The sequence below is a fragment of the Brienomyrus brachyistius genome, chromosome 14 (genome assembly GCF_023856365.1).
Source record: "Brienomyrus brachyistius isolate T26 chromosome 14, BBRACH_0.4, whole genome shotgun sequence".
Taxonomy (NCBI): Eukaryota; Metazoa; Chordata; class Actinopteri; order Osteoglossiformes; family Mormyridae; genus Brienomyrus; species Brienomyrus brachyistius.
Window position 1 is genome coordinate 5,503,338 of NC_064546.1, and position 72,089 is coordinate 5,575,426.

At 41.9% G+C, this 72,089-nt stretch overlaps 3 protein-coding genes across 4 annotated transcripts in view; all 3 read left to right on the plus strand.

The window, feature by feature from the left end:
- The first annotated feature begins 11,541 nt into the window (after positions 1–11,541).
- On the plus strand, positions 11,542–39,284 carry baz1a (bromodomain adjacent to zinc finger domain, 1A). Its single transcript, XM_048974107.1, has 28 exons — positions 11,542–11,675; positions 12,022–12,172; positions 13,766–14,044; positions 19,900–20,064; positions 20,294–20,395; positions 21,554–21,641; positions 21,791–21,925; positions 22,535–22,625; positions 23,133–23,299; positions 23,470–23,565; positions 23,797–23,935; positions 24,241–24,387; positions 24,486–24,581; positions 24,914–25,138; positions 25,829–25,994; positions 26,309–26,413; positions 26,539–26,648; positions 28,904–29,422; positions 32,324–32,478; positions 33,594–33,751; positions 34,442–34,590; positions 35,100–35,180; positions 35,362–35,609; positions 36,343–36,539; positions 36,718–37,085; positions 37,813–37,985; positions 38,184–38,271; positions 38,386–39,284. The coding sequence occupies exons 2-28, from the start codon at positions 12,060–12,062 to the stop codon at positions 38,568–38,570; spliced, it is 4,545 nt and encodes a 1,514-aa protein (XP_048830064.1). The 5' UTR covers positions 11,542–11,675; positions 12,022–12,059; the 3' UTR covers positions 38,571–39,284.
- Positions 39,285–39,577: 293 nt separating this feature from the next.
- Positions 39,578–44,981, plus strand: cfl2 (cofilin 2 (muscle)). Of its 2 annotated transcripts, none has more exons than XM_048974194.1 (4): positions 39,578–39,856; positions 40,885–41,192; positions 41,334–41,410; positions 41,854–44,981. In XM_048974194.1, the coding sequence occupies exons 1-4, from the start codon at positions 39,854–39,856 to the stop codon at positions 41,964–41,966; spliced, it is 501 nt and encodes a 166-aa protein (XP_048830151.1). In that variant the 5' UTR covers positions 39,578–39,853; the 3' UTR covers positions 41,967–44,981. The 2 variants fall into 2 exon arrangements, with proteins under 2 accessions (XP_048830151.1, XP_048830152.1); XM_048974195.1 differs by lacking the exon at positions 39,578–39,856 and adding an exon at positions 39,881–40,005.
- A 20,762-nt stretch (positions 44,982–65,743) lies between these two features.
- Positions 65,744–72,089, plus strand: part of snx6 (sorting nexin 6) — a 13,992-nt gene continuing 7,646 nt past the window's right edge. The window contains exons 1-6 of the mRNA XM_048974168.1: positions 65,744–65,895; positions 66,043–66,093; positions 66,953–67,057; positions 67,244–67,354; positions 71,578–71,699; positions 71,823–71,946. Coding sequence (XP_048830125.1) covers positions 65,890–65,895; positions 66,043–66,093; positions 66,953–67,057; positions 67,244–67,354; positions 71,578–71,699; positions 71,823–71,946 — 519 coding nt within the window. The 5' untranslated portion in view covers positions 65,744–65,889. The remainder of the gene's footprint in view (positions 65,896–66,042; positions 66,094–66,952; positions 67,058–67,243; positions 67,355–71,577; positions 71,700–71,822; positions 71,947–72,089) is intronic.

A 72,089-nucleotide genomic window follows, 5' to 3' on the forward strand; every position in this document is an offset into this window, starting at 1 on the left:
AATGACCTTATGCATTTTGAAAGAGTCATTTTACCTGGTCCTTGTACCGGTGTATGTATCTGTGTTTTCAGTTTCACACCATTCACACAATAAATGCTCTCAGACTTACCCTAGGTGTCCTGAAGCCATTGTGTGGAGATGTTTTACCTGCCAGATAACTGAGTATGGACCCTTTCCCAGGTCCTGATTACCAGGCTGCACTGTCTCACACGGTGTCCAGGCCAAGACAACAGCTGCAGTATCACAAGTAAGGGCTGAGGTTCCACACATCCATATTACATGTGGATAATGCGGCCCTAGGAGCCTGATCTAGAACCAGTTGTTCCTCCACACCAAGCGTCACTGTGGCAGCCAGTAGAGTACGTGCTGAGGCTGTAGCCACCTGAGCTGGGCCTGCCTTTTCAAAGAAACAGATTGAAGCAAAAACAGTAATGGCCGCCAGGAAGCAACATGTGGTGTTTTATAAAGAGAAAGAGGCGGAGGCCTCTCTGGCAGAAGCAGCAACAATAGAGGCTGCAGCTGCAAACCTAGCCAGTGATGTCACTTCTGGTAACAGACAACGAATGAGCACATATCACAGCTATCAGCCATGGATGAGCACATGCTACATAGCTATTCCCCTCACTTACCAATAGGCGAAGGGCAGGAGGATGAACCCCCAGCTCCAGAAGCTCATCTACCCATCATCCTGCAGATAGTAACGCTTGTGCCAGTAGATCAGCAGAGTAAACCCCGCCCCCTCGACAGCCAATCACATCATGCTGTGACCTTACCTGCTTATACAACCCCACCCAGTGACCTTAGCAAGCACTTGTCCACTGCTCCACATTACCACAGTGACATAACCACATCCGATCTAACAAAATATCTGGCATGAAATTGACTGGTGTCATCAGGGCTCACGAGACAGGGCTCATGACAGGCCTGAGAATTATTTATCCTGGAAGTCATCATTCCTTAATGTCTTTGAGAAATTAGATCTTACAGCAGTAGAAGAGATGGATCTGTTAATTAAACGCATAGTAGCAAAGTCTGCTGAACACACACACCGCATTGATTCAGTAAGTGTGAGGAATCCGTCCGCTGGTTTACATTCCATCTGGGAGAAGCTGGAGGAGATGTATTGGTCACCAATGGCAAAAGAATGTGCTCTTTCTGTAAAGCTTGATAAATTGTCCAAAATAGCACCCAATGAGGACCAAAGGCTCATAGAGCTGTGCGACTTACTGTCTGATATTCAATCTGCAAAACAAGAATATTTACAAGGACTGTTATATTTGGACAGTACAATTGGTGTCAACCCAATAGTGGAAAATCTTCCATAGAGGCTTCAGTACAGGTGGATGATGGAGGACTTTCTCTATAAGCAAGAGCACAGGCATGCCTTTCCACCATTCTCTTTCCTTTCAGACTTTGTACTCTGGGAAACAAAGGTCCTAAGCTTTAATCTCCACTCATTCTCCACTGCCACAAATAGAAAGGACTGGTTTACCAAAAGCCATGGTGAACATAAAGCTGAGATTTCCTCTTTCTCGAATTTCTCTTCCTCTGCTGAGGACCCAGACAAGCATTACCCTGTACCCCGTAAACCGCACGCACTACAAAAGTGCAAAGGCTTTAGAGAAATGTCCCTGTATCAATCAAAAAGAATACTAAAGGCACACAATATCTGTTCCAAATGCTGTGTTTTAAGCAGAGTAGCTAGGTGGTGTGGGGTGACTGTCAAATTCAGCGAATGCGATAGCGACCGACATCCAACTGCTCTGCTTTCAAGTCCAGCTCCATGGGCATCCAAATCCTCTCCTCCCCTGGGAGATCGTGGCAGGGACACGGATAAAGCTGGGGTGGCTGCTGTTGTATCTAAATGCATGGAAGTGTGTGGAGAAGGCTTCAGTGGCAAATTATATTCCAAAATATTCCTCATAAATGTTTATCCAGTCGGCAACCACAGTCAAGCAGAATAATCTACGCCACGCTGGACGACCAGAGCAATAGGTCACTGAGTTCTTCAAGATCTTCAGCAAGAATGGTCCCGCAATTCCATACCCTTTAAAAGCTGCTGTGGTGTTGGGGACACAGCCGGCCAGTGAGCCACAGGCTATGTCTTTGTGTTTGCAAATGGTGCGGTTGGACTTCTCCTACTCATGCACTTGATCCAAGATAATAAAGGTGATATTCCCACTCCAGCAGCCATACAAAACCACTATCACCTTAAAAGCATAGCCTGCAAGATACCACCACTAGATACAAATGCCAAGACCCTATTGTTGTTAGGAAGAAATGTTAAAAGTACAGAAGGTGCACAAACAAATCAAAAAGTTCATTTCAGAAGTTTTCCTGCTATCCTCAGCCTGAAGTTTGCATTAGTAATAAGTCCTGGCTCTGACCCCGTGTCTTTGTAGGAGTAAAGACATTCAGTCAATACGCATTTATAGTCTGACTGCATTTTTGCTATTTAATGCCAATGATGAATGTTGTATTGGACAGTATGTTCTTGTACTTTGTCAGTTCAATGCATATCAGCTCACCTTGCTAAAATACAGTGTTGAAGAAGTTAAAGAACATTTCAGTGTTAAAGAAGTTTCTTAATAGTAGCCTAAATACTTACCTTTATTTACACAGGTTAACTTTATTTACACTGCACCACCATTATATATATATATATATACAATGACATGGGGAGAACATGCAAACTCCGCCCACATGTGACCCAGGTGGAGATTTGAACCCAGGTCCCAGAGGTGTGAGGCAACAGTGCTAACCACTGCACCACCATTATATATATACATATATAAAGAATGGTGGTGCAGTGTAAATAAAGTATTTATAATGGTGGTGCAGTGGTTAGCACTGTTGCCTCACACCTCTGGGACCTGGGTTCAAATCTCCACCTGGGTCACATGTGGGTGGAGTTTGCATGTTCTCCCCATGTCGTCGTGGGGTTTCCTCCGGGTACTCCAGTTTCCCCCCAAAAGTCCAAAAACATGCTGAGGCTAATTGGAGTTACTAAATTGCCCATAGGTGTGCATGTGTGAGTGAATGGTGTGTGAGTGTGCCCTGTGATGGGCTGGCCCCCCCAGCCTGGATTATTCCCTGCCTCGTGCCCATTGCTTCCGGGATAGGCTCTGGACCCCCCGCGACCCAGTAGGATAAGTGGTTTGGAAAATGGATGGATGGATATATATTATTATATATAATTCTTTCATACAAAAATGTTGTGTTTTCTATTACACAAGATTAAACTACATTAACAACAAAAAATATTTCTTCAGTCTTATTGTCTTTATTTTGTGCTTATTTTGACATCAGCAGTAGCTGTCTGCGAGACGGGGGAGCACCTCATAATGTCTGCATGGATCGAGTGATACTACCCCGATGAAACTTTCCCTCATCAGAGGGTTAAGCTCTGGATTTCAGCTTCCCAATACTTGACACAGCATTGCCTAAGTTTGTATGTGCATAAAATTAAGCTAAACGTCGCAACAAGCCTAAAATGAACCTAATCCAGCTACCCTCATGCAGCTGAAAAATCCAGTTGTTTGATAACTAGATCTACTTGCATGCTTGTCCATGTCCTCCAACTTAAATATGCATACAGGCCACACAAATTAATGAACCTTATACCCCATGTTTTATCAAACTTTATAACATTTTCATCCCCAGTAGTAGCAAGAGACGGTCAATCCAAAGGGAATAAAATAATGTGGAAACAGTTGTGGAACTGTAGAAAAATTTATAAATAATGTTACAATTGGGGGGTGGCATGGTGGTGCAGTGGTTAGCACTGTTGCCTCACACCTCTGGGACCCGGGTTCGAATCTCCACCTGGGTCACATGTTTGTGGAGTTTGCGTGTTGTCGTCATGGGGTTTCCTCCGAGTACTCCAGTTTCCCCCCAAAGTCCAAAAACATGCTGAGGCTAATTGGAGTTACTAAATTGCCCATAGGTGTGCATGTGTGAGTGAATGGTGTGTGAGTGCGCCCTGCGATGAGCTGGCCCCCCATCCTGGGTTATTCCCAGCCTCGTGCCCATTGCTTCCGGGATAGGCTCCGGACCTCCTGCGACCCAGTAGGATAAGCGGTTTGGAAAATGGATGGATGGATGGATGGATGGATGGATGGATGGATGTTACAATTGTTATGCATTGGGATATGCCGGGTCAGTAATAGCTTATCTTATCCAATTAGGGTAACCCAGCATCTATCCTGAGAAACAGCAGCTTAGCCTGGATGGAGCTCTATTTTAAGTAAGTCACTCACACACTCGCACACTAAGGGCAACAGATAATCACTTAGAGAAATGTTTTTTAATTGTGTGGATTACTTGGATGAAACACGGGTCGATATTGGATCATCCATGGTCTGATTCAAACCCAATCATATCTGATGTTAAATCAGTAAAAATGAAGGGGAAAAAAACATGGAGGAGGTGAGATGTTTGTCTCATTTAATAAGCCTTTGTTGTGTAAGAGTTACACCGTTTTTTTTTCTCTGAGTGAAAAACACTTCAATGTGAATTGAAAGGAAACGGGTAAAAAAACAAAGAAAAGGTGAATAACGCTCCGGGGTTCTGTATTCTATTCCAAGGTTTTGCTTTTGATTTCTAGAACGTGCAAAAATTTTGCAAACAAGAAGCATCCAGTCTTTGCTGAAGGATTTTAGAAGAGCTGAGTTTGTTCTGGTGCAATCTGTGCTGTGTAAACTCTGACACACTAACCCAATTTGCTCCATAACCCATTTAAGGCACAAGTGAACCAGATTCCAAATGAAGGATCTTTTTGGATATTTTTTTTTATTTTTCCCCATACCTGAGGTGAACTGCTGAAGCATGATTATTAGCAGGGGTGCGGCGAGGTGGTACTGTTGCCTCACAGTGGATAAGGGTTCGAGTCTCTGCATGTAGCTTGCATGTTCTCCCCAATAGGCTTCCTCCAGGCTCTCTGCTTTTCCAAAAACATGCTGAAGTGAATTGGATTTGCCAAATAGTCTGTAGGTGTGAATGGAGTGTGGGCGCTGTGACAGCTTGGCATCCCACCTTGGGATATTCCCTGCCTTACACCACAGGCACCAGACCCTACTCCATATAAAAACGTGATACACTTGACAAGTGAAGACAACACACATTGATAGGCAGGCACGTGCAACAAAACGACTCAGGTAGAAATCTCTAAGGATGCTTTGCAGGTCTCGGGTAGTACAGAGGGGTTTTATTTTTTTTAATTTTGTAAACCTGGAAGACAGCTTGGGAAAGAAGCTGTTCGAATGTAAGTTTATTCTGAATTCATGAGCTCAGAACATTCCCCAGAAGCTCGCCTCAGGAATGGGTAACACCCAGGGTGGGACTGTCTCGCTGACACACTTTGTTCCTCTGCATTTGTGTGGATTTTTATGGAGAGATGACTGCAGTCAATGACCTTCCCTGCACTGTGTATTCTTTGCTAGTTATTATGAGAATCTGAAAAATATTTCTGTGTATTAAATCATTTAAATATTCATAATAACCCGCCTGTTTTGTTTCCTCATTGGTGCCTTGAGTAAGTTATTTATAAACCCTGTTGGTCCATTTAAAAAGCCAGAAGAGTTAGAAGAATTAGCGACTCATCATAGATGACCTCTTTATGGTGCCTTAAGCTTTTCAAAAATGTCTTTAATTTTGATCCAAGTGTTACTCACAATTGTCCTAGGGGAGATACAAATAAAGAATACTGACAGATTAGATTGAAAATAAAGAATTTGGGTCAAGAAAAAAAGATATAGTTTCACCTCATGACCTTGACCAGAATAAGCAGTTAGAAGCTGGAAGGATGGACAGATGGACGGATGGATGGATGGATGGACAGATGGATGGATAGATGGATGGATGAATGTTGTTTTGGTTCTGAATGGGTAAGTCATGGGTAACTATAGTTCATGAGCATTAACAAGTGTTGAGTAATTCTATAGCTCACTCTATAGATATTAGTGACAAATGGCAACTTATCCATTTGAAGGTAAGAATTATTTTGTACAGATTTGATATTTTCTGCATAATACAAAACAAATAAATATGAAAATCCTCCTAAGATCTAGCAGAAAAATATAATTATTATTTTTTTTGTCTGGATTCGACAAACATGCCCAAGAAAAAAAATTAAACAAATATCCATCCATCCATCTTTCAAATAGATTATTCTTCTGGGTCATGGGGGGTCCAGAGACCATCCCGGAAGCTATAGGCATGGAATAACCCAGGATGGGGCCCAGCCCCTCACAGGGCACACTCACACACCATTCACTCACACATGCACACCTACGGGCAATTTAGCAACTCCAATTAGCCTCAGCATGTCTTTGGACTGTGGGGGGAAACCGGGGGAAACCCCATGACAACATGGAGAGAACATGTACAGTAAATTCCACACTGAGGCAACAGTGCTAACCACTGCACCACCATGCCACCCCTAAACAAATATTTTTTTATTCATTATTCCTTGTGAAGACCATCAGGCCGTTAGTGAAAATGCAACTGTTGACAAATGAGATTCTTTGTTGATTTTGTTTCGAACTATTATTAAACACAGACATATGAAACCTTTTAGGACCATGAACTACTACAGGCAACAGGTTTACAAGAAAGAAAACACTGAATAAAAAATGGTAATAAATGACTCCACATTGTAAAAACAAATTTTGTGATCAGTTGTAGCTGTTGAGGCAGAGGGTAAGATATTAATGGGCATGTCTAGGTTGTAGATCGCTCACAGGACAAATGGCCCTACATTGTCAAACCAAATCCATTGAATTCAGTCGCAACTGTGGATGAGATGGGTACATATGGGGAGAGTAAGTAATGACTAGAAATGGCACTTGAACATGCATTTTTTTCATCTTCAGCCAAGAGAGTGGGAGGGGCATGGATATCCTAGCAGATTCAGGGGACCCAGCACTTTATAGGGGCCCATAAATACATAAAATTGGGGCCTAAGGTAATGTTTTGTCAGGGGGGCCAGAATTTCTAGGTACATCCCTATCATCGACACATAGAAAAGTTTCATGCTTTTGGTGTCTTTGGGTATTTGTGTGTCACGAAAAGTGCTATATAAATGCAACGTTCATTCATTCATTGCACCCCTCTCTTCTGCATCTTGCTGCATTGATTGGCTCCACCTCCTTTGCCAAACGGACTGATCCATCATTGGGCTGTGACTTAATAAGTCCTTTGTTTGCCTGGAGGATTAAACCCTTCATGTTTACACTCTCAGAAAAAAGGGTAAAAAATTGTACCTTTGCTTGTCCCTGAGGTTGTACCCTCAAGGGTCTGCCAGTTTTTTACCCTTAGCTATAGGTAACAGAAATGGACTCTGATAAATGTTTCTGTACAACTGGTGGAACATTATTACTGTTTGTACCTGTGGGATGTTCCATTTTTGTACCTTAAAATTCACAATTACAAGGGTACAGCCTCAGTGTACAGTGTCACTGCCCATTACTTCTTCATTTGGCTGACTTCCACGACATTATGTTTGTTCAATCATTTCCTTGCAACTTGAAATAAAAATAGTGGAACCTCTCCCCAACTGGTGTCCCAGAGGCCTCGTGGTCTGATCTGTACTGAATCCAGCTGCTAGTGGCAGACAGATGGACAAAATGGAGCATTGGGGGGACGGTCCATGTTCTTGGTTGGCTTAACATTTGGCAGTAACTAATCATGCGGATGACCCCACCCATGTTTTTATTATATTGTGCCACAGCCCGTCTGAGGACACCCAGCTCTTTAGTCAGCCACCTCAAACAACCTTTTTGGACAGTGGAGGCCATGCTGTGACCACAGTTTCTGCTGGTATAATAGTGACCATTTCAGAGACTCCTCTTCCATTATCCCGCTACTTCATCATTGAACATTGACCATCTTTGCCTTGCATTTTGCAGGGATTCTGTGCTTTTGTAATGGTATCTGTTGCGCTCAAGCCATTCACATGCAGTGTTTCAAGTTATTTTATTGTGAAGTCTCTGTCAGAGCTGATGAGTGATCCTCTTGAAACAGAAATTGAAAAGAACAGCATTTCCCCCAATTCCCAGTTGCAGAACTCTGAATTTATTTTTGCTTCCGTAGAGTTCATAGTCCAATACCATATCATTTGAACTAGCAAGGACAAAAACTGACAAATTTTCAATCTTCTGAATATGTTAATCTCCCCTGGAGCGGTATTAAGGCTAGCTCCAGTGACTAGTGCTCTTCACTGGTTTATATAAATAGACATGATTGCAAACACTTTAAACATCTGTTTACGCTGCTTCTATGACCTCTAATTCAGATACAGATTCAGAATACTTTATTGATCCCTGAGGAAATTATGTGGGTACAATTGCTCCTGGACAGTAAGAAGATCAACAATAACAAGTTAAATACAATAACAAATAATACAAAATTACAGTACCAAAATTACAAATGGACAAATATTACAATAACCAAAACTACAAATGGAACTCAATATACAAACAATATTATATATAATAATATGTAATATAAACTGTCACGGGACACGGTCGGGCGACGCGGCGATCGTGCGGGCAAGCAGGCAGGAATGGGCAGACAAGCCGTAATCAGGGCTGACAAGGGGTTTATTCACAGGAACAAGGGCACGAACATCGACTGACATCAATGACAGACAAGGAAAACTGGGGAGACCAGGACTTAAATGCACAGGACTGATTGAAAGCAAACGGACACAGCTGGGTACCGGGAAACACACGTGGGTAAGCAGAGGGCGTGGTACACAGGAGGAGCGGACGAGCCGGGCATGACAATAAACAATACACAAACCATATTCTAATATGTTACATAAATTACCTATACATGGGGTTGAGTTTATGGTTATGAGTGGTGTCATCCTGCATAGTACTTTATTTCATAGCAAACTCTTCCATGGTGCTTTAATCTACTGATCTCCCCTACTCTGAACTCTCAGCTTCCTCTATTGCATGCTGGTCCTCATTATCTGCATCTTCTGACCACTCTATGACTGAATCTTCCTCAACAGATTTGGATAATTTCTGTTCTGCCATAGTCAATCCCCTGTCTCCTACAGTGGAACAGAAATGAGTCATATAGCAAATACTGTTGTCCACTACAGAGGACATTTTACAAACAATATAACATTGAGAAGGTTACATGTAATGTATAACAGTGAAAACTGTCAGTGGTAAATACTGGCATTGATTGATGGAGGCCAGCTGTATCACTATATGAGATGTGATTTTTACCCCCCCTCCCCCCCCACGCTCCCACGTACATCCTCCTTACCATTCTATCAGTCCCTCTTGTTAACAGGATTGAGTGGGGGAAGTCATTTGGAAAGAAGGGACTTTGCCTGGGGACAGCAAAAGGAGACCTCCTGAACTATGATTCGCACATCATCAGCTTTTCTCAATTGGGGCAAGTAGGCAGAACATCTGTGTGTGTGGGGGGGGGGGGGGGGGGGATGGATGGATAATATGGTTAATTTTGTATTCAGTTAACTGTACTATTTGCATGATGATGAAAATATGTTCTATAATTTTTTATTATTTCTTAACCAAAAATAATGACTAAATACCTTCATTATCTGTTATTTGTAGCTTTTGTGCCATATAGTACACAGTATTGAAACATTCATATATAAAAATTTGTATCTATTTCTCAGTATTTCTTTATTTTATATAACATATTAGCAATCTGCTCAAATAAATAAATCAAAACTAACATACAGATTAAACCTAACACTTACACATGCTAATATACTGCTCTAAGAAAAAGTACCTTTAATAAGAAATTAATGAAAAGTGATGGAAACAACAGACTATGTATTTGTTCAATCATGGAATAAGGATGGTGCTGTAACCTTCCAAATTCTTCTCTTATGTTTAGGCAGTTGTAGTGGCATTATAGGATTAAGTAACATTTTTCACATAGTGTATGTGAGGTAGGGGCAGCCTGGTGGCCCAATGAGTAGAACTGTTAAGTCACACCAGAGTCCCATCTCTGCTCTGTGTACAGATTTTGCATGCTTTCCCTGTGTTGTACAGCTTTCCTCCTGCACTCCAAATACATGCAGAGAGGTTAACTGGCATTTCTAAATCGCACCTAGTGGCACCCCTTCCAGGCTGTACCCCAGCCCTATGCCCTGTGATGGACTGGCACCCATTCCAGACTGTCCCCCAGCCCTGTGTCCTGTGATGGACTGGAATCTCTTCCAGGCTGTACCCTAGTCTTGTGTCCAGTGCGGCATTGAATAGGTCTTATCAAGATAAGTGGTTGAATTATGGATCGATGTACTTCAAGCATATACCTTTAGTAATAGCATCTTGAGTAAATGAGACTCATGTGCTCTTATATCAGTGGTCTTCAACTTTCTTTTAAATTGAAAGCTACTTTTACAAGGAAAATAACCTGGTGAGCTACTGAGTCATGATGTTTTATTTTGCAAACCGAAGGAGTCATCTGGGAATGTCCTATACTGTAGATTGACCTTTCCATTGCGATTGACTGGTGGGTGACCACCGCATTGTATGATGCGACACAATGTTTTATATTAATAATGCACTTTATTTCTAAACCAGTACAATACATACTACTTTTATTTTTGTTAATATTTGCTACTTAGTGTGTTTCTCATTTATTTTCTGGGAAAAACTCGTGTGACCAGTTATTTTAACCATTGTTATGCCTACTATAATGAAGGTGAGGGCAGAGATGGTTTGGTAAAGATCAGCATGTCAAAGCATCTTTTAGGTCTAATACATGATTTAAAAATGAAACAACAGCAGATAGTCAAAGAGAGTCAGTGGTTAACAGCACATGCTAACTTGGTACCCATGATGGTCTAACCATGACCTACCCTGGCAATACTTAAAATATCATATTAATAAGTGGATGGAATAAGAACAGGAAAATGCTGTGCTTTCCAAGAAATTGAGTCATTATTCCAGAAAGAACAAGATAAGCGTAAATTCCAATGACACATTTACAAAATGACAAGAAATCTGTAATATATAATCATAATGGTAGTTGAGTTAGCTAACCAGCTGTAAGTAGTATTAGTGGTAAACTAATTAAAGGGGGCAATAGTAAACAAGCAACTTAATTTCATATAGAAAAACAAAAGACAAAATTACAATATAATTAAAACCAATTATTAATTGAAACTGTTGTTTTGATGTTCCTAAGACAAATTCATTTCCCTATACAAATTCTGAATGAATATCCTTCAAAAACATATTAAACATTACCCATGCATGCAAGTAGATGTTATTCAAATAACGCGCAAACACATTCGAAACACTTAGAAGAAAAACAGACTTAGCAACAGATAGAATATCTGATTTAAAAACCAAAGTGGCACATTGAAATCAGGATCTAAATCTCTCTATCCACGGTCGCGAAAATACAAATCTTCCCGCCCAGCATTCTTAACGAATGCGCCGTGAGACAGAATCATTGGGTGACTGCGTCGGAGGGGCACCGTCACCGACCAATAGGAGCCGAAGAGATGTGTTACACTCTCCACCCCCCTACGCGCTTCCTAGTCAGTGAGTGAACTAGAGCGGATCAAAACTTGTCCGCTGTGTACATACGGCATACAGGGGGAAGTGCGGTCAGCCTAACACTTTGTTTTTGTTCTTCTGAAGCGGATTAACCTTTCCTGCATTTCACGTCGGGTAATCATTTGTTCTCGAAGGTCGCCTTTTCCGATCTTTAAAGTAACTATTATATAGGAGCGTGTCACACAGAGCACATTTTCATGTGGGCAGGATTGAACGTCACTATTGTGTGTGACCGACTGGGACAGGGAAGCGTGTGTCATTAACAAAGGCTCAGTTTCCTCTCGAGAAAAAAACATTTCAACAATTATCACTTTCAGTCTTGGCTTCGTGCTTAACGCTCGTCGGCCGGACAGCCGGGACTATTTGTAGTAGTCCGTTGGGTGATGGTGTTTTTGGCCATATGATACCGGTTTTCTTATTTTGTTTTCCCTCCCTTTTTTTGAAACTGCTGCCTTAAAAGACGACTGATCAGAAGGGACGAGGGCGAAAGAAAGAAAAATGCCGCTTCTCCACAGAAAGCCGTTTGTCAGGCAGAAACCGCCCCTGGACCTCAAGCCCGACGAAGAAGTCTTTCTGTGTAAAGTGACACATGAAATCTTCAGGAGCTACGAGTAAGCTTGAAATTCACCTTATTTTAAAGCAATCTTTCTGTGTAAAGTGACACATGAAATATTTAGGAGCCGCGAGTAAGCACGAAATTCACTTTACTGTAAAGTCACGGGGTGCAGTTTGCCCTGTATTATACATTAATAGTGACGAGTCGAGGTGAGGCTGTTACATGAGAACTACCAGGCTAAGTTCATATAACATTTCTGGGAAGTGACAGCGGGTCAGGTATAATATGGAAAGTTTTAGATTTAATTACTTTTTATTATTTGAATTCATACATATGTGTTTTCAAGCACCGAGGGAAATAACTGGGTGTGTTTTACCCTCTGAATGACTGTGATAAATAAGTCGGCGTGACTCAGTTAGCTAGCTAGCATAGGCGGCGGGTACGTTAGCCTACAGTGTAGGGAGCCTCTCCGGGGCAGGTGCAGACTAGCTGCCCCAGCGGCAGCAGGCCTTTGGTTAGCCGGCTACTCGGCTCGCCTGGGAGAAAGTCAGTTTTTAGTGGGGACGGAAAAAAAATCCAGCCTGTTCGACTTCTTGGTTAATTTCTTTGAAACTTTTAAACGAAATCACGTGAGCCGAGCGATTTCCCGTAAGGGAGAGTGTTACTTTATTAGACGAACTTGGAAAGTGAGTGATGATCCTCGGCAGGATGTAACGCGAGAAACGTGGTCGGAGCCTTCAGCGCTCACGTACGGCCGAGAAGCTCGTTTTCCTCCGCGGACCGCTCTGAGGGCGATCCTGGATCAGGATACCGGCGCTGCCCTTGTGCCAACTGGGTTGGACTGTCATTTTGGAGGATCGGTGCCCACTCGCCTGTCTTTAAAGTGCTTTCAGATGTTTCACTCCTTGGTCCCGTTCAGCAACACAGTCTAAGATGTCGATCATGTGTGCGGTGGCTCGGAAATTTCACGCCTTCGTTGGCAGTAGGAAGATTTCTCCGTAGTGATTGAAGAGAACAACAGGCTTGACAAGCTGTGGGTTTTCTGATTTTAAAGATAGTATTATAGGTTTTTATTAATCTGATTCTGATTATAAAGCGTGTATAATGGCTTCGTTTTTCTTTGGATTTTTAATATAGCATCTGTGTTGGTGCAGTAATTTAAGGGATTCACTAATCAATTAATGATGTATATTTGTTATTTGATATACATACGTTACTAAAAACATGACAGCGAATAACCTGATTTCGTCTGCTGTAGATCTTGAACTCAAATCAGTATATTGATGGTATATCCCATTAGGGGCATCTACTGTACAGTAATGCGGGTGACAATGTGTATGTATATATGCAGTGTGTGTATGTGTGTGTGTGTGTGTGTGTGTGTGTGTGTGTGTATGTGTATATATGTGTATATATATATATATATATATATATATATATATATATATATATATATATATATATATATATATATATATATATATATATATATAGCATGTTAATCATGTGACTGCAGCACAGATACGTTGTTTATGCAAGTGTCTGTGTTAAATAAAATGTAGTCTTTAACACTGGCATATTGTGTCAGTAAGAACTTTTTTCCCTTGTTTTTTTTGGTTTCACACTGACCCAAACTGTATTCTTGCAGTGAGTTTTTCGAGAGGACTATCCTGTGCAACAGCCTGGTGTGGAGCTGTGCTCTGACCGGCAAGCCGGGCCTGACCTACCAGGAGGCTGTGGAGAGTGAGCAGCGGGCCCGGCTCAGTCTGCAGAGCTTCCCTCCAGTGCTGGTGATCCCACTGCTGCACCTGGCTGCCCTCACGCACCGCACGCGCCTACATGAGCTCTGCGACGATGTCTACAGCTATGTCCGGGAGCGCTTCTTTGTCGGGGAGATGGTGGATGTGATCAGCCGTGGTGGATTCAGGTGAGGTATCAGCTCAGCCTTTCGGTTTTTGGCAACTTAATAGGGTGGGTTTTCAGCCTTAGGCATTAAAATCAGACCGGGGTTATTCTCTTGTGTGTACATAATAATTTGGGTCTGGAGGTTGGGAATAGAGATTAAATTAATAGGTGAACTGTCATCTGTTTCCTGTATGATGCATAGTACAGGATTAATCGAAAATTCTACACCGGTCCTGCTTTTTAAGTACAGAACATTAATTTTGGTTTTTAGTATAATAGAATTAATTTCTGTGGATGTGACCTAATTTCCTCTTTTTGTATTATGTATGAAATGCCTGAAAATGGGACATTGGAACATAAATGCTGTGTGTCCCTATAAGCCCGCTGTTTGTATGATGCACACTAAAAGAAATTTGTCTGTTGATTAGATGGTGGGGCATGCAAGGTAGGAAGTAGGTAGTGGACAGCTGGAGAAGAGGCAACCAGGAGTGCTCTGATATGACTGGGTGTGCCAGATGGTAATGTGCCCCCATTTCAAACAAAACCACTGTCTAGGAAGAGCTCCTTGTACACAAGTAATTCCCCCGCGTTTATCAAGTTACAAAGTTGTTAAAAGTTCCTGAGCTTCACTTGTCCTCCCTGTCCGGCAAGAAATAGCGAGAGCAAGTGGCATTCAAGGTGGAGCAGTGTGTTGCTTACCTTTGATTTGTGTATCACTGTGTGAGGAGTTCAGTCAGCCATCACAGGCAGACATTGCTGTTCAGAGATAATAGCAGTCCCGTGTGAGAGGGTGGAGCCAAGGCAAGGCCTTTACTGATTGGCTGACCCCAGACAAGGGCTTATCCCAGACATTATTGCCTGAGCAGCTGAGGCAGCCAGACATGAGGTAACATGGATCCCCAACAGGGGAGTCAGGGGGCCATGTGGGCTGGGACAGGGGTGCTAATGCAGGGAGACAGTTGACTTTGTGAGGCTTTTTGGTTTGCAGTCACTGATATAGTTTTTGCTAATTTTGATATAAGAATTAGACTTTTTCACAGGCCCATATCATCTGGTCTGGATTGTTTCCCATACCTAGCAAAAATGATGTCAGTGATGGTAGAAAACAGTGCAAATAAAAAAAAATCTGTAATCTTAAGATGTTTTTTGTCAAGATGTTTTTCGATGTGACTGCCTCTTCCTGTTTCTGCTAAGTATTTGAGTGTTTGTTTCATGAGGAAGTCGGGTGTGAATATTCTTCTGAATGTTCGACTGTTTAGGAACTGAAGTTAAGTGGTGTTTTAGTTTGGGGATTTGCTGTCGGGTTTGATATTTAACATTAAATTTAAACAGTCACCTTATGTCATGTCTGCAAATTTCAGTTTACAAACCAATATTCTGATTAAAACTCAGTTTTGCTTATGATTTTCTTGGTAATTATCAGTTACTTATGTCAGCAGGTATAGTTGCTGGTTGAGCTAGTGATTTAACTTTGTTCATACTGGTAATGCAAACTGGTAATCTTTGGCCTGTTATTCTCATCTTTTTTCATCATGCATTAGTTTTTGCATGCTGCTCAGCTGCATGGCTTGGCCTTTGATTAATCTCTCATCCCATTTTTATTTTGGCTTTGCTGCATAGTTCATCTGTCAGTTCACCTAGTCACAGTTTGATAATGCAAAGCTAGCTTCCTTTGTTAGTCAGCAGCTTGTGCACTGGTTATATCTGTACCTCTTTAGCAGTTCCTTAGACAGAAGACTCTAACTGACATGGAAGGCAGCTTGTTTACATATATGAAAATAATTTTGATGTTATGCTCACTGATTTGTGGCCACCACCTTTGTATCTTATGGCATTTAGTGACAGTGGCCTACAGAAAATTAAATATTTTTAATAGAATTAGACATTCATGCATACTCTAGCATTGATCAAATTCAAGTGCCTGCTTATCGAATCAGAAAGCATGGCAGGACCCTGGGACTTTTGGCTCATTGCAGGGCACACTCAAGTTATTTATCTGCTCAGATTTAGTCCCCAGCTCTTCTACCTTTGAGGAATGTGAGACCATTCAGGCTCAGCGAAGATCAAGAGGGGGCTAAATCTGAATCGATATGTCCCATTACAGCTTTGCCAGTCCTTTTCTGCACAGTTTTTGCTGTGGTTATGAGCGTCTGTGGGCAGCAAGACCTTGCGTCTCATGCAGTCAGGGCACACCTCAACTTATTTTAAAATCACCTTAGAATTATTTTGTTACATTACAGATTTGGTCTTTGTCATCCATGTTAAGCATATTATGTTCGGAGGTCATTTTTTTCCTAGATGTGTAAAATTTGGGTGTGACTGTACCCCTCCCCCTGAAGCACCCTCTAAGAAGCTTTTTGCAAACCTTCCCTTTTCTCTTAATTGGCGCTGTCTATCCTGAATTCAGCACTATTGTTCTTAAACTACCAGTCCTAAAAAAGGTCAATTACTGTTTTTACAATTAGACACTTTGCATGTCGTCTTTAGAATAAATTAACTTTCTTGGAACTGACAGCCCCTACTGTTCTATACAAGAAAAGCTATACTTTAAACATTATTACCCTCTGGTGCAACCTCTACACTGCAAGACTAAACAATTGGTTTGTTTCTATTTACCCACACAGGTGTTTTGCGACACTTAAGATTTGATCTGCATGAAAATGAACAATTTGTAATCACTAGCCTCTAATTGATGATGTTGAAGCAAATGTCTCATTTTATGCTCCTGGGTGTGAAATTACACCTCCCACTGGATCACACTAATTTGTGAAGCTCCAAGATGCTGATTTTTACCTTTTTTCTCTCTTTCCTAGATAATAAGTGCAATCCTTCAGTGGAAAATTCTGAAAATGTAGGGGTGTCCTGTTCTTTAAAAAGGAAGTGGGTGAATCTGTGTTGTGCTGGAGGGTGCGAGAGCAGCCAGAAGACAACAGGATTTGTGACAAGTGATTGCAAAATGGAATCTTCACATGCACTATATTAACAAAAGTATCGGGATGCTCCTCCAAATCATTGAATTCATGTGTTCCAATCACTTTCATAGCCACAGGCGTATACAGTCATGCACCTAGGCATGCAGACTGCTTGTACAAACATTTGTGAAATAATGGGGTGCTCTCAGGAGCTCAGTGAATTCAAGTGTGGTACCGTGATAGGATGGCGCCTATGCAGTAAGTCCATTCATGAAATTTCATTACTAAATATTCCACGGTCAACTGTTGGTGGTATGATAACAAAGTGGAAGCAATTGGGAACAACAGCAACTCGACCATGAAGTGGTAGGTAAAATCACAGAGTGGGAACAACGCATGCTGAGGCACACAGTGTGCAGAAGTCGTTAACTGTCTGCAGAGTCAATAGCTATTGACCTCCAAACTTTGCGTGGCCTTCAGATTAGCTGAAGAACAGTACGTAAAGAACTTCATGGAATGGGTTTCCATGGCCGAGCAGCTGCATCCAAGCCTTACTGTACATCACCAAGTGCAATGCAAAGCATCGGATGCAGTGGTGTAAAGCACACTGCCACTGGACTCTAGAGCAGTTGAGAAGTGTTCTCTGGAGTGATGAATTGCGCATCTCTGTCTGGCAATCCGATGGGCGAGTCTGGGTTTGGCAGTTGCCAGGAGAACGGTACTTGCCTGACTGCATTGTGCGAAATGTAAAGTTGGGTGGAGAGGGGATTTTGTTGTGGGGTTGTTTTGCTGGGGTTGGGTTTGGCCCCTTAGTTTTAGGGCTGCACGATTTGGGCAGTATATCTAATTGCGATTTTTCTGACAGACATTGCGATCATGATTTGATTTGCGATTTCATTTTTTATGACAAGCTTCAGTTCAATGTTCGGTGTCTAGTAATTTTAAAACATGACGCAGCATGAGATACCATCAATATTAACTGGTCTATATTCTAATGCAAGGATGAGAATTTTAAAGATGTGGTGTGTCAAGTTAAATTAAGTAATAATGAAAACAATTGCAGCAAAAAGAAAAATAGTGATCTTGCAGGTAACGCTGATTATTCCTTAATAGCACTAGAACTGCCTTTTCCCACGCCAATGAACAAGCAAGAACTACTTCGGTGTATGCAGTCCTTTTGTTTGCGCTAATGTGTTATTAGTGTTAATAACAGCAGCTAACAACACTCAAAAACCCATAATGTTCATAAGAGTGGCTATTCTGTCCGTAAAGCTGGACATTTTGACGTAGTATGCATTTTATAAAATGTTGAATAAATAGAAGTTTATTGGTGATTTCATGTTGGTCGAAGTTTCTGCTTTTTAACAACTTTACTGTTTTCTATACAAATCAATTCAGGTGAAACAAAAAATGTACGTGTTCAGACTTGCGAACTCTTTCAGACTGTCACGCAAGAAATCTTACGGGAAATCTATATTCCATTCTGAACTTAAAATTAGCTGCGTAAAAACGTTACGGCAGTTTGCAAACCCTACAGACTACTTACAAGGTGATAAAACTTGCATAATTGTAAGTGCAGAACAGAGAGCAGAAAATCTCACTCCATGCAACAAAGCCTTTGCTTTGTTACTCTGACAAATAAAAAACGAATGAATAAACATTGTACAAAAAGACGCCTATCTTTTCTAAAAAAAAGAACGCGTGCCCATAACTGTAATAGCGATTTAAAGCAATCTATTCTTTTAGCATTTATGTTAAAGCAAGGCTTTTATTTTATCATTGTTGTGGCATTAAGATTAAAATGCTTAAATTAATAAGCACAAAACATATAACATTCTGCTCCCGACATTACTTCTCACAATTTGAGGTTGCCGCTCATACAGTCTATGCTTTCTTTTGCACCCTGGTGGGTGGCTGACTTTAGTTGAGAAAGTGCCTGATTTAATATGCAGCATAGCCCGCTGTTCAAATGTTAATATCGCCAACAATCATCTTAGTTTAACTGTGGCAGCCAAAATCGTGATTGTGGTTAAAATTCGATTAATTGTGCAGCCCTACTTAGTTTCAATGAAAGGAACTCTTAATGCTGCAACATTCAAAGCCATTTTGGACAATTTTGCGGGAACAGTTTGGGGATGACCCCTTTCTATTCCAACACCAGTGCACAAAGTAAGGTCCATAAGGACATGGATGAGTGAGGCTGGTGTGGAGGAACTTGACTGACCTGCACAGAGCCCTGAGCTCAACCCTATAGAACACCTTTGGGATGAGCCTGACCTCGCATATGTTCTGGAAGGATGGTCAAAAATTCCCATAAACACAGCCCTAAACCTTGTGGACAACCTTTCCAGAAGAGTTGAAGCTGTTATAGCGGCAAAGGGTGGGCCAACTCCATATTAAAGCCTATGTATTAAGAATGGGATGTCATTAAAGTTCATGTCTGTGTAAAGGCAGGTGTCCCAAGACTTTTGGCAATATAGTGTATGTCTCTGCTCAATTTCAGCTTTCTTTAGCAGTTTTTTTTTCTTGATTTAAGAATGCAAATAGTTGCATCAACTGCCATTAAAATGCTAAGATTTTGTGTCTAATATTATTTGGACACCTCTCAAGCCCTTCCTTTTATAGATACTAGATGCTGGGGAGAGCGCGTGCTTTGGCAGGGCTGGGTTTTTTGATGCAGGCAACCCACAGAAACCGTCAGCCCTTTAGGAGACACTTGTGTGGCAGACAGATTTGAATTCTCTGCCTCGGTGCAAAACCCTCAGTCCTAATCAGCAAAACCTTAATCTGAATTATTGGATGCTCTTTTCATGGTACAGTAGTACTTTGGCTGACCTGAGAAGGGGGGATATTTTAAGACTCTTATGAAAAGAGATTTCGTTTACAGTGTTTAGCTGTGCACAAAAAAGCTCTTTCTGAGAAACCCTGATGGTACATGAAGATGCTTCCTTTCTCCTCCCCACAGACAGCAGTGTCGCATCTTGGAGGTGCAGTCTCCGTATTCAAATGGGGCAGCCAATGGCCATGTCCATGCAGCCAACGACCACACAGAGGGGGACACCATTGTCATCAGTGACAGTGACGAAGAGGGCTGCTCCAACGTGGTGTCCTCCAAGTCGTCAGTCAATGGGTCAGTAGCCATACTTCTTTTATATAGCATATAGTATTGATTGGACCTAGCCAGGCCCATGCAGATGCACAGAAAAAGCAAAGGTCAAGTTTCTGATGCCCCCCCCACTACACGCACAGTTCAAAGTTTTGTCACTCCCATATACCATTTGCCTAATCAGTCTTGCTCAACTGCCTTCCTCAAATGTTATTCTACTTATAACATTTCTGTTCTCCATGTTTGAATCCAGGAAGGCAAAAGTGTGCATTGATCCATCATTATTCAAGTACAAAGTGCTGCCCATCGGCACTGAAGGCTGCGAGCCCCTGTTCGTAACAGCCAGTCACATCAGGTAAGCGTAAACACTGACAGATCTGCATCCTATGCTGACGGCATGCACAAGGTTTTGCAAGATTGCTGGCAGGGTTGTGACTCTACTTCGCTGCTAAAGGTTGTTCTCAATTACAGTGGGAGGCACTGTTAAATGCTAAGGTGATACACCAGCAGCTTTTGCAAGGCATTGGATAGCTGTGAATGATGCAAGTGTTTGGTTTATGGTTATTTTCTGGTTGTAACGCTTGTTAGTAGATGTCACAGGTCTTGACAAAGAAGAGCTACATTTTTTTTTTCTTTTGTTAAAGTTAAAAAAAAAAAAAGTTCCGTAGCCCTATAACAGCCAATTGCCCTTGAAGGGAGGGATCATTTCATTGCAAGGTCTTGTTTGTGTCTTGTTATTTTGGATGTGGCATGAGAAGTTGGTTGCATCCGCTTGCATATCTGAATGCTGACAAACTGTTAGAGTGGCGGTTAAATGGTGATTAACTCGGCGTAATTCAACAGCAGCAGGGCAGCTAGGTAACATTAAACAAATGATTTCTGAAGTGGGGACACTTTTTATTTTATGGATAAATTCTGTTGACATTTTCCCATTGGGGGAAGGAGTGTCATGCTGTCAGCATGCAATGTGCTGTCGCAGTGTTTACATGACCAGCATTTATCCTTTCCATGGTCACTCATGACCCTAAATAGTGCGCTCAAGGCTGCCAAGCAAACACTCAAGCGTACTATTGTTTTCAGACTATTTAAAGAAAAGGAATTGAATTAATGTGAGTATCATATTAATGACAATAATTGCATCCTTAAAGTAATTGCATTATTGTGTTATTTGATGTATTTCATTTTATTTGTATTTCCCACCCTGGTTCTCGGATGTTAATAATCTGGGACTCATAATTATAAGAGAAACGTCAATATAAACAAATTTACAGATATCAGTTTAAAGCTGATCGTTATGATTGTTGGGGGCCATTTTGGTTGTTGGAATTGTTGTTACTGAAGAAAAGCCTATTAGCCTGTGAACATTGGTGGACAGAGGAGAATATCCTAAGTGGAAAGACCGTCCAGTAGCTCTTTGGGTTAAACCCTTTAGAAAACACTACCAGTTATTCGACCTCTAGTCAGCAAGCATTTGACTTACAAGTTTTCCCTTATTTCTTTTTTCATTTTGTAGTCGTAAGAAGAACCTCTTTTCCCGTGACCGACTAAAGCTGCTGTTGAAACAACACTGTGAGCCCCAGAATGGGGCCATCAGGCTCAAGGTATGTGATATGCGCTACTGATGGGGCTCCAGTGCTGAGATCAATCAGAGACCCAAGTCTCCTGTGAGCACTTTAATATGCATATCAGCTAGTTTGCCATCAAATTGATGTATGTATGGTGATGTGCCTGTTTCCTCGCTTTTTCCCAGCCTGCTACAATTGGCAAGTACAAGATATTGGAACAGAATTTCTCTCAGTTTTTCCCTGATGAACCCCCGGTGTTTGCCTTCAGCCCCCCCGGGAAGGGTCGAGGTCGCCGTATCAACGGCATCTTTCCCGGACAGGTGAGTTGGCCCCTGGCTGTGAGCACATAAATGTCCACAGGGACCATTCTTCTTCCTGTCAGATTCCTCCTGCTTGTAGTGCTGCATTTAATGGGCGATCATCAGGCAGCCTGTTCGGCACCCCAGCATTGGTGCTGCTATTTTTTGGGCGTGCTGTTCACCTTACCGGTGTGCCGGAAGATGTGCAAAAATATGTGAATCATTTCAATTATGCATATTATTTTTTTCCTCTGCTTAATGAAACCAATATAAATATATATGTTTATATTAGCTGTGGAGAATTTTTGGGGTTTTTGAGTATATTTTATTTTTATGTATCCCAACACCTTAAGCTGTGTACCATGACATCATTTGCCTGTCTAAAACAAACCTCTTCACAATGGGGTTAGAGTATTTTGTTTATGAAGGATGCATGCTATGTTTAGTGTCACGTAACTAATAATTAGCTCCCATTATTCTCGTCTCTTGGTTAAGTGATTAGCATGCATCTAATATGCTCAGGTGGCTGGAATCCTGTATGTAATATTACCTGGAAGAAACCAAAGATGTCTGTTGCTAATAGAGAATTTCCCCGTGAACAGTAAACAAGAGGTGTGTAATGTTATGCAGATGGACTTCCCTGTGAAGGGAGACGGCGTAATGCAGGCAGCCGAGGAGAAACTCAGGCTGATGCAACAGAAGGAGGAAATGATGGCCCTGGGTGAGTTTAACCATCTTGCCCGGTGTGAGAGTCTGAGGCCTTGGTTACACTTAATTTCTATGGGGGAAGAGACACAAATCTCAGGCAAAGCACAAGGGTGAAAAACACAGAATGGATCAGCACATGAGAAGCAGTACTTGCGGTGCACATCTGGAATGTATATGATTTGTGTTTAATAGTTTTGATGAAGAACAAGTTGCTCAGTGAGCAGTGCCAAGACGCGGGTGCAGCTCCTTTAGACGACAGGTGCGAGGTCTGACACTGGTGGCCGGAGTGACCTCAGCCAGAAATGTCATTTGTTTGTGTGTCAAAGGCAAAGGGCAGTGTCGTGAGTGATGCAGGTTTTACCTTTGCTCATAGCATAACATCCAGAAGTGCTAACAGACGTGTTTAATTGGTTTGTAATTTTACAAACAAAGCTACTTTCAGTTTGTAAATGTAGGGGTGCCTTTGGCTGAAGCTGTGTGTGTTCTAAGCCTCCTGTATGTTTTCCATGGCATCATTCAGCACAGGAAAAAGCCAAGCTAAAGAAGGAGCGGGAAGATGCCTGGGAGGCCAGAAAGAGGGAAAAGGAGGACAAGGAGCGGAAGAGAGAGGAGTTGAAGAGGATGGTGGAAGAAGAGAAGCAGAAAAGAAAGGAAGAGAAAGAGAGGATGAAAATCGAGAAAGAGAAGGTGGGTTGGGCTCTCATGGGGGCTTCTGTCATTCCAGATGGTCTGTCTTCAGCCATGGCCTGTCCTGGGGCACTAGGTTATCTGGACTCTGGGCCACTTCTCTGTTTTGACCAGGGCAGGACCGGATACCTGTGTTATAATAGCTACCTCTTCCCCGATTCCCGTTACAGGAGCGAGAGAAGCTACGGGAGGAGAAGAAGAAGTTTGCGGAGCATCTGAAGCAGTGGAGCCGGCGGAGGGAGGACATGGAATGTGATGACCTTAAGGTAACGCGGGGGGGGGGGATGTGATACAGTGCTGATGTCAGGCTGGGTGCCGTTACTCGTATCATTGTTTCGTTGTGGGACTTTTATACTTTAGTATAAATCAGTATATATATTTAAAGAGCTACATTAGTATTACCCATTCCGAATGTGGTTTTCTGAGAATTATAGCAAATGAAATGAGGCTGGCAGGTGTCTGCAGACCTGTGGTGATGGAATTAACCCTTTGCGCAGGAGCTACCACCCCCGGTGACCGTGAAAACCCGGCTACCCCCTGAGCTCTTTGGAGATGCCCTCATGGTGCTGGAGTTCCTGCAGGCATTCGGAGAGCTTTTCGATCTGAAAGACGAATTCCCAGACGGGATCACCTTTGGTGGGTTCACACTTGGAATGGGTTAGATTTTGCCCAAAAAGTTTCAAGTTGTGTGTTAGGTCAAAATACCTCAGTTAATATAGACATTTGTCTGTGAAATAGACTGATTTAAAAATTTTGTAGTTACTTTTATTTTTAAAACAAGGCCAACTTCTTTGAATTATAGGTGCGTGCTCTCTTCCTTGGTGTTCAGTTTTGCAGTTCTATAAATTTCCCCTTAAGGTGTCTGCTTAAGGTGTCCTGGTGGTCTGAGCAGGCAGGGGTGCCTAAATGGACATACAAACTAATGAGCTGCTGTTTTCCAGAGGTGCTTGAGGAGGCGCTGGTGGGCTGTGACCCGGAGGGCCCTCTGTGCGAGCTCCTCTTCTTCTTCCTGTCAGCCATATTCCAGGCCCTGGCTGAGGAGGAGGAGGAAGTAGCCCGTGAGCAACTGACTGAGGCGGATGCTAAAGGTAGGGACGTGCCAGGACTGTGTGGTTTTGTCTCTTTTCTGTACTACATGTACAGCTAAATATTGCTCTGTCTCTAAACCTCCATTTGCCTTGTGCAGATCTAACTGAGGCCCTGGATGAAGATACAGACCCGACACAGTCGGCCATCAGCGCGGTGGCGTCACTGGCTGCAGCCTGGCCTCAGCTCTACCAGGGTGAGTCAGCAAGTGTCTGCAGGCCACTTGCCCTCTGTCATTCATGGGGGACACTCAGAGACAAGTCGAACTTGTTGGGCGTATCTATTGTTTCAGTGACATGTGGTGTTTCGGTTTTCAACAGGATAAGGTGACCAGGTTTGTGCTTTATTGTAGGGTTAGTTGTACTATTCATTATGTGCTTAATTTAATTTCAGCTGTCAGGTAATGAAGATTAAAGATTTTCTTAATGTTAAGTCTTAGCAGATCTGTATGTATGAGCTGGCAGGGCCTTGCTGGCCTGTCCTCTGGCTCACCTGTGTGCTATGGTGCCCCCTGCTGGTTTCCTCCAGGCTGCAGCCTGAAGCAGCTGGACCTGGACAGCTGCACCCTGTCTGAGATCCTGCGACTGCATATCCTGGCTTCCGGTGCTGACTGCAACTCTGCCAACGCCAAGTTCCGGTACCAGAAGCAGGGTGGCTTTGGTGCCATGGACGACGCCTGTGTGGAGCTGCGGCTGAGCAACCCAGGGCTGCTGAAGCGACTGTCCTGCAGCGCCGTCTATGACCTGCTGCCCGGTGAGTGCCACTGCGGGCCACACCATCTGGGTTGGGGCATCCCCAGTGTCAGAGGCTGTGTTGATATGCGCTTGGTGACACAAAGGCAGTGTTACTGCTGCTACTGGTAAACGAATGACATATACATCACTGTGTGCTGCCTTTTATTACTCTGGTTTAACACAAGTGTCAGTGATTTCAGGAATTCCTATGTTTTGAGTTTTTTAAATCTGATCACTTGTAAAAAGAATGAAGAGAAACGTGCGTTAGATCACTTTTTTTTTTTTTAAGCTTAATTCGCATTTAATTCAATCAACTAACTAAAACATTTTGAAGTTTATTTTAAGAAACTAAAACACATTCAAAACATTTGATTCATTCAGTTTTCCCATTTCGCTACTGTTTTGGCTTGACATCATTGCTGTCCCATGGCATTAATATGCTTTTTTTAAAAGGAAAAAAAAACTTCCTGAGAATTGCTCTTTGCCGCTTAGTCGCTAGCTAAGCTTGAATGAGCCCCACCATCTGGCCTGCCCTGGGAATTGTGTGCACCTGAGGCAGACTTTCGGCTTGGTTCCCTCTCGCCATCCTGCTTACTGGAAACGAATCTGAAGGGGATTTCCGTCAGGTTAAGCAGAATGAAATTCACAGGAAGTGAGCGAGGGTGGGGTTGGGGGGCAGCGAGGTTAACCTGTGCTATGCTGGTTCTAGGAGATAAGCTGAAGATCCTGCATGCACTGTGTGGCAAGCTGCTGACGCTGGTGTCCACGCGCGACTTCATCGAGGACTGTGCTGACGAGCAGCGGCAGGCCAAGCAGGAGCTCCGCGAGCTCAAGGCTGAGCAGCACCGGCGAGAGCGTGAGGAGGCTGCCGATAGGTGAGCCACACGTGCACTCGCATGCTTTATGCTGTGTTCTTCGGTCCTTTAACTAATAAGATGGCTTTCAATTTTCCAGTGTTGACTTTACATCTTCCCATTAGGCTGTGGTTTAGTTTAAACATATTACAAGTAATAAGTACTCTGGTCTGATCACTGTACACTGCAGTCCTTAGAGGCATGAGTAGGGTTCGCCTTTTCAGTGCTAAGATTCAGACCTGTTATGATGTAGGTCGTGCCTGAAGAAAGTGCAATGAGTAAGGAGCCTTTTCTCTTTGTAATGCTTTCTTACCCTTTCCTGTGTTTTTTTTCAGGGTCCGGAGAAGAAAGGAGGAGAAACTAAAAGAGCAGGAGCTCAAACTCAAGGAGAAACACGAAAGGCTCAAGGATGAGGAGCGGAATGGCTCACACCTGCCAGAGTGCGTGACCCTGACTCTAACCAGCTTCCTCTCTTGAGGAAAATGTTGCTTTTATTTCTTGAACTGATGATAGAGGTTGATTGTGCGTTTTGAGTACTGGTACACATTGCGTTTCCTTCCTGTAGGGATAATGCTCCAGAAGATATGGACACCAGCACGGAGAGTCACACCGCAGTTAAGGACCACCCTACAGAGGATGAAGATGACCAGATGTCTCCCATCAAAACCAAGAAAAGTAAGCAGATCTCTCCCCCCCCCGCCCCACTTTCACTGCACCCATACCTGAGCCACTTTTGATCTGCCTTACTGACAAAGGGAGGGAGGAAAGGTAGAGAAATATTGGAACAGGGTGATGGGAGATGGGATGAAAGATAGCAGGTATTAATGCTAAGGTTTAGTTTTTTATTAGTTTTTATGTTGTATCCACTGTCATGTGTTTTACTTGTGGCACAATACAGCAGACATAAATTTAGTAGTATGTTGGGCATGTTAAACTTGTATCTCTAGAGCTGAGGTTAGTGGGATTTGACAGTTTTGGGTGTTATACTGCTGTGTGTCAGACATCAGCTGTATGTGAGACTGAGTTATCAGCAGTCAATACTGGCTCTTGCTTGCTTATTCATCACTTAAGATTTAGGGCCCTGTTTTGCACGGTGGGAAGCGCATTCCTCATTTTCACACCAAGCGCACAGAATTTCAAACTAACGAATGCCTTTGTGCTAGGACTGTCCCCATCAATTACTATATTAATAATCTACTAATTAATCAGACGATTCGGGTAATCCTTCACATAAAACAAAATATACACTGGAATTGGCGAAAAGCAGGAACCAACCGCACATTGCAAGGTGCACACTCAGTCACACATATGGTCAGTTTAAGCATTCCAAATCAAGGAATGTAAGGAAATCGGTGTATTTGCCGATAAAGCAGCCACTCACAGGGTGAACATGCAAACTCTACACACACAAAGCGGTGGTGTGGTGACAGCGTCACCCACTGCGCTGCTAGGCCTGTGGCATGTGTGATGTTAATATCAGCATGCCATTTCATGCATGTGCAACCGTCACATTGCAAAAACTGTGATAGTCTGCTGGGTTCAAACCATCAATAAATTGGGTTAAAACATTTAGTCACAGGAAACTAAACTTGGCAAGCTTTGCAGTGGTATTGATGGTTCCTTTTCAGCATGGGTTTAATAAATCAGTCTAAAGCTTACAGGCGCTGTTTTTGCATTAGCACTGCATGTGATCACCAAAGCAGATCAATTTTCGTCCTTTCTTCTGGGCTGATTCATAAATTGTGTTGCGCATTTGTGAGAAATTAAGCAAAAAATAAGTGAAAAGGAGAAAGGCGAAGAACTGGTCATTAAAATCCATTTGTATTCTGCTGTATGAAAACATTTTGCATTTTATAATGACAATAAGTCATGGCATTGTCTACACAAGTTCTACAGTTGGCTATACAGCTCCTAAATGTGATAGTCTCATTCAGCCCTACTCAAAATACGCAATACGTTAAAAAAAAGTCAATTGGTTATTATGTACTATGTTATGTAAAATGATGCGGCTAAGCGACGGGGTAACCTTAATTTTGGCAGCGATTATTTTACGAGATAAATTAAGTCGACAATGACAGGCTAGGCTACTTCGAGAGGTTAAATGAGGCATATTTCTGGCTAACCTCGCATTATTGGGTGAGTCCATCTAACATGAATGTCTTCTAAGATGGATTTGCTTTGTAGTCCTGCCATGGTGATATTCAAGTTCTGCTTTGTCATACTAACGGGCAACTGCCTTCTCTTCACTTTTAATTGAAGTACTTCCACACAAAATAATGCTTTGGCTCTTTATTTGGACCCTCACTCTGCATGTGCCGTCTACCTTCTGCCATATTTCCGAGTAATTGAAGGAAATTTTTAATCAATGTTAATGTTTATTAAGTGAGGCGTGGCGTGTTGCTGTTGTAAGGCAGTGAAATGACAGTGTGCATTTGACCAACAAAAAAAACGTCTACTTAAGAGTGGTACATTGTTGAATTTTACATAAGTGGTGCGCTTTAGAAATGTGGAGTGCATGACACTCGTTTTGATAATTAGGGCTACTTAATGTATCATGTCAGGACTGCGTAATATATTGAAACTCGCTGCTGCAGCTCCAACTTATTTGACAGATTCTGTTAGTAGATAAGTTGGCTATAATTTGTTTTGAGTATTTTCTTTCTTTATAAATATAGTCTTACTTGCAGATACTTCATGTGTCACAATGAGATATTGTGCGGCCCTGCCCCAGACCCGCTTATTGGCTTCGTGATTCTGAGCACCACAGATTCTGATTATCCACAGATTTGACCATCTGCAGGAATACATCGCCTGTGAATATGGGGGGACTGCTGTATAAATAATATAGAAATTTGTTTGGTTGCTATTCCAGTAAAGTACTTTGTGCCTGACTGTAAGTGGCATAACCGAGAATCTTCTTTTGACCTCAGTTAAGAACAGTCCAGAAAAGAAGCCAGTGGAACCCAAGGATGCTCTGACTCCAGAAGAGCAGCAGCAGAAGGAGAAGGATCTTCAGGAGCGCATCCAGAAGGCTGCTGCCTGCACATACATCCTGCCTCTGGGCCGTGACCGCCACTATCGCCGCTATTGGCTGTTTCCCTCCACCCCTGGTCTGTTTGTGGAGGAGGACTTCTCAGGTCTCACAGAGGACATGCTGCTACCGAGACCTCCTTCTGAGCTCAAAGATGAGCCGCGATCTGTGCCAGAGAATGCCGTGGAACCTACTGACATCACCACGGACTCTGCTCTGCTTCAGAGCTGCGGGCCTCCAGTGAACCGCCCCAACCTCTGGGCCTTCTATAGCACCCCTTGGCAAGTGGATCAGCTGATTGAGGCGCTGAACGGCCGTGGCCACCGGGAGAGTAACCTGAAGGAGGCACTGTTGCAAGAGAAGGACCGCATCGCACAGATCCTAGGCATCTGCTCAGCTGAGAGGTTCCATCACCCAGGTATGAGGCCTCGAAACAACTAGCGTTAACCTTGTGTTGAGAAACTGTGTGTGTGTGTGTGTGTGTGTGTGTGTGTGTGTGTGTGTGTGTGTGTGTGTGTGTGTGTGTGTGTGAGAGCACGCATGTACCCTAAAAACCTATACAATCGTTTGATTAGCAGCTGAGTTCCATTACAGGGACCATGTTATTAAGTGAAGTGGTTGCTAAGTAGCCCAGGTGTGACTGCGATTGTGTTTATGACTTAAGCCTTCCATAGTCAATTTTTTAATCCTTCACAGGGAAGCCGCAACTTCATAAGTCTTAAAAGGTCTTAAAAATGGGGAAATTAAGGTCATAAATAGTATTAAATTTGCTGTAGGTATTAAATTTGCAGAAGATGCGTTTATGGCTGATGGGGAAAATTGTCACGTGCAGTTGCCTACCATTAAACATCCAATAGCATGTGATTTAACTTGGTAGTAGACCAGGGGTGCCCAACCCGGCATGTTTCGAGGTGGATTGTGAGATGACTAATGGATAATGTGGGTCGATTGTGATCAGCACAGTATAGCAGGGGGATTGCCATATTAATACCTATCCCACCCCAGAGCAAAATGTACCGGATTTGATACCTCTTAGCTCTCTCTGCACAAAAAAAAAATGGGATTGGACACGCTTGTTTTAGACCGTGAGATACTCCACTATTAATTTTTGAGAACTTTTATTGTTAAGCTTATTAAAAGTGAAAAGCTGACTACCTTAGCATAGTCGATAGAATAAGGAGAGTTTCGTACATGGAACAGACGAATCTGAAACACTGTTGTTCCCTCTTTCAAATATAAATCCTGCATATGTAAGAGAAGGTGGTATAACAGACTGATTCAAAAATCCAAGACTGTTATGTATGTGTGTGTGTGTGTGTGTGTGTGTGTGATATATACACATACATACACAGTATCTCACAAAAGTGAGTACACCACTCACATTTTTGTACAAAAATGTGAGGGGTGTACTCATTTTTTTGAGATACTGTGTGTGTGTGTGTGTGTGTGTGTATAATGTGTGTATATTATGTGTGTGTATATATATATGTGTATATTGTGTGTGTGTGTATGTATGTATGTATGTATGTATGTATGTATGTATGTATGTATGTATGTATGTAAAGTTTGAAGGAGAGTAGTGAACAAGTTTGTGATTTACAAGAGGCTTGTGACCTGCCTGTACCGCACTTTTGCTTAGCCTAACATCGATAATCAGTACGACAGTCAAAAAAAAATTTTTAAGCAGAAGTCCAAATTCATTACAAACACGTAGAAGCTGCTCAGCTTACTCTTTGGAGTTCTTGATTGAAATTGAGAATGAAAATCTAGCATTGCAAAATCATTTGTTGACTGAGATGCAAAATAATTGCACTGTCCTCATTTGAATTCTAAAAATTAAATTATGGCTATGCTAATGTTGTGCCTAAGCTGAAGTGGGAGTTAGTTGTGTGTGGCAAAGTACAAAGAGTACACTCTAAATCAGCAGCCACCAACCCTCCCCTTGGAGATCTAGAAGCAGCCCTAATTGAACACATACAGATAAGTAGTGGAGCCACTAGATGTTAATTCTACTGAAAATCTTGATTTTCTGTATCAAGTGTGGGTGGTAAATCACCAGGGGCAGGGTTGGTGACCTGTGCTCTGAATTATATTTCTTGAGGTCTTAATGGCCTTAAAGAGCTTGGAATTTGACTTTAAAAATGGTGCCCAGCTTCATGAAGTGGACATTTTTTAAAATAACATTTTGTACATTCTACTTCAAAGATCTCACCCACTCCCATGTATGTTGTCAGATGCATGAGATTTGGTAGGATTTTTAAAAAATTATTATTACTGTTGGTCACTAGTCATTTAACGACTGAATGTATACAAGAATAATCCGAGGTACTGCAAACTCCATATCCCTGAATACTTGCTGAATACAAATTTGTCATATAAAGCCGGGTTTCTCAATCACTGGGCCGCAGGTGGAACCTAAATTCACAAGTAGATTCCAACCACTGGAATCTAAAATCAGAAGAGGCCATTGATCCATAAAGGGCCACCAGCACCATGCTTAATTTGGGCAGTAAATGTAGTAAAGTTGAAGGATTTATCGATTTCAGTTTGAACAACTTGATTAGCAAACCATAAAGGCTGCATTATACAGTTTAAAACTGTACCAAGAATAGTTTTACAAATTCATGCCGTTCTCCTTGTGTAACAGTCATTCTCACCAATCGTAAGTGCCGCGTTCCTACCGTGCCAGTCATGCTGACCAAACAGAAGTGGCCCAAGGCCACAAACGGCAAAGACGTGAAACCCAAGGAAAATGTTACACTTGCGGTGAGAATAAAATATCAAGTCCACTGCTGATCGATGAGCGAATACCCTGTTTTGGGTACAAGCAGCATTAGCTGCAGGATTCCTATTGTTTTCTTACTGGACTTGTTTTGTTTTATTTTCATTATTATTATTACCAGTCATAACTTTTGTCATAATAGTTTTATGTTTAATTTGTTCTCTGCTAATCTAACCTTTTGTGTTCATGGAAACACTATGCCGTTGGCAAATGCAGCACTTAAAATGGTCATGCAAAAATACATTTTACCATGTTCGGATGGCTAAATGCATTATATTTTGTTTTCATGTCAGCGCAAATGCACATAAAATAAGTATAGGTTTACACTGTTACCACAATCGATTGACACACGCATCGTTTTTAAAGGTGAGTGCGTACTTGCGTACCAGTTATGTCCTTCCCTGTATATAAAGGATTACTGTAGGTTTCTTTTATTAGCTTTTGCTGACTTTAAATGCAAGCTCTCAAAAGACCATTGGGCTCCAAAGTTTGGTCAGTTTAAAAAATGAAACCTTGAAATTATGTGCCTGTACATAGACAAACCAATTGAAGAGGGCAAAGTGGGCACAGTGAGGCCAAGGAATGTGGCGGAAGGCTCGTCCACTGCGGAGCGGCACATGGAGAACCGGCTGAAAGACCTGCTGCTTGACATTGAGGATCGCATCTTCCAGGGCACTCTGGGAGCTGTCAAGGTAGGGTGGGCGAGGTGGCCGCTGTAATGGCAGTAAAAAAAAGCCAGGGGGTCAGGGGGTGACTGTGCTCGTGTTTATGAAACTCTGAATTACCATCAGTGGTGTTCCTGCCTCTTTTTGTATATTTCTAATAGAGGTGTAACGGTGCACAAAATTTACAAACCACAGTTTTGAGTTCATGGTTTGGTGCACAACAGGGAAAACCAATTTCATTTTAAATTATTAAAACCACAACTGGATACCATTATAAATAATGTGTCTGTCAATGTATCTGAATAACAAAACCTAAGAAATTGTAAAAATAAATATATAAAATTAAAACTTCAAAACCTAAGACCACACCATACTAATAATGTTGATCCTAATGTAATAATCCTGTGTTGTCTAGTACTGAGTGGTTGCATACCTCTTTAGCCATAATTTTTTTTTCTTTTTTTACATATGACTTCTGTCAAGTTTACAGTCCTGTTCGTTTACTCATTTTACCTTACTGTGAATGCATAAAACTATGAGTTAGTAGGAGTAACATTAGTATACTGTACTGTAAATGTGCTAGTGTGACAAATATCTGTAACGCGATACTGTACTCTTTTTACATCACATTTGGGTTTGAGCTTAGTAGAGAGTAGCTTAGACAGATGAGGGGCTAAACCATGAAGGGCTTTGACGGTGATGAGGATAACTTTGATTCTTGAAGAGACTGGCAACCAATCATGGAGAACAGGAGTGATGTGAGCAGATTTTTTTAGTGTGCGTAAGTAGATGGGCAGTAGAGTTCTGCAGTCTAATGATATGTTTATTAGGGAGGCCATAAAATAATGCGTTATAATAGCCCAGGCGGGTAGTGATGAAAGCATTAATTAGTGTTTCGGTATTTTTCACGCTGAGGAAAGAGTGCAAACAAGAATGTTACGTAGACGAAAAAATACTGTCTGTATTAGTGAGCTACTTACGAACTGAGACTAACTTGAGGCAGCGTGTTCCTGGTTTGATATCGATGATAAAAGCTGCTGAAGTATTTACACAGTAGCGAAAGTCCTTTATAGCCCACTGCATACTGAAACAGTGCCCCTTTCTCCTCGTCATTTGACTCTGCCCGCACTCTGGCCTCATAGGTGATGGAGCGAAATGCTTGGAGAGCTGCACTGGAGAACGGTCACTATGAGCTGCTAAGTCCTGACCTCAGAGAGAACGGGCCGGCAAAACCAGAGCATAGCGACGTGGCCCCCATGGAGGTGGACGACGGCCATGTCAGGGTGGCAGGGAGGGACCGGTAAGGCTCCTCCCACACACAATGTTCCCTTTTTGTGCTGTTGTGTCATCCAGATCAGGTGTCTGAGGTTGAGCAATAAAAGGTGACGGTGTTTATTTTGGTAATCTGTGAAAAATGTACTGTGTAATTGTATTCCCTGGATGGGAAACACACATGGTTTTGGGTCTGTTCCACTGCTATGCCATGTGAACATTGGGAACCGATCAAATTTTGAAGGAGGCTAGAGATTGCAGGGGGATTAGATGGGTGCAGAGGGGTCCAGGGAATATATTGTCATTTTGACAGCATATAGTTTTTAGAACAGTAGAACAATTGCATTTCTGCAGCTGACTTATTGCAGCTGAATGTTGCAGCTATTTGTAGGCTGTGTAATTCTTCTGGTTTGCTTGTATTGATTTGGGAATATTAGTGTGGAAAATTAAACTTTAACTGCACTCACTGAAAAATGGATATGACCCATAACTGAAATTCTTTAACCTTTAAAAAGCAGTCAGTTCAAGAATGATCAAAGGAAATTGTGACAGAAATAAATCAGGGGTTTGTGCAGCTTGGATAATCATTTCTCTATTGTGTATTGATCATGGCCTTTATTGGCCTCATCAGATACTCATCAGATACCGCTGGTAATGCTGTGAGCCCAGGATGTGACTGATTGTAGAATTCCCGTCTTGGCTGCCTTGCTGTCTCCAGGTTACAGGAACTGAAGGGCGAGTGTCTGAGTGTGCCATCTACCAGCTCCAGCACCCCCCAGCCAGTGAATAACTGTGTGCACTACCTGGCCCGGGCGCTGACCCAGATCGAGCAGGGCATTGAGCGGAAGTTCCTCAAACCACCACTAGGTAGGGCTGCTACCTTCTACTTCTTACAACTTGAGTTGTCATTCTTCAAAGGGGTCTTAAGTTTCTTCATCAACATGGAAATGGTGGGGCATTTGCTGGGGGTTTTGAATATGTATATAGCGTCACTTTTATACCTAGTATTGAAGAACCAATCCGTGTTGAGTAGTTTTCGCCCAGTTTCAGTTAATTTTCCCATCTGGCAAGTATCTTTCCTTTTTCTTTTTTTTTTGGCATAAAATATGCATAATTTTTATAAACGTGTTTGAATGTTAAGTCTGCAGGTTCATTTGTACAGATGAACTATAAAATGTATTGCCTGTCACTTTAGGTGCATTTTTTAACTTGAGGTGTGAGACAGGTCTAAGCATTCCACATGGTTGGTTTGCTTTCCTGGTTTTTGTTGATCCCTCCAGTAGGTGGAGATGATACTGAAGTTTTTGGATTCTGTTCTTGTCCAGATTCCCAAATTAATGATTTAAAATTTTTCCCTTGCTTTTATTTTAAAACAGGGGATGATGATGTGAAAAAAGACCAGAAAACCAAGAAAAAAGAAAAAAAGAAAGAAGATGACCTGTCAAGTGAAAAAGATGGTATTTCTCAGCTCTAATTCATTTGTTAATGAATTGAAGTCTCTTGTACGTTTTCATGTTGGGGCTGTTGGTGTTAGACAGCAGATGTCAGGCCTTCCTGCATGGAGGCGTCGTGCTCTGGCTGCTGATCGGCCAGCGCCTACCTGCAGGACTGACTGGCGTCACCCCCTGACTCCCCCAGACGGCAGTGACAGCGGCCGCGCCTGCAAGACGGTGCAGGACCGCTGGCGGGAGTCCCTGCTCAGCTGCTCCAGCCTGTCGCAGGTCTTCCTGCACCTTTCCACCTTGGAGCGCAGCGTTGCCTGGGCCAAGTCCATCCTGAATGCCCGTTGCAAGGTGTGTCGCAAGAAGGGCGATGCCGAGAATATGCTGCTGTGCGACGCCTGCGAGCGAGGCCATCACATCTACTGTGTGCGACCCAAGCTCAAGGTACGCACGGTCGTCCATGCTGAGCACGTTTCTGCATGCCTCTGTGGCATTTTCTCCAATACTGCTGCAGAACTGCTTACATTCATTGCATACTTCTGTAACATCCTATGTCCTCCCTGTATGATTTTTTGCCTAGTGTTATGATGGTGGTGGGTTGATCATAAATTTGAAAGTAATGTCACGATAGAACTCCTAGATTGTTCTGCCTTGATTTCTGTTGTTTATTGAACCTTACAGCATGTGGAGGTACATGGTGCATGTGTGCAGAAGTCTCGTCTAATCTAAATTACGATTTGTAGGGAGACCTTGATCTTTCTTTTTTCCTTCATCTTTTTTCCGGTTTATAAGCTGTTGTCTAATTTGTTTAATGTAATTCATTTTATTCCCACCTTGAACAAAATACATAACCATTGTAATAACAAATCCAGTGGATTTCTTAGCTCTAAAGGAGGGTGGGGTACCCTTCCGAGTCTAGGTTCCTCTCAAGGTTTCTTCCTGCTAGAGTTTTTCCTTGCCACTGTCGCCTCAGGCTTGCTTGGTGGGGTTCTGGCCGGTTAAATGTAAAGTACTTTGTGACAATGACTGTTGTTAAAAGTGCTATATAAATAAATAAACTTGGATTGAAGTCCAAAGGGTTAAGTAGGTCTGCTGTAGATGCATGTACATTATTGAATCAATGTATAGCTAAGAAAGGCAGTACTTGTTTTCTGAAAAGTTAATTGCTTCATCCCAGGCCATCCCTGCCGAGGACTGGTTCTGTCCGGAGTGCCGTCCGAAACAGCGCTCCCACCGCCTTCCTTCCCGCCAGCGTTCCTCTGTCGACTCAGAAGAGCTGGAGTCAGACAGAGGGGGAGAGGAGGAAGAGGAGGATGAATCTGAAGAGGAGCAGGAGGAGTCAGGGGAAGAAGAGTCTGAGGAAGAGAAAGAGAGGTAAATTAAAGTGACCAAAAAGATCAAGCATTAGATTTAAATGACTAGTGATGAATATGGAGAAATGTCCAATTATTAGAGATAATCCATAAATCAGAAGTTGTCAGTGTAAGTAGGAACAAGGAGATGAGAAGGCCTTATTACCGTGGTAACCCTTTCTAATGCCTTGTTACTCCAGCTACCCTAAGAAAGGCCGAGCTACAGTGAAGCTTCCCCTAACAACCAAGGGAGGGAGGGCAAGCAGCAAATCTACCACCCGGCAGACTGATTCCGGTCGCTCCACCCCCCGTAGCCAGCAGGCAGCACCAAAACAGTCTCCTGCTGCTGCAAAGGGGGGCTCAAAGTCCTCAGGGAAGAAGGGAGCCAGTGGCTCGAACAGCAGGCCGCCTCCTAGAGTGGGGAGCCGGAGCAGTGCCCGCCTGAGCCAGGAGATGGTGTCCTGCAATGCAGCTGCGGCTTCCAAGCCAGCGGACCAGCAGGGCACCCCATCCTCGAGCAACTCCACCCCAGACAGGCAGGGCAATGGCCGCAAACGAGCCGCCATGGGTGTGTATGTGCCTTCACTAACTGTCCAGTAACCAGAATGCTGATAATGGCAGTGACTTCTGAGAAATCGCATGGAGAGTAGCATAACATTTGATTCTGATTCTGAAAAAAATAGCTAGGAATGTAACATAGGTTCCATACATCACTGCATTTTGTTCCATGGTGGAATATCAAGTTTTTAAAGAAAATAATTGATATGGTAGTGAACAACTACTAAAGGAAACAGTTGAAATTCAGATGATCATAGATGGTTGTTGATTCAGTTTTCCCTGTTTTAACAAGGCCTAATTGTGCCCTTGAGAGGTAAAGTGGGCTATCTCACATTTTTGACCCCTACCTCCTTTTTATTGAATATTTTCTGTTGGACAAGTTATCTAAGTCATACCTCTGTGCTACCTATGGTATATATCAATTGTAGGGTATAGGGACACTGATTTAAAAAAAAAAAAAAAAATGAAGCTCATTTTCTCAAAACTTTGTTTTTGTGGGATAGCCCACTTTACCTCTCAAGGGCACAATTTTGCTGCAACTTTAAGGTTACCAGTGAGAGGTTTTACATGTGGCTGAAGGAAAGCACTGTGAAAACTGATTGTAGTTTATTCTTTTTGATGTTTTCTTTTTTATTATTATTATCCTACCAGTTCATCCGAGATGTAGGGTAATACAGGAATTAAATTTCCTGCAAAGGGGTGAGCCTTAATAATGACCTTTTGCTTTACACTCATAGAGGCGTCTCCCAAGGCGAAGGTTGTCTTGGCCACATCTGCATCCACCTCTAACCGCCGCAGTTCAGGACGAAACCAGGGTGTCCACGAGCTGTCTGCCTGTGAACAGCTGACTGTGGAACTGGTCAGACATGAGGATAGCTGGCCCTTCATGAAGTTGGTGTCCAAAACTCAGGTAACACACAGATGAACAGGATATATTGTAAAATGTACAATGTTAGTCCACGAAAGTTTCAGCCTGGTTCTACCAGGAATCATCAGGACCAGAGACTGCCTTCAGTCAGGTTGTTCTGGTTTGAGGATTCTTGACTGGTTAAACACTGCTGTTGTACAGCCCACTGATGCTCATTGTCTGAAATCTCTTGTGACGTAGGTGCCGGACTACTATGATATCATTAAGAAGCCCATTGCTTTGAGTATAATCAGGGAAAAAGTCAACAACTGTGAATACAAAACTGCCTGTAAGTAATTCTGTGTGCATCATATAAATCAATATACAGTCGGTCTTATATGTTGCTTGTTTGTGCATTTCGTGTCCAGTGTTCACCTGTTTTCCCTTAAACATTCTTTTTCAGCTGAATATATTGAGGATGTGGAGCTCATGTTCACCAATTGCTTAGAGTATAACCCACGCAGCACAAATGAAGCAAAGGCTGGAATTCGGCTTCAGGCTTTCTTCCACTCGGAGGCACACAGGCTTGGCCTCTCCCCTCAGGGAAGTAACCAGGCTGGACCACCCCAGAAACGCCCCAAAATCTAACCTGCAACATGACTCTTTTTTTAAAAAAAAGACAAAAATTAAAAAATGGCTCGACAAAACGGCTTTGGCCGACAGACATTTAAGCCCCTGAAGTGGAAGGGAGAAGAATTATGGCCTTCTAAGTTGCTCTGGACCCTAATTACTGTGATCTACACTGTAAACCTTCTTTCCATTTAAAAAATGACTCAGGACAAAAGAATTGTGGTATCAATTTTTTTTTATTATTAAAAGCGCATTTATTTTGTATATTGGCTAAATTTCGAAACATGACTACTTTTTGTATATTTTTCTGCTTTTGAATTTTTTTTTCTTCCGCTGTTTTAATAAATTAATTATTGCATCTCGAAGGAACTTTTAGGTGTTTTCATAGAGCTGACCTGACAGTAAAACAAGTAACTTAATATTCAGGTTCCCATCTTTCTGTGCGACACTACAGAGGAACCAAAATCATTTATTCCTGTGTGACATTTTCTTAAACCGAGTAGATATTTATTTAGTTTTGAAATTGCTTTGAGTTTAAGGACCCAATCGTATTTATAAAAATGTTACTATAGGATGTTTGTCTTGCTTGGTTTTGTAAAGTATTCCCCTATTAGAACTCTACTAAAGCAGTTCAAGGAATTGGTTTTGATGGTGTTTTTCCGTTTCAAACACGTTGTCCTGTAAAGTTTTTTTTTTTTTCTACATGTAAAAATAAATTGACCTTGTTTAATATTCAGTCTCCGTGTTTCACATCCTACAGTCGATATTTGCTTCTCCGTGACCGAAATATTAATGCCGGGCTGTCCTGCCTGACTCGCCGCAGCATAATGAAGACGCACTTGCATGTTCACGCGTCTCCCCACGTGCTTTTCTTATACCACACTTTATCCAAACCCCCTCATCGATACTTTTGAAGACAATATTTGGTAATCCACACGCGTCACGTCCAGCGCCTTGCATTACAACGTAGCAACTTCTTTTCACTGAGTACTGTTTCAGTAAAGCCCAGGAGATCCACGGCGTAGCAGCGTGCTGATTTTCCGGGGAGCCTCTGCACTGCACGTCCTTCGGGGGCCGGCCTCAGATCCTGTGCACGGGCTACCCCCGCTGCCAATCGGCCCTCTGCTCCCGCCTCAGCGGCCGCTGCATGTTTGACCCTCTCGCGTTTTCCCTGCCCCCTCCCTCCCTGCCTGGCAGCTCCCACAGCACCCTCCTCTCGGTGGCGCACATTCCCCACACCGCCAAGCCAGTGACAGCCGCGCAGCGAGCCGCATACGCCGTCGGCGCGACCACCGGACAACATGGTGAGTGAAGCCGTGCGCCCTTCGGGAAGCTGCCGGCGTGGGAGCCAGCTGCGGCTTTAACTCTTTATACACCGGCATCTTATACTTGCCGCAGCTCGGCTGCGCGGGTAACAGACTGCAGGTTGCCGAAGCCGAAAGCGCTTTTCCGAGTAAGAGGAGTACTTACGGGCTCTTTATAATGGTACAGTAGTACAGTTATAGGCGGCCATTTTAACCTAATTTTAGCCGCAGTGACCATTGGCTGCCGAGTTGATCCCCTAACTTTAAGGGACTTTTTTTGTCTCTAATTTTGAGTAAACTCAATCAATCAAAGATGTTATATGGTTGAAACAAATAAGTACATAAACTCAAATTAATTGACTGAAATGAGTGTAAAGAAAACCCCCGGTTCTTTATCGCATGCCTTATATATCAGGTGTAATGCTAGCCAGGCATGACTAGCTAACTGTCCGGTTTGGTGATCTAACTAAAGGAGTTAAAACGTTATTATAGTTTATAAAAAAAAAAAAAAAGTCCTGACAGTTTATTTATGAGACTGATTGAACTGGTCCTATCGTCATTTGTACGTTAGTCACTGTAAAAACTCTTTGTTTTTATTTTTGCTGCTTTCCTTCCACAACAGACGTCAATATAAATTGTTAATCTAATAATCCTGAATGAAACCTTGAGGTTAGTTGAGTAAAACAAGGATTTAGACATACTTAAAGTGGAACTAGGTTCCCCAGTTTATCTGTTATCTACGTTTCTCGGTGTTTTTTTATTAAAAATATTTATTTATTAAGATATCGCTTATAGTTTTATGAATATGAAAAGTCGCAGTAGGAACACGGCCCATAGATTTTTAACTATGCGCTTCATTATTGTCAGTTCTTTATACACACACAGACACACAAAGAGTCTAGCACATTATTACTCTTACTGGAGTCATCATATCACCTGTTATGAGCTATAAGTTATTTCTGTCATGTTAGTTGTGTACTGCTTTGAAGAGTAAGTCCTAAAAAGTAAATGAGTACTTTTGATGGCAGGCTTCTGGTGTCACAGTCAACGATGAAGTCATCAAGGTCTTCAATGACATGAAAGTGCGGAAGTCGTCTTCCTCTGACGAAATAAAGAAGCGTAAGAAGGCAGTTCTCTTCTGCCTGAGCGATGACAAAAAGAAGATCGTCGTGGAAGAGGGCAAACAGATTCTGGTCGGGGATATTGGCGAGTCTGTTGATGACCCTTACGCCTGTTTTGTAAAGCTCCTACCTCTGAATGACTGCCGATATGGCCTGTATGATGCCACATATGAAACAAAGGAGTCCAAGAAAGAAGACTTGGTATTTATATTTTGGTATGTTGTTTGTCTGTTTATAAACTTTGTGTCCACCCCGAGTTAGGATGCCTTTCTGCACACCTCCTTGCTTATGATGTTATATATTGAAGAAATCACATAATCAGCAAAGCATTTACTGCTCCTTCTTAATTTTGACAGGGCCCCTGAAGGAGCCCCTCTAAAAAGTAAAATGATATATGCCAGCTCTAAAGATGCCATCAAAAAGAAGTTCACAGGTGAGTGTCTTGCATTTTAAATGTTTAATGGTCCCACATCATCTGACAGAAATTTGTGTAAAATGTCTTTAAAAAAAAATCAGTAGCTGTAAGGTAAGCATAGTAGTGGAATGTTTACATGTCTTAGCACGGGAAAAACAGTTCTGAGTAAAATAGACATATTACGGGCCTTTTCTGATGTTTTTGATGAGATAAGTGTGTACAGCTGTTCTCATCCATTCTCAATCTCATCCATTTTCAAAGATTTTTAGGTGAAACCAGCACTTGGCTCTCCTGTTTGTTCTAACCCTTTATCCTGGCTTCCCAACATACCTGGCCTATTTCAAATAGTCTCTTTGAAACACTGAATCTCTCGTGTGCAGATTCCTAATGCCAATCATTTTTCCATCTGGTGGTGCTAAGTGCTTGTTTCAGTTTTCAGTTATTTCATTTGTCTTTTGTAGGTATCAAACATGAATGGCAAGTCAATGGTTTAGATGACATTCAAGACCGCTCCACACTGGCAGACAAGTTGGGTGGCAGTATGGTGGTATCATTGGAAGGGAGACCCTTGTAAACTGAAAGACACGTGCCATTTGCATCCCCAACGTCCATCTTAGCAGCATTGTCTGTACCCTATGGTCTTCTTGGAACAGTTATAGTATTTCCACCCCAAATGAAGGAGGTCTCACTAACTTATATAAAAGACTGGTTTTTGTCTACCGGTAGTTGACTTTTTCAGGTTTTCTGGTAGCTTTCTTAAAAGATCTTGACTCAGAAGTCAAGGAATATTTTCATTTCTAGTGTTTTGCCAAACAAAAGTAAGCCACAATCGAAGAAGAATGCTGATATCCCAGCTCACAAAAAACGCATCGCTCACAACTATTGCCATAAATATAAAGTTGTGTAACTTACAGCTGAGAGGTTTCTTTCAAATGCCTTGACAATTGTGTGCACTGTTCTGGTGTTAGCCAATATAAACAATTTGCACTCTGAATTTTTCCGTGAGGCTTATGTGTAACTATTTAGCCTTGTTGACAGAGGTTTTTGACAGGGAAAATTATGTTTTACACTATGCATTCAAAAGCACTTTTTGTAATTGTATTTTTTTAAACGTTTCAGTTCAAGAAGGTATAGAGAAAGGAATGCCAACTGAACTTCTGTATTTGTGTCATTTATGAATTGACATTACCTCAGTTTTCATTCCTGTTCTGCACACGTAAATGGAAAGAAGTGTGTTGCTGCTCTATGGCCTTCTTGTGTTTATCCGAATGTACAGTACAATCGCAGAATAAAGAAACTCGGTGACACTAAAAAGGAAATCTACACAATCAGTCAACATGGCGTTATCAGTGTGATTGGAGCCTTAAATAATGTGATTTTTTTTTTTAATCAGCAAAGTTTCCACTTTGCAATAAAACCTTGTGGCTGATATATTGGTGACATGTCTTTTGTTCCCGTTCCTTAAAGTTTTGTGCTTTACCATTATCTCTGTATATAATTATTTATATGTATGATGTATGTATAATTCTGCATATGGGTTTGCAACACATTTCAGTTGGATTAAGCATACAACACAGGATACCTCTTTATATATCCATTCTAATCATCCAGAAATGTTTTATTCATTATTGGCAATACTTTGTTTTCTTCGACTATATTATTATTATTTAAAGATCTGTGACATATATAACATTTGATAAAACTAAGGCTGTTGTTCAATATAATAGTAACACTCCAGTGGTTATAGTCATGAATGTTTGCTGGATTGTGAACTGCCCCCTCAAAGTTCTTATCTAGTGAAAATGACTTTTTGATAAAACCTTTCCTAAACATGTAAAAATAAACAATTGAATAGAAAAATACATTCAGTTGTTTAGGTGGCCAAGAGCTTCCATGAAAGCATTGTCTTATAGTGGAGATAGCAACTTTTACAGGAGCCAGTGGCTGCTTCTCCTTGTGGAGAATTTGATCTACTGCTGCCGAGCAGCCCTTTGCTGGTCAGAGCTATTTATGGCCAACACATGCTTTTGTGTCTTGTCATCGTTGTCTACAAATGGCAAAACTGGACGCGATTCCAGAGCTCTGCTGAAAGGAAGCCCCGTCGAGCAGCCAGTACAAAGAGTGTTTTGCAGAGAGCAGAGCAGGGGATAGCAAAATGCACAAATGTCATGTCTAACAAAGCCTTTGTGCATGAGAAAGCACATTAAATCAAGGCTCGTGACAGTAATCCTAAAATGCTGCTACAGAGTGTGATTTATGTTTTAGATGAATGGTCTGTTTTCAAAGATTTTGTGTTAAAGGCCTGCTTTTAGTATGAAAGCCTAGACTAAATTTTTGCCCTAGTCTGTAACTTCAGCAGCAGATTTCCCAGCTGTCATGAAGACACGACCTGCTATTACTTAATAATTTCTCATGTAGTCAGAGGTGTGAGGAGATAAATGATTTTTGATTACCTACATTATGGCTCCTGTTCTTTTATTGTGAGTTGATTAATTTACCTAAAAAAAACCTGCCTTTTATCAACACTATAATCAGTTGTTATAGGCACAGTGCTAGGTTCGTGTGTGTGTGTTGAGACCCCAGCACATATTTTTTGTTTCACTCATCTCTTAGTGTATGGGTATGCATCTCTGAATTTTATATATATATATATGTATTTAGGGGCGGCATGGTGGTGCAGTGGTTAGCACTGTCGCCTCACACCTCTGGGACCCGGGTTCGAGTCTCCGCCTGGGTCACATGTGTGCGGAGTTTGCATGTTCTCCCCGTGTCGTCGTGGGGTTTCCTCCGGGTACTCCGGTTTCCCCCCACAGTCCAAAAACATGCTGAGGCTAATTGGAGTTGCTGAATTGCCCATAGGTGTGCATGTGTGAGTGAATGGTGTGTGAGTGTGCCCTGCGATGGGCTGGCCCCCCATCCTGGGTTGTTCCCTGCCTCGTGCCCATTGATTCCGGGATAGGCTCCGGACCCCCCGCGACCCAATAGGATAAGCGGTTTGGAAAATGGATGGATGGATGGATATATGTATTTATATGTATATGTGTGTGTGTGTATAGAGAGAGAGCGCGAACAAACTCCAGCCTGGCTGTTCCCTGTTTCTCATTAATGAAGGGCTTCTTCCTTGCTTTATGGTTCTTCAGTCCTGCTTCTAGGAGCCTGATACAAACTGTCCTAGCAGTTCACTTCACACCTGCACTTAATGTTTCTCATTTCTTTTTTCTTTTTCTTTTAACTTAACAGTCATCTCTGGCATTAGAGTGTCGCTTCCGCCCTTTACCTAGCTGGTTTCTGGTCGTTCCTAGTGTCTCCCGCTTCACCTTGTTATGTGTGCTGCTGCCTAAAAATTTGAATCTGGAAGCATCCAGCTGCTCAGCGGAGGCTTCTGCCAGAGGAATCACAATTAAACCATAATGTTAAAAATGCAGTTTTGTTTAAAAACAAATTCAGTGGCTGTATATCTCACAGATCTCTTAAGTTTTGGGTTTTATTTGTCAAATGCACAAACATACACTGTACATCTGTGCAGTGAAATGCCTTTTCACCCTCTACCAGGATTGTGCTTAAAATTAAATAAATGTGATACAAAGTTTGGAATGGTGCAATTATTTTGTGGAGTAATCATGCTGAACTAAGTTGTCCATAGTGGCAATTATTAAGTAAAAGCTGGACAGATGGAAATGTGTCTGAGACACTATATCTAATTTACTTTGAATTAGATTTAAAATACCCATACATTTTTTTAACCAAATAGATATAACACGTGTTACAAATTTGCCAAAAATAAGCTTAAGGAACGGCATAGACAAAATCATTCAGATGGACTCGTGTGCTTGGGCATTAGGAGTGAGCAGAGGATTAAAAACAAAAACAGAAGAAATGTTACCTGGTGTTTTTATTCCTGCTCCATATGACTGGCGATTGCTTCATACAGTGTATGTTGTAAACAGCAAGGAAACACATGATGCAATCCTCTGCTTGCTCAATTTATACTCAGTTTGTTAGACACAGACTAGCTTATCTAATTCTATAAAGCTTTTTTTTATATATATATATATTGTAACTATGCAGTGTTTTGGTATAGATACAGGATATACATGATGGATTATATTAGACCCCTATATATAATATGAAATAATACGTAAATATTAGGAGTAAGAGTGCTGAAACTATCCTTGAGTCAAATACTGATTTAATTGTTTTCAATATTAAATGAGCCCATATTTGCAAACATAAGTTTTCCTTAACAGGTTTCAAGGAGAAAATATTAATGGTTTTTGTGTGTGTGTGTGTGTGTGTGTGTAACAGAGAGAGAGAGTGTTTGTGCATGTGCTTATGCAGGTGCCACACTTTTAACCAGTCACAAGATGCACACCAGACACCAGCACAAACAGTCTTTTGGCTTACCAGAATGTTTATAGGGAAGAGAACATTCACAAGTGTGACTCAACAGGTCTTGTACACAGATAACAACCAAAGTCTCAAATCAGTGAGGCAAGACTTTCAGTGAAGTTGTGTTGTTTGGACCTGCATTATTCACATAAAAAAAGAATACACCTGCCCAACATCCATCCATCCAGCCACTTACCTACTAGTGGGTCACTATGCACAATATGTGTTTTCTGTACATCATTTTGCAGGGTCGTTATAGTATTGTTCTTTACATATGTAACCATATTAAACCTGTATGTATCATCACCTGAAACACTTAACTGTGGCATCATCAGTGTTTAGACTTTTATTCTTACCCATTGATCTTGCCACGAAAACACTGTAAATTTATAGCAGCAAAGGTCCTTCCACCCATTTTCCCAGCAGTGTCACGAAGAACAAAGGGAACCTGACAATAACCTTAGTTCAGGTTCAAGAATGATATGAAGCCTCACATTAGTCTGGTTTAGGCATAAGCGTAAATATGAGGTATCGGCTAAATCCACTGAATGTCTTTTCCATACTTGAAGTTATTTGAAAACAATCAGGATTATTACAAACTAAAGCTATGAAAGTAGGAATACGTCAAGCAGCACATGATTCCTCTATAATGACTATTTAAAGAGAAACGCCGCAAATAGCCCTGATGTATCCCACAACATTCATTACTAATATGGTAAATGTTTTTTTTTTTTTACTTTTGGGGTGACTGACCCTGTAAGAAATATTACTCATATTTCTCAGCCCATTTTAGAGCACTTATCAGGTAACAAAAAAATATCCCATGGTATGTTCTAGAACGGGATTGGGGACCCTGTTCCACGGAGGGCCGGTGTGGGTACAGGTTTTTGGGATGACTTCTCAATCAGCCAATAACAGGGGGTCCCCAGGACTGGTGTTGAGAACCACTGCTTTATTACTGGCTGATTTAGAGATCATCCCCAAAACCCGCATCCACACCGGTCATCCATGGATCAGGTTCCCCACCCCTGAACCTGAACTTTATGCCTTGCTGCAAAATCTGCCTTAGATATCCTTCTTATCCTTATATACTATTAGCATGTCATTCAGCCTGAGTCTTCCATGTCTCCCAATATGACATTTGCATTTCTCAGCTATTTGGCGGATGTGGGTTGCATTTTCCATCAGCACCCTGATGATGGTTAATAGTAATAATGACGGTGTACAGTAGATAATTTGCATCCCTGCCAATAAATATCTTGCCAGTTGAAAATGGTGTGAAGAAAAATGTTTAGTCCATCTCTTCTGCTGCTCTGTGGACCATAAACATGAATATAATAGTCAGCATGTAAGATGGAAAACACAGGGATATCGGTCAACAAAGCATTCGTCAGAGTCAAACTTAATTGAAAATTTATCAAGTTAGACATTGGTATTGAATAACATGTCGAAGGGGCTTGTCCTATTCCAATGTTAAATTTAGTCAGGCTGGGAACTGTCCTGTTCCCCTTTTCTGTTTACCTTCAGATGTCTGATTTCCAGCACAACACCAGCTTTTGCCATCTACAGAAGTTCTCAGACCACTCCTCCATTGTAGGATACATCAGCAATGGAAATTAGTCTGAGTACAGAGGACCAGTAGAGGACTTTGTCGTGTGGTACTGGGAGAACAACGCGCAGCTCAACAACACTGGTTGTGGACTTCCAGGCGTAACAGGGAGCCCCTGGGACCGGTTACCACCCGGGGTGGTACATGGCTACAGTTACCCGTGGGACTACCTGAAGAACACACTGAGCTGACCGTATAACACAGCGGCGCTGTACAAGAAAGGCCAGAGAAGAGGATTTTGGTAAAATATCGGATAATACTATGTAATATTTGGTAAAACTGGATAATACTATGTACAATTCTGCATATCTGCTCCAGGTGGCGCTATCTTCAAGCACGTTTAGCTACTAGCTCATTCCACCACACTTTGGTAAAAATCCTTACTGAGGATCATTTCCCCTTGTTGCCATTAGACAGCACTACTGACATGCCACACACCCCGCCCCCAGCCAGAACACATCAGGAAATGACACATCTTGTACAGTAAACGTCTGGTGCTATATGCTCATAAATTGCACTGCAACTCCCTTATTAGATTACTAATTAGAGGACTGATTGGCTGAGTCCTCACACCTGGGCTTGAACAGCTGACCTAAAGGTTATTCCAAAAACTTGCATACACACTGGCTCTTTTCTGGATAAGATCGGCCACCCCTGATTTAGAGGAAGGATCCCAGCTACCAGGGGATGTTCCCAGAACTTCAGCCAATGTTATGTGAAGGTCCTCTTAGTGCTGGCAGAGAAGGTTCTTACTGTATCGTTAATTTCCACGGTTTACATTTTAACAAAGGTTCTGTCAATGTCAGCATAATGGATGTTCATATTCTAATGTTAAGTCAATTCATGTTGAAAAGTTAAAATTGCTTTATAATATTAACAGGGGTGTATATTACAAATGCTCCATCCAGCCATGACCTCTGAGGCATAAAGCGACAGCATTGCCCACTGCGCTACCAGAAGAATCAGAATAGAGTTTATTGCAAAGTCACACATTCAAGGAATTTGCTTTGGTGGTTGGTGCCAAACATTAAGGGATAAAGGTGGGTTTATATCTATCCATCCATTTTCCAAACCGCTTATCCTACTGTGTCGCGGGGAGCCTATCCCAGAATCAATGGGCACGAGGCAGGGAGTAACCTGGGATGGGGGGCCAGCCCATCGCAGGGCACACTCACACACCATTCACTCTCACATGCATTCCTTTATTTAATTTAGCAAGTCCAATTAGCCCCAGCATGTTTTTGGACTGTGGGGGGAAACCGGAGTACCTGGAGGAAACCCCACGACAACATGGGGAGAACATGCAAACTCCACACACATGTGACCCAGGCGGAGACTCGAACCCAGGTCCCAGAGGTGTGAGGTAACAGTGCTAACCACTGCACCACCATGCCGTCCCTTTGCACATATTGCTAATTCATTATCCTTATCTTCATTTATTTCTGTAGTATCACAGTGTTTTTTAAATCTGTTTATATTGACATTACGCTGTTAGATGACAGGCACTGTTGTTGTTCGTCTGTCATTTTTTTTGCTGTATGTAACAAGATCTTAATCAGTTCATGCTTTGGTTTTTTGTCTTTAGAACTGATATTTTTTAAATAATTGTCTTTCGGCATTCTAGTCAGTAATACATTTTAAATACTAAAATCTTATGTTTGCCTGAGTGGAACACTAGTGTTATAGATTTACATTGCATCAGTGTGTAAATATAAATACCACATTACTCTATAAAAACCCTACATATAAAGTGAGAAAAGCACTATGGCTCCACCTACTGGTAATATTTTATTTAAGGAGGAAATCTTAAAATGTACTTGCGTACAAAGAAATTTTTGGACTATGTACCTCAGCCACATCATGAATCACACCATGATTTTCAGAATAATTATTTTGTTAATGAGGAGAAATGTGAATGTAGAAAAAAACAACTTAGACCTATTTTTGCCTAATTGTAAATAATTAGTTAGATAGACATTATTTTTGGCTTCATATAACAGGGTTGTCTTGGGTCCTAAGAAGTTTCATTATTATTGATTATTATATGAAATATTCTTTGCACTTTTTACATTGAATTCAATTTTGATTATATAGCACTTTTGACACGGAGCATTGCCACTTCATAGAGTCCCAGGCCAGGCTGACAGTAGGAAGCCTACCTTCCCTGGGGAGGGACTGGGCAGTTTATATCACTGAAGTGCAAATTAAAGTCAGGTAGATGGTGGGGCAGAACAGGCAAACAGGTATAGTGAGCTATGAAGGCAGGTAGTCAGCTACGCCGGCAGGCAGGCAGGCAGGTAGTGAGCTACAAAGGCAGGCAGGCAGGCAGGAAGTCAGCTACGCAGGCAGGCAGGTAGTGAGCTACAAAGGCAGGCAGGCAGGCAGACAGGTAGTCAGCTACGCAGGCAGGCAGACAGGTAGGTAGTCAGCTACAAAGGCAGGCAGGCAGGCAGGCAGGCAGGCAGGCAGGCAGGCAGGAAGTCAGCTACGCAGGCAGGCAGGCTGGCAGGTAGTCAGCTACGCAGGCAGGCAGGAAGTCAGCTACGCCGGTAGGCAGGTAGTGAGCTACAAAGGCAGGCAGGCAGGCAGGAAGTCAGCTACGCAGGCAGGCAGACAGGTAGTCAGCTACGCAGGCAGGCAGACAGGTAGGTAGTCAGCTACAAAGGCAGGCAGGCAGGCAGGCAGAAAGTCAGCTACGCAGGCAGGCAGGCTGGCAGGTAGTCAGCTACAAAGGCAGGCAGGCAGGCAGGCAGGAAGTCAGCTACGCAGGCAGGCACACAGGTAGGTAGTCAGCTACAAAGGCAGGCAGGCAGGCTGGAAGTCAGCTACGCAGGCAGGCAGACAGGTAGGTAGTCAGCTACGCAGGCAGGTAGGTACCTCAGGCTACCTCTTACCTGTATCTCTGTCTGATGATTTACCTATAATACCTTATACCTTAATACCTTATTTATATTTGCAGATGATAATGAACTGTTTATATGAAATTTGGGGGAAGATCATTGCAATTCATACAATGTGTTAGTCGGACACAAAAATGACCTATAAAATATGTGCAATACTAGTGCTGAGCTGTGTGAACTATTTATAGCTCTGTGCTGTAAAACTATGATCATATGTCTGACATAGCATATCTGTTCAACCATTTGAAAGTCTGTCCTCTAGTCACCCCAGTATTTCCAGTTGCTATCCTACAAACCCATGTATTTGTTGAATTCAGTCACTTGTATGCCTAGTTTGGCTAACAATTTTAAGTATGCAAGTGGTGAAATATATGGAATGGCTGGGATTTTCCCAATTAGAGTTTTGGGAACCAGAACTCCGTAGAATAAATTTCTTTTGGTGGTCCAAGACTTTTGCACAGTGTTATATGAGTTTGGACAGGGGGACCAGTAAGGGCCAGTCAATCCTATACGAGTAATTGATGGCCAGTTAGAGTGCCAACTTCTGAGACAGTTCCGACTTAGGCAGTGTATATTATGTACACACAGAACAACTACACGATGTAGGAGCCCCTAGAAGTATTGACACCCTCTCTGGTATTGGCACAGAACAGCTACACCATGTAGGAGCCCCTAGAAGTACTGACACCCTCTGTGGTGTCAGCACAGAACAGCTACACCACGTAGGGGCCCCTAGAAGTACTGACACCCTCTGTGGTGTCGGCACAGAACAGCTACATAGGCCCCTAGAAGTACTGACACCCTCTGTGGTGTCGGCAGAGGACAGCTACGCGATGTAGGGGCCCCTAGAAGTACTGACACTCTCTGTGGTATCGGCAAAGAACAGCTACGCAATGTAGGGGCCCCTAGAAGTACTGACACCCTCTGTGGTGTGTGGTGTCAACACAGAACAGCTACATGATGTAGGAGCCCCTAGAAGTACTGACACCCTCTGTGGTGTCGGCACAGAACAGCTACACCATGTAGGGGCCCCTAGAAGTACTGACACCCTCTGTGGTATCGGCACAGAACAGCTACACCATGTAGGAGCCCCTAGAAGTACTGACACCCTCTGTGGTGTCGGCACAGAACAGCTACACCATGTAGGGGCCCCTGGAAGTACTGACACCCTCTGTGGTGTCGGCACAGAACAGCTACACCATGTAGGGGCCCCTAGAAGTACTGACACCCTCTGTGGTGTCGGCACAGAACAGCTACATGGGCCCCTAGAAGTACTGACACCCTCTGTGGTGTCGGCAGAGGACAGCTACGCGATATAGGAGCCCCTAGAAGTACTGACACCCTCTGTGGTGTCGGCACAGAACAGCTACACCATGTAGGAGCCCCTAGAAGTACTGACACCCTCTGTGGTGTCGGCACAGAACAGCTACACCATGTAGGGGCCCCTAGAAGTACTGACACCCTCTGTGGTGTCGGCAGAGGACAGCTACGCGATGTAGGGCCCCCTAGAAGTACTGACACTCTCTGTGGTATCGGCAAAGAACAGCTACACAATGTAGGGGCTCCTAGAAGTACTGACACCCTCTGTGGTGTCGGCACAGAACAGCTACACCATGTAGGGGCCCCTAGAAGTACTGACACCCTCTGTGGTGTCGGCACAGAACAGCTACATGGGCCCCTAGAAGTACTGACACCCTCTGTGGTGTCAGTAGAGGACAGCTACGCGATGTAGGGCCCCCTAGAAGTACTGACACTCTCTGTGGTATCGGCAAAGAACAGCTACACAATGTAGGGGCCCCTAGACGTACTGACACCCTCTGTGGTGTCGGCAGAGGACAGCTACGCGATGTAGGGCCCCCTAGAAGTACTGACACTCTCTGTGGTATCGGCAAAGAACAGCTACACAATGTAGGGGCTCCTAGAAGTACTGACACCCTCTGTGGTGTCCGCACAGAACAGCTACACCATGTAGGGGCCCCTATAAGTACTGACACCCTCTGTGGTGTCGGCACAGAACGGCTACACCATGTAGGGGCCCCTAGAAGTACTGACACCCTCTGTGGTGTCACCACAGAACAGCTGCACCATGTAGGAGCCCCTAGAAGTACTGACACCCTCTGTGGTGTCGGCACAGAACAGCTATACGATGTAGGGGCCCCTAGTACTGACACCCTCTGTGGTGTCGGCACAGAACAGCTATGCGATGTAGGGGCCCCTAGTACTGACACCCTCTGTACTGACACCCACCATATCCTGAAAGACTATCGCAGAAGGAAGAAGCCTTTTGGAGGAATGTTATCTGGTCAGACAAAACAAAAATGGAACCGTTTGGCCATAATGATCAGTCCTATGTATGAAAGTCTTTAGCCTATGTGTACATAAACTTTTGGCCGCAACTGTATAATCATTATTTTACACAAACATACATAAATATACTCTTCTTTGGCACTTCAAGACTTTTATACAGTACTGTATATCTGTGGGAAAAGTTGATCTAGACAAATCGTTATATCATTGATTCACACAAAAATGGCCATTTTATATACTATTTTCTACCATTTTTTGCTGTATCATTAATACATCATAAAAATGAAATATTTTTCCATGTCATACTTTGAACAAGCATATTTCAGCCTTTAGAAAATGGTAAACTGATGTGGTAAATACAGAAGTGTGACAAAAAGCTGACACACGGAGACGTACAGATCAATGTCATAAAGTGCGAGCATGTTACCCTGTACTGCTACGTGCCCTAAGATGCCTGAGTCATGTGGCCTCGCCCTTGCTAAGAATAGCCAATGAATTTGACTCGGTCATCATAGTTCAGCTGCAACATAACATATTTCAGGGAATCTCAACCCTGCTCCCTGTTCAGCATGATAGCGCTTCTACATTTGGTTTGTGAAATATATTCATCAGATAACCAGGCAAGGTTTATTTAATCAAAAACTGCTGAAACAAGAATAAGGGGGGATCTGGACCTCTGATATATTTCAATAAAATTATTTCTTATTTATTTATTATTTTTCTCATGGAATTATTATAATATGGGCATGTCATACAATTCCTTTATTTTATGCCCAAAATACAATTGTAATATAAGAGAGGCTTTCGTCTAAGAAAAGGCCTGACTAAGCTTCGTTCATTTTTTATGGCAATACAGACGCACCTCTATTTACGAACTTTCAGCTTTCAGACATGACAAATAGGACTGAAAGTCCAAATTGTGATTCTTGGGCTCCCGTTTCCTGTCTGCAACATCATTTTTTTTCCAGTTCCACCTAGTACGACTTCTGTCCGCTACTCCCACCGCGCAGCAGCATGGCGTGCGTACTCCCAGCATCCTAGTTCTTTGTACTTGCGTATACCCTTAAAACGATTTTGAATAATGACTTCCGAACATTTCAAGTTACGAACGGCCATTTGGAACGTAACTCGTTCGTAAGTAGAGGAGCGTCTGTAAATGTTACACATGTTTCTGCTTCATTGTGTATAATGAGCCACTGTGATGTGTATTTTGCTAATTTCATTCTGTATTAGGATACAACATGGCTGATGTCAAGCCTGATCCCTGCTGTTAGATATAGGGTGCGACTCAGATACACGCAAGATGTTTCGGTGAGTTTGAAAAGTCTATCTTCAAAGATTTTGGTTTGCTTCCTCCCTAGTCACAACAACAAAGCATGATTTATTAATATTTGGCAGCATTTGCATGGACAAAACTCGTGATGGATGAGCTAGACTCAACCTGCCCCTAGATCCAAGCCTGGCTTGTGCATATAGTAAAAAAAAAAAGACACTCTATTCTGCAGCGCATTTCTAGACTTCCAAAGCCAATATATCAACATAAGTTATATTGAATATATAGACTGTAAGATATTTTTTTGATGGTTCTGCACATGAATGTTTATATGATTAATGGCAGAGAAGTGCTGGCACCACAGAGGATGCGAGTACATCTAGGGTGCCCCTACATCGCGTAGCTGTTCTGTGCCGACACCACAGAGGGTGTCAGTACTTCTAGGGGCCCCTACATCGCGTAGCTGTTCTGTGCCGACACCACAGAGGGTGTCAGTACTTCTAGGGGCCCCTACATCGCGTAGCTGTTCTGTGCCGACACCACAGAGGGTGTCAGTACTTCTAGGGGCCCCAACATCGCCTGGCTGTTCTGTGCCGACACCACAGAGGGTGTCAGTATTTCTAGGGGCCCCTACATCGCGTAGCTGTTCTGTGCCGACACCACAGAGGGTGTCAGTACTTCTAGGGGCCCCTACATCGCGTAGCTGTTCTGTGCCGACACCACAGAGGGTGTCAGTACTTCTAGGGGCCCCAACATCGCCTGGCTGTTCTGTGCCGACACCACAGAGGGTGTCAGTATTTCTAGGGGCCCCTACATCGCGTAGCTGTTCTGTGCCGACACCACAGAGGGTGTCAGTACTTCTAGGGGCCCCTACATCGCGTAGCTGTTCTGTGCCGACACCACAGAGGGTGTCAGTACTTCTAGGGGCCCCTACATGGTGTAGCCGTTCTGTGCCGACACCACAGAGGGTGTCAGTACTTATAGGGGCCCCTACATGGTGTAGCTGTTCTGTGCCGACACCACAGAGGGTGTCAGTACTTTTAGGGGCCCCTACATCGCTTAGCTGTTCTGTGCCGATACCACAGAGGGTGTCAGTACTTCTAGGGGCCCCTACATGGTGTTGCTGTTCTGTGCCGACACCACAGAGGGTGTCAGTACTTCTAGGGGCTCCTACATGGTGTAGCTGTTCTGTGCGCACGTAATATACACTGCCTAAGTCGGCACTCCTTTAATTGCGGATGTGGATACTTTGGTACTGGATCATTCAGCCAGCTCCTTTGTTGCTGTGTTGGGGTTGAAATTTCTTGAAAATTCTTTCATCCCTGGAAATTAACTTCTGGCTTATCCCTGAAAGGAACATTTGTGGTGCACTTTCTAGATATCTGTGTTTGCATACAGCTGTTTGTACTGTTGTGGTACCATCCTCTTAAGGAGCATCTGTACTTGTGGAGGCCCACAAATCTTTATCTGAGGACTGAGTTGTTGGTATTTTCCCATTATCAATAGCAATAAGGCATGGGCTCTAAAGATTAATTTATAATAAAAATAATAATATTATTTTGATCATTTCTGGAATCTTCCACATGTTTTAAAAGAGACACTCACATACTGTAGAAATCTTTGGACCCACTGAAGATCAGATGTGGTGAATAAATGCGAGGGGTGGCTCAGTGCTGTAGGACTTAAACCCATGATTGAATGGTCACCAGTTTGGGTCCTGGGAGTGGGACACTGATGCCATAATTGGACCCTTAATTAAGCGAGGCCCTTAACCCCCAGCCCCAGGGGTGCTGCACACTGGCTGACCATGTGCTGTGACCCCCAAGCTGCTCTCACCTGTGTGTGAGATGGGACAAGCAAAAGACAGTTTCCTCATAGGGATCAATAAGTATCATTATTGTATCTTTCGCATAGCTATCTTGACTTTACCTTTTATGGTAATAAAGTAGATACCCTGATTCACTTCACACCAGAAATGCATGGTGACATGACATGTGGGGGGAGGGGGGGGGAAACATTGGGTTTGAAAGTCTTTAGCTTCAACTGTGTGTCTCTCAAAGTGTCAGCTTAGCCATTTCAAAAGCTCTCCTCAAGTCTCCAGTATTTGCCGTTACCATCCAATATATCCATGTATTTCTTAAACCCAATCACTAGCACAGCTTGTTTGGCTAATCAATCCCATGAAGTTAATTAGCTAATTATGTAAATTAATTAATTGAGCTGGTTGTGAAATGTAACTAATACATGGAATGGCTAGGGTGATCTTGAGGAGAAAGTAAATATTCAGGTACTGCCTGGTTTAATATGTAATTTCAATAGCTAAAATATTACATTTAATACTTTACATTTAAGTTAGCTTAGACATTACAGTAACTAAAATCCATTGGCAATATTTTTTGCCAGGCTCTACGTTGCTAGTGTAATAATTCCTCCAGCACAGTAGCATAAATGATGCAAGACATAGCATACAAACTGCAATCTTCATAATCACATGACAATCAAGGGCTGGGGTCTATCTCACACTCACAAATATGTGGCACAGCTAATTGTTTTAACTTAATAGCCTAATGTAAAAAAGTCTGGAAAAACACTATGAACCATTAAGTTTATTGTTTGATCTGGATATCTGCTAATACAGAGGTACATAGTATGTTCTGCGTCTTCTCAAAAACCGTCACATGAATTACATTGGATGCTGTGTAATTTTTAAATGTCCGTTTAATGGGGGATCCAGGGGCCCACTCCTTCAGCACTGCAGAGCGATTCCTGTACTGTTTCAGTGAACCGGGAATTTGCATGAGCTCCCTGTGTCAGACTTATTTCAGTTTACTTCCACTTTCCAAGAACACCCATTTCGGGGGAATTAGTGTCTCGAAAATGTGCTTGATATTCCTGTGTGCCCAGTGACACAGTGGCACTCTACCCCTTGGTGCATCCCAAATGTGCTGTGTACTTCCTGGAAGAGGTCCTGCACCGGATAAGATCTTATGGAGACTGGATGGACATTTCTGTAATCCACTAAATAACTCATACCCTGTTTCACACTTGGATTATTTTAACGCTTCTTTTATATATCTAGCTAATATCCAGCATAAGGCCTTCAGTTACACACCCTGTCAAACAAACATTATGGCCATTATTAGTGACTTACATCACTACCAGCTTAGATGGCAGATTTTAATTACAATGCAGTGCCAACACAGATACAGTGGATAACAGTAACAGAATGCTGTCTATTCCGGAATAACTGCAGTTTTCCTCAAACATTCATATTTATTCTTTGGAACTGAGTATACTGAATAGTAGCAGAATGGCAGCAATCTAGAGCAAACCTGTGCAAACTGGGGCCAAAGGATTAAAAGAATTTAAACACATATTTACAAAACTAACAGATCCTGCTGTTTTTTGTGTTGCTGTCATTTTATTAATTACATAGTGTGGACCTTTTAGGGAAATCATTTATTTAATTTATTTACATGCATCATCAATCCCATATAACATGGTTGCCCTATAGCATTAGCATAAATCATATCTAACAAGAACAGTGTAATCTAAATGTGAAATCTGCTTAACTTCTAAATTGTAATGCATAATTATGTGATCTGACGATGGTGGCATGATGTCAGTGCATGATGTCAGCGGTTATAGTACCCAGGAGCCGGATTAGACAGAAAAGTTGTATGAAAAAGTCATTAAAATACCAAACTGAAAGCAAGATTATAATCAAGCAACAAAATGAGAACTGAAAAATTAGAAGGACATACAACGAAGACACAGTCAGTCTCCCGCCGTTGTGCAACCACAACCTTCCTGTATCCCCAGAAACAAATTTTCATGTAAGAACTTTTACCAAACATTACGATTAAGGGTCAAAGTGTCCAGTTTTTATGATGTTCCCAGAATGTTGTCCCACTCCTACAACTACTACCACAGTTAAGACTAACTAAATAACACCAAAGGGCATACTGTGAACTCTTGCGTTGTTGCACACTCTTGATTTGATTGTACAGTTGTTTACATATTTAAATCCATCGTGTACACCATCTAGAATAATAATAGAATAAGAATCTTTATTGTCATTGTCACTTGACAATGAAATTGAGAAAGTGCAGGCGACTCAATGTGAGGCATAAGTGTAAAGAAAGAATATATTAGAAAATATACAAAATTGCACTGACTATACAAATTGCACTTATGAAATATAAAAATTAACTGAGTTTAAGGCCATGATTGCTTTCGTATAAAAACTGTTTTTTAGGCGGTTTGTTCTGATTTTCATTATTCAGTATCTCTTGCCTGATGGCAAAAGCTGAAAGAGACAGTGACCGGGATGTGATGAATCATGTAAAATGTCCATAGCTTTTTTCCGGCATCAGGAGGTGTAGATTTGTTGCAGTGTGGGGAGAGGGCAGCCAGTTGTTTTCTCTGCTGCCCTGATGACCCTGTGGAGAGCTTTCACATCTGAGGAAGTGCAGCTGCCGTACCACACACAGACTCCGTACGTAAGTACGCTCTCAGTGGAACAGTGGTGAAAGGCAAGGAGCAGATTTTGGGGGAGACGGTTCTTTCTGAAGATTCTCAGAAAACACAGTCTCTGCTGTGCCTTTTTCAGCAGCTCCTTAGTGTTCGCACTCCAGGTCAGGTCATCCTCCAATTCCATACCCAGGAACCTGAACACCGGGACCCTCTCCACATATGCCCCGGTGCTGGTGAGTGGCTGAATGTCAGTTTAATGTTCTCTGAAATCAATAACCAGCTCCTTTGTTTTTGCGGTGTTGAGCAACAGGTTTTTGACTTGCCCTGGCACATGCTTGTCACCATCTTCCTCTTACTGTACTGTGCTTTGCACCAGAAACTACTACTCTTGTGTGTTATAGAGGTAAACCCAATTTTCATATCCCTCTGCTTCATTGCACTCCTTAACTCAGTATCTCCTTATTCTAGTATAAGCTTGCACTCTCTCAAATATGTATATTTTCCAATTCTACTGCTATATTAATATTTCACATACTTGTTTCTACAGCATTCGCCACAATTATTGGCACCCCTTGTAAAGATTTGTAAAAAAACAAAGGGTTTAAAAAACCTACCTTTCGGTGAACTAGCTTCATTTGACAGAAAAAATAGAAAAATCCCACCTTTCTTTGAAATAAATTTATTCAAAGAAAAACTAATCCTTCGTCAAGTAATAATTATTTTCAATAAAAACACGTACCACAATTATTGGCACCTGTGCATTTAATACTCTGTACACCATCCCTTTGCCGGTATTAGAGCACTGAGTCTTCTCCTATAACCTTTTATAAGGTTGGAGAATACCAAGCAGGGCATCTGAGACCATTCCTCTTTACAGAATCTCTCCAGATCATCCTAGGTCCTATGCTCTCTCTTGTGCACTCTTCTCTTTAGCTCCGCCCACAGGTTTTCAGTGGGGTTCATCTCAGGGGACTGAGATGGCCATGGCAGAAGCTTGATTCTGTGATCACCTAACCATTTTTTTTAATTTGGCCATGTGCTTAGAATAATTGTCCTGCTGGAAGATCCAGTGACGGCCCAGTTTTAGTTTCCTGGCGCAGGCAGCAAAATTTTGATTTTAAATATTCTGGCATTTCATGGAGCCCATAATGCCATGTACCACAACAAGGTTTCCAGGGTTTTTGGAGGAAAAACAGCCTCACAACATCACGGAAACTCCACCATATTTTAGTAGGGATAAGGTTCTTTAACTTCAGCCATCTTCCTTTTTACACCAAACCCACCTTGAATGTTTATTACCAAAAAGCTCCATTTTTGTTTCATCAGACTATTGAATTTTTGTTCCAGTCAAAGTAGTAATAGTCTTTCACAAATTCCAGGTGTTTACGTTTGTGGTTAATTGACAAAAAAGCTTTTTTTCTGGCATACCATCCAAATAATATGTTAGAATGAATGTGGTGTCTGATGGTTTTTTCGGAGACGTGATAATCCCACGATTTTACTTTGTCTTGTAATTCACCACCAGTGATCCTTGGGGATTTTTTACCTCTCTTACAATCTTCCTTACTGTATGTGGAGGAAAAATAAACTTGGGTCCTCTTCCAGGCAGGTTTGTAACAGTTACAGTTGTTGTTCACGTTTTTATTTCCCTAACAGTAGAAATGGGCATTTTCAGGTGAGTAGCTATTTTTCATACCCATTCCCTGATTTATGAAGGTCAACACACTTCTCCCTCATTAGTGTCTAGTTTTTATATTGAAGGATGACTAAGGGAATTTGAGATCTATGTCGCCTCATGTTTGTACCCCAGTTAATCAGGAAGCCATGGATGACAGCTTGAAGGTTCCTTTTTACTCCAGTCAACTCAAAGATGTACAATTTACAGGGGAAACATGTTTCAGTTACATTGTGTTCACTATAATTCCCAGGGGTGCCAATAATTGTGGCACATGAATTTTTCTTAAAAATAATAATTTCTTGAGATTTCTTGACTTCTATTTTTTTGTGTGTGTGAGATGAAGCTACTTCACTGAAAGGTAGATTTTTTTCTAACCCTTTTTATAAATTTTTACAAGGGGTACCAATAATTGTGGAGAGAGCTGTATATATGTATATATATATATGTATATATATATATATATATATATATATATATGTATATATATATATATATATATATATATATATATGTATATATATATATATATATATATATATATATATATATATATATAGTGTTAGAACTATGTGTGTGGAGTTTGCATGTTCTCCCCATGTCGTCGTGGGGTTTCCTCCCGGTACTCCAGTTTCCCCCCACAGTCCAAAAACATGCTGAGGCTAATTGGACTTGCTAAACTGCCCATAGGAGTGCATGTGTGAGTGAATGGTGTGTGAGTGTGCCCTGTGATGGGCTGGCCCCCCATCCTGGGTTGTTCCCTGCCTCGTGCCCATTGCTTCCGGGATAGGCTCCCCGCGACCCAGTAGGATAAGCGGTTTGGAAAATGGATGGATGGATATAAACCCACCTTTATCCCTTAATGTTTGGCACCAACCACCAAAGCAAATTCCTTGAATGCGTGACTTTGCAATAAACTCTATTCTGATTCTGATTCTTCTGGTAGCGCAGTGGGCAATGCTGTCGCTTTATGCCTCAGAGGTCATGGCTGGATGGAGCATTTGTAATATACACCCCTGTTAATATTATAAAGCAATTTTAACTTTTCAACATGAATTGACTTAACATTAGAATATGAACATCCATTATGCTGACATTGACAGAACCTTTGTTAAAATGTAAACCGTGGAAATTAACGATACAGTAAGAACCTTCTCTGCCAGCACTAAGAGGACCTTCACATAACATTGGCTGAAGTTCTGGGAACATCCCCTGGTAGCAGGGATCCTTCCTCTAAATCAGGGGTGGCCGATCTTATCCAGAAAAGAGCCAGTGTGTATGCAAGTTTTTGGAATAACCTTTAGGTCAGCTGTTCAAGCCCAGGTGTGAGGACTCAGCCAATCAGTCCTCTTATTAGTAATCTAATAAGGGAGTTGCAGTGAAATCCTGCATACATCATGCTCTAAATCTTTCTGAATTCTTACAGCTGGACCCCTTTATCCAAGAAGGTTCAGGCAGTCATTTTAGAGGAAGCTGGCCTTCACTGAATGAGGTGGCAGCAACTACTAGGCTAGAAAAGACCTGCAATAACAACCTGACTGCCCACCCCAAACAACCCGGTCTGATTCCAGTCAGATTACAGCAGCATCTTAGAAGATATTTGTCAAAAATGATATGGGCAGCAATGTAAAAAATTTGATATTTTTCTGAATTCTTTTTATTCAATACCCTGATTAAATACCGATTAACTTTTTGACACCTTCGACCCAAATGGCAGTACAGTATGAACTATCCTCAAAATATTTTATAAAGCTAAATTTTTTTCATCAGTTCTATGTTTTAATACAGATTAATTACATTAGAAACACCATTGCATGACCTCACATGTGACCTCTCATATTTTAAATTCCATTTTGATCATTACATTTAGTAAGCAATTTAGTAAAAAGTGAAATAATTTGATAAATATTCATTATGTGATGCTGGATTAAGGAAATTAGTCAATGTTCTGTCTCTAAATTCTGCTGTTCTTCTTTAAATAAGCATACATAATTATTGAGGGACAACACTGACTTAATCATTTAAAAAGACAGACAGAAAGACAAGAGATATTAAAATGATTGTAGTATATACATATTTACTATGTAACATTTCTGGACTCCCTAAAGCACATTGCAAAGTAACATAATAGATTATATATATTTTTGCATATAGAAAGAGATTGTTATGTTCAAATCAAAAGGGCCAGTGTGTGGGATCCAGCTGCACGTGTGTAAAATTGACATAATTTACCAGGGATTTACTTTGATGAAGAGTTTTTTTGTTCCATATGTTTTGGGCTTAAAAATAACCGTTAACAATCAGAACAAGGTTTGCTGCAATCTGTAAAATAAACCATTATTTACATGACCTCTTGGAAGTGACTTTTAATTCAATCAAGGGCAAACTTTAGTTGTACAACATAACAGTAAAACAATTTGAATACTTATTTTTCCTTATGACAAAATTATTCATTTGTTAACAACATAAAAACTTGAAACATTTTAAAGTCATTACACTTAAAAAACATGCATACACACATAATGAACATCAGTTGGTGTCAGATTGATAATTATATTGTATGAGAAAATAGTTGTCACATGATTTGATACTTAATTTGCACAAATGTGAAGCTTCCTTTGCATTTCTCTTAATTCTATAAAAACCTCCACTCAGGTCAACTGAAAATAATCATATAATTATATGCTTGGATGAATTTTGCATGTGTTTTTGCTTCATGAATATCTAATTCTGCATATTATTAGAGAAGCAGCCCCAGAATACTGCACATTCATTTCTATAAATGCTTTAATGAGATTTAAAATGAATAATCTACTAATACGAACTATTACACATTGAGCCAGTTAAAAATGGAAGAGAAAAAGAAGTATTATGAAAGATTTTAATAAGAATATCAAGAAGTAACTACTGCACAATAATGACTGGATGCTATTTGCTAAATTACTCCACTTAAAATATGTTAGTGCTGCTACATGTATTTATGGCACTATCCAATTAGGATGTTTAAAAGTTTTATCATTTAGGATTACTAGGAGTAGCAAAGTTAATGAATTTATTTCCACTACAGAATGTTAAGATGACATACTGGGAACACGTTATCTGCATATATGCCTTTCAAACAATGAACCTTGCAAAACGATTCCCAAAGGACTGAATTTGCAGCATTATTGCATCAGTTCACCATCATCATCCACTTGTACAGGCAGAGTAATGCAATCCAATGCGATGCATTAGCTGTATAAGATGTATATAAGCTGCAGGACATCTTGGAAGAGTGCCAGTACACAGCTCCCATGCACAGACTCTCTCTGGGCTCTTTGCAGGCACCATTCCACAAAACACACCTTTGACTTAAGGGAGGAACGTGGAAAGAAAATCCACATGAACGCAGGCAAAGCATGAACATTCTGTACAGGCAGATTGGGGGCATGACACAAAGTTACTGTCCTGAGAACTGCAAGGCAACAATGCTCCCGTTTAGCAACCATGCCACCCTTAACCGGATAATGAATCATTTATACACCACAACTTTGATATAATTCCATGCTGGCAGTGAAGTTATTGTAAGGTTAATGGATCATTATTTCCGCATTTTACATTTTAACAAATGTTCTATGTTAGCATGGTAACATTATTACCTTTAACACAGCTAATGCTGAAAAATTATGTTTTATAATCAAAAATATAATATTTAAAATAAAAATGCAAAACATGTACTTTATACTGCTAATGAACCATGCAACCCTAACCCATGACCTTAGCTGTGTAAAGCACCAGTGCTGCCAGCTGCGCTAACACACCCTTTGTTTATTTCTTTACAATTATTCTTAGTTACTGTATAGTAGTGGGATAATATTGTGGGAACACCTGGAAAACTGGCCACTTTGAACAAAATGACACACAGGGAAGTGCAGCAGATAAAGGGCCAGCTCAGGATGTGTCAGCTCTGGGATGTGCCAGCTCAGGATGTGTTAACTCAGGGTTGTGTCAGCTCAGGATGTGCCAGCTCGGGATGTGTTAACTCAGGGATGTGTCAGGTCTGGGATGTGCCAGCTCGGGATGTGTTTACTCGGGGATGTGTCAGCTCCGGGTGCATCAGCTCTGAGATGTGTCAGCTCTGGGATGTGCCAGCTCAGGATGTGTTAACTCAGGGTTGTGTCAGCTCAGGATGTGCCAGCTCGGGATGTGTTAACTCAGGGATGTGTCAGGTCTGGGATGTGCCAGCTCGGGATGTGTTTACTCGGGGATGTGTCAGCTCCGGGTGCATCAGCTCTGAGATGTGTCAGCTCTGGGATGTGCCAGCTCAGGATGTGTTAACTCAGGGTTGTGTCAGCTCAGGATGTGCCAGCTCGGGATGTGTTAACTCAGGGATGTGTCAGGTCTGGGATGTGCCAGCTCGGGATGTGTTTACTCGGGGATGTGTCAGCTCCGGGTGCATCAGCTCTGAGATGTGTCAGCTCTGGGATGTGCCAGCTCGGGATGTGTTAACTCAGGGATGTGTCAGCTCAGGATGTGTCACGTCTGGGATGTGTTAATTCAGAGATGTGTCAGCTCAGGATGTGTCAGGTCTGGGATGTGGCAGCTCGGGATGTGTTAACTCAGGGATGTGTCAGCTCAGTATGTGTCAGGTCTGGGATGTGCCCACACATACATACATAGATGGGGAAAAAACATGTGAGGAGTTTTTACTTACTGGAACAGTCAAAAATTGTCAAAAACCTGTCACAAAATTACGCAAAATGCACATCTTTAGATTGCTGGATGATTGTAACCTCTGAAGGCATAAAATAGTAATGAGAACTCATTCTAGACAATAACAAGAAATATTTTTACAATGAAATTATTTCAATGTAATTTGTTGGCTATGAATCAGAAGAGAACTACTTGTTACAGTAACTGACATTAGCGGTACTTGTAATAAGTCTACAATAGAATTGGACACCTCCAGTTACAAATATTATCTATTTTTATATTTCCAAGTATTATCTTTCATGAGCGGACTCATTTAAAGCCACTTGCTCAGCGTATAACTGTACACATTAATAAACGTTGATATTTAGCTGAGGAACCTAGCTTAAAAATACATTAGCAAGTCTCTTCACATAATACTAATAAGCAGCCACTAGGTTAAAGCTGCAGGTACTTAATCATTATGCTACCTGCTGGCAAAACCATAAAATTGCCAGATTGACTGCTGGCAAAACCATAAAATTGCAGTTTACACATAAACAGCCACACAACAGCATACAATCAATGCATATGAGAGAGAACGCTACATGATACTCTCAACCAGGGTCGGTAAAGCAGCTACCACCTTAACTCCTAATATGGGTTAATATTCATACATTTTAGTAAGTTGTGGGCGTGATCCGTGTTTAATTAGGACTCAAAATGGACAAAATGCAGTCAATATGACCACATGAAAACTACAAATATGAAATTGATTTATCACGCCACGTGTTAGTAACTTGGGAGCTCTCTAAGTTGCACTTCTTTGATAAGAGGACCCTCAACTCCCAGGGACTGCTCAACAGAAAAGCATTATTTGCTTTTCCGTGGTATTAAATGAAAGTAGGCCTACTGCCTTTCGAGCATTCGTTACTCTACTTAATCTTTCCCCCCACACACCGGTCGTATTTATTTATTCAGTCGTTTTCTATTCTCTCGCTGTTATTATGCATCGGCGCTGCGGCTCGCTGAAGATCGGCAGATGGCGGTACTCGGCCACGCCGCTCCTTCTCGCCAGACGAATAGCAGGAGCCGAAGAAGAGACCGAGGCGCTCGCTGTCGTCGGCAGCGCCACCTTCCCGGATCCCTGCGCTAAACGTCACGCAGCCCCGACCCAGCGCCACTACCCCCGGAGCAGCCATGATGGTAGGTGTTATTCACGATCGTGCCACTTTGCCTTTCTTATCCTTTTTTCCGATCGTCGCCACTGGTTCTTCTAATACACAGTATACAGTTCTGATCATCCATGCTGACGTGGATTTGCTTTTTCTCTGTGTCATTTTTACTGCTCAGCAAGAAGGGCTGGACGATGGTCCCGATTTCCTCTCTGAGGAGGACAGAGGTGTAAGTTTTTTTCTCCCCCCTCCCCTGTTTTTATCTCCCACTTATTTTACTTCTTCTTATTTGCGGAGCGCATTAGGTCCGGTTCCGGGTGCATTTACCGTGGCGCAGTTAAGGGTCGCCGCCATACAGTAACTGTTCGGCGTGTCTAGCAATAGATGTCGGCCAGCTACATGTTTTACAGCTTGTCAGTCAGTTGACTTCCTACATGTTTTTCTGACCCGTCTCTGGCAGCTTTCTTTCGTATTTAACCTGACATGAATTGCGGTTGCGCGTCCGTCGAGCTGAATCTGCCGGTTAATGCACTGTGATAAGTCTATATTTTCCTCACCTGTTTCAAACGCATCGGGCCCGGTCATGTACCGTCCCTCTTTCCACCTAATTCAATTTCTGCCTTTTTGCCAAATCCGTATCTCCGTTAATTGTAAACTGTAATCCTCATCAAATTGACGGTGCTTAGTGGGGACCTGATCTCATATAACCCGCCAGTAAAGAATCGTTACCCAGGCTGGCTAATTTCAAAGTCATGTCGTTTTTATTCGCCTGGAATACACAGATGCATTGCTTTGGTATTTTTATCAAGAGCTGGACTACCTAAGGGGAACATAAGCAAAAGTTCGTTAAGTTATAAACTTAACCAATTTAAAAAAAGGGAGCACAAAGCAAAGGTATTCCTATAGGAGTGGACACTTTGTTTCTGCTTAACAAGCGAAACATTGTAACGGCAGAAACATTTGAACAGCAATAATAGTAATCATAAAGAGTGATTAGTCATTGATTGTATATGTTGATCTTTGAAAAGGCTACCTTTTCAAACTGTCTTGGATTGTGCTTTAAAACCATCACCCCTGTCTTTTCTCAGCCAAGGGCAGTCAATGTGGATCTACAGACCGATGCTACGTTGCAGGTGGACATTTCAGATGCCTTGAGCGAAAGGGACAAGGTCAAGTTCACTGTTCACACCAAGGTTAATCTGCTCACTTTCCTTTCTTTCTGCTCTCCTCGCCAACTTGCTGACACGCCACATTCCGTAATCTACAAGTGTCTCCCGCTGTTGCGTCTTGCTCTGGGCTTGAAGCCGCCCTTGCATCTTCTCCGACGCTGTTTCACGGGACCCTTTTCGAGCCTCATGCCTGTGCATCCCCTTTCCCAGAGCACCCTTCCCAGCTTCAAGCAGAATGAATTTTCGGTGGTGCGGCAGCACGAAGAGTTCATCTGGCTGCATGACTCCTTCGTGGAGAACGACGACTATGCGGGATACATTGTAAGTTTCCTCCTGAGTGCCATATCGCGGCGTTCCCGTCTCGCTTGCCTCTGTTACGGAGTTCTGAACTTGACGCTGTTAGGTCCGATTTCCAGGAAGTGTCACGCAGCCGTAGGACTGCTGAACAAGGCTCCATGTTGTGCGTAAAGACGCGCAGGATGGAAAGTGAGAGTCCTGCTGCTGTTTACTAAGTACTTACTAAGAATGTAGTCTGATCATACAGCCAAAATTGACAATGAGGATTTTATTTTCTGTCCAAGACCAATATGAAAATTATTTTCAAATAACTTTATTTTCATTTTTGAAAGGCTTTGGAGCTGAATAAGTAGTTTTATAATGGGTGAGTGGCGATACTTTGGAGAAATTATCTACCAAAACCTCTCCTTTGTCAACTGAAACACGTTTTCATAAAGAGTGCAGATAACAGGTTTTTAGCACGCTTACTATGGTGGGATGTTTCCCATACAAAGTGACATTGAGCTGATTTTTTTTTTTTTTTAAAACTCGCATAGGTTTGCTGCGTTGACATTTCATTTGGTGAGCCAGAGGTGATTCCACATGCTCCAATGGGGTGCTGCGTCTCAGCAGTGATGAATATTTCATGAGCCGATAAGGGGAAGCAGTAGGTGTGACTGGCTGTCTTAATGACAAATCAAAAGAATGTTTATTAAAAGACAGAATTTGCTGGCTTGCCACCTTATCAGCATCTAGGCTTCATTAAAATTCGTAGCTGGGTTCTTTTAAATGTAAGTTAATTGATAATCTGGTGTAAAAGTTTACTTTAAAAAACCCAAAAGGTGGGAGTGTCGTGTCTTACTTGCAAAACCGTGCTTTTCATTAGCTCAAGTGCCACCATAAAGCAGAGAACTTGACAAGGATTGGCAACGCAGTGAGCTGAGGCGACATGACTTATTGGGGGCTGTGAGTGTGCCACTGCTTACTTAATGCAAATGGATGCGAGTTCTTCAATGAACTTAGATATCCCATGACATTTTTCCTGTCTAAAAATTCAATTTTTAACATGATGTAGCCATTGCTTGAGTAATGTCTGATATAATGTAAGTGGATGATAATTTAAATGTCAAAAATGGGTGGGGGAAAAAAAGGTTAGTGGGAAAATAAGCTTAGATTTTTTACTTTGTCAAACTAATGTAACAGGGCTTACTGTTTGTTGGGCTGTACAGTTACATATCAGTGTAATTGACCCACAGGTCTTTGTACAAAGTAATAGTGTAGCTAATGGATGATTGCTATCACATACTAACTTTAATGGTATGATATCTAAGGAAATGGCCAGCTTCTCGTATCACTGGTTCAGTTCATGAATAGCAGTTTATTTTTAGCCAAACATTTGCAGTGTTAGTGGTAGGGGAAGAACTGCTTACTTAACCAAAAACAATTCATTTTGCCTAAGAATTTAGTGTGCATAAAGGACATTGTATTCTTGTTCTGAGCAGGGAGGAAATTGTGCATTCCCACATATTGTTACAAAAATATCTACTTTACTATTTTAAACAAGCAAATAACTGCTTTTTAAGATTGCATTGAAGGGAAAGTCCATTTATCATTTTGAGTAAGAGAAAAATAAAATTTCTGGTTTTTTAATACAATGCAGATTCCAAACTTCTCAAGCAGATTCAAGTGCAATTACTGGCATCTTTCCATCCGTCTTTCCATCTATCTATCCATCCATCCACCTTCCACCTGCTTATCCTAGTCAGGTTCATAAGGACTGACATTTATGTCACTCCTAATTTGGAGTTTTTCTAGGTATGCATAACAGTCTTGATGAATTGCTCAATCCTGAAATGTTTAATTTGTCACGTTTCCCTCATTCAAAACTGCACCAAGATTTAATTGTATAGAATGTTATATTCACTGCAAAGTGGTTGGCATCTTCTTTGTTGTCAATCCTGGTGAATGTGGTTTGTCGACTCGACTGGGGGCCAGCAGGTCTCCCCGAGGGTTCGGAGTTTAGGCTGGTGGTGCACAGAGATGGGCATAAATACATCAAAAGGATTGTTACAAATTACCAGTACTTGCTCATCAAATATAGCAAAATAAAATACAAAATACTGGTGTGAATGTATTTAATGAAATGTGTTTAAGTAAAATACAAGCAATTTATAATTTGAAAATACAAAAATACATGAAAAATAGTAACGGTACATGAGGTTTATGTGTACTGTTACAGCTTTAGTAATGTGTAATATTTACAAAATCTTTAGAATAATTAGTGACTTGTATGTGTTATAGTGCTAATTGTGAAATGGAAAAACGACACAAAAGCTCAATAGGCTGCAGCAGTGGGTTGGTTGGGGGGTGGGGGGGCGGACTTCACATTTGCGTATTCTGGAACCACGATACAAGGTCGTGAACATTTGTATTGCAGTTCTGGTATCGGTTTCAGAACTGTTACTTTGATAATGTATACCCAGTGTTTCCCACAGAATTAGTGGCGGTGGCTGATGGGGGTGCCTGTACGCACTTGTGCCCCCGCAAGGATGCACACCGGCGCTTTCTTAAATTATCATGATGCATGAATTTCCCGCTTTGTCATACAGTAGGGTGCCAAACGGGTACAAACTGTTTTTCAGGTATATGCTCAAATAAAACAAAGAATATAACCAGCAGCTGTGATGCATATAATATGCAATGTCAAGTTTACCAGTTGGTTCTCCCTTTTATGCAGTTAAAAACACCTTCATTTAGCTGATACAAATTTAACTTTGTCCTTAGGAGCTAAAGTAGCTAGCCTGATTTATCTCTAATGTAGTCAATGAAGCCTTGTATGACAAACCACAAGATGCCACTGCCTGAGCATGCCTGTTGAAATGAACTAGAACACAAGCAAGTTAATTCACAAGTTCTAGAACAGAGCGCTGCTGTTGGCTAATTGCTCTATTTTGCAGTACTATAATGACACTCTGTGAGCATTATCTGATAGTATATTTTACTAAATACTTTACCTTATGGCTTTTTGCACAGAGAACCAAGGCAGATTCTTTCCTTGGATTAACGGTCATGGGAAAACAAAGTTCATAATCAGCAAGCTGGACCCAAAAAGATGTCGTGATAATCTATTTTTAAAAGTCTCTAAGCCTGGTGATAAAAATACAGAAAATATATAAACGTCATTTTAAATTATTTTAAATATCTTAAACATGTTAAATACAATCAAAGTATTTTGTTACAAATACGTCTGATTTTTTTTCCCCCATTAAGCAAAAAAACAAATGTCCAAATACTCAAGTAGTTAAATATGTATTTTAAATACATTTAATTGAAATACTGGTGGTGTGGGGAGAGAGGCTGTGAAGGGGAGAATTGGTGTCTGACATTCCCTAGAATGGCGATGGGCTCTGATGTCAGCTGTATACCAGTTGGTGTGGGTAGAGCTGAAAATGACTTTGTAGTCTGGTTTGGACACACTCTGAAAATTTTCACTTTCAATTCTTTTTTCCTCAATAGTTTCTGTCGTAGTGAGTTAAATCTGACTATTTTCAGTCTGGTCGTTGGGTGAACGTTCCCTTCACTGAGTGCAGTACATATTTCTGGTTCTTAACGCTTTGTGTTTATGTAAAGCGTACGATCCTGAAGATTGTTTGCCAGGAATATGAACACAACATGCTGTTTTCAAAAATCTCTAGCATGTTGTCCAGCATGAGTGTAAGACAGACGAACTTTCACCATGGAAGGGCTGATGAGTTGGTTCTGCCTTCCTCTTTTCATCTAATCACATCCCAACACGGTTACTCTCCTTTACCTCAGCCCATGCGTTTCCTTTTTGTCTGTAAATGATATTTGAAGTGAAGCACTGAATTAAATCTGAAAAGTATTTTTGGTCCCAGCTGCAACGTTCTTATTTTGTCCTCGTCTAAATATTTACCACGTTTGTTACTAATTACTGTCTTTATATGGTTACTGAATGCTGTAAATATATAACTGATTTTGAAGTAATTGTAAACCATTTTTTTGGCCTTTTTTAATATTGTTCAGTTTTTTTTTTTTTAAGAAAAGCATGTTAGTGTAGAATGGTTTGGTGATGGGCAACACCTGGTGTCAAAAATGAATTGTCAGTTATGTACATTCTTGTATGTATGTCAACTTCTGATATCCCACAATAATGGGGTTAATAAAGCGTTAAGAATTTGTGAATATATCGGAAACAAATCAGGATGTTTGCGCATGAGACCTTGTGTAAACCTCTCACTGGTTTTCAGATCCCCCCTGCCCCTCCCAGACCAGACTTTGATGCTTCCAGAGAGAAACTACAGAAGCTTGGGGAGGGCGAAGGCTCCATGACCAAGGAGGAGTTCACCAAAATGAAACAGGAACTGGAGGCGTGAGTTACAACCAGCCAATTATGTAAAAATGTTGCTTCACAAGAACTCCGGCCAAAAATATCATTAGAGGTGGGCTAGCTTTCACATCTTGTTGCATTTGATGTTTGTTTTTTTTCTCGCAGTGAATACTTGGCTATCTTCAAAAAGACTGTGGCGATGCATGAAGTTTTCCTGTGTCGCGTGGCAGCGCATCCTGTCTTAAGAAAGGACCTCAATTTTCATGTGTTTCTAGAGTACAACCAAGATGTAAGTGTGTTGCCACACAAGCATTATTAATTGTTTTTGTCTCACAGATGTTTGGCAGATTTTCTCTATCTAACCTGTGTTGCTAAGCTGATTCACAAAAAAACTTCAGTATTGGTCTGCAAATTGCAAAAGCAAAAAGGTTA

Excerpts from the sequence above, each read along its gene's own strand:
- cfl2 (XM_048974194.1), top strand. Across the intron at positions 41,193-41,333 it reads GACTTGGTATTTATATTTTG|GGCCCCTGAAGGAGCCCCTC; the intron begins GTATGTTGTTTG and ends TAATTTTGACAG. Across the intron at positions 41,411-41,853 it reads CATCAAAAAGAAGTTCACAG|GTATCAAACATGAATGGCAA; the intron begins GTGAGTGTCTTG and ends TGTCTTTTGTAG.
- baz1a (XM_048974107.1), top strand. The coding sequence starts at position 12,060 with ATGCCGCTTCTCCACAGAAAGCCGTTTGTCAGGCAGAAACCGCCCCTG. Across the intron at positions 24,582-24,913 it reads CTGGCCTCAGCTCTACCAGG|GCTGCAGCCTGAAGCAGCTG; the intron begins GTGAGTCAGCAA and ends GGTTTCCTCCAG. Across the intron at positions 33,752-34,441 it reads AGGGTGGCAGGGAGGGACCG|GTTACAGGAACTGAAGGGCG; the intron begins GTAAGGCTCCTC and ends TGCTGTCTCCAG.